Source organism: Choloepus didactylus, chromosome 3 (genome assembly GCF_015220235.1).
Source record: "Choloepus didactylus isolate mChoDid1 chromosome 3, mChoDid1.pri, whole genome shotgun sequence".
NCBI lineage: Eukaryota > Metazoa > Chordata > Mammalia > Pilosa > Megalonychidae > Choloepus > Choloepus didactylus.
Genome location: NC_051309.1, coordinates 139,909,365 through 139,981,453, shown reverse-complemented (window position 1 = coordinate 139,981,453; position 72,089 = coordinate 139,909,365). Strand labels below are relative to the sequence as shown.

The 72,089-nt window shown below is 35.1% G+C and overlaps 1 protein-coding gene across 1 annotated transcript; it reads right to left on the bottom strand.

Moving 5' to 3' along the window:
• Positions 1-12,685: 12,685 nt before the first annotated feature.
• Positions 12,686-68,374, bottom strand: HSPA4L (heat shock protein family A (Hsp70) member 4 like). Its single transcript, XM_037830624.1, has 19 exons — positions 67,847-68,374; positions 57,814-57,871; positions 56,402-56,542; positions 49,293-49,415; positions 46,067-46,166; positions 45,553-45,686; positions 42,677-42,921; positions 42,457-42,533; positions 41,677-41,828; positions 41,099-41,205; positions 37,163-37,296; positions 35,853-36,052; positions 28,846-28,941; positions 25,112-25,249; positions 23,164-23,289; positions 22,469-22,576; positions 20,095-20,214; positions 16,763-16,924; positions 12,686-15,026 (listed from the first exon to the last, which is right to left on the bottom strand). Exons 1-19 carry the CDS (start codon positions 67,951-67,953, stop codon positions 14,835-14,837), a joined length of 2,520 nt encoding a protein of 839 aa, XP_037686552.1. The 5' UTR covers positions 67,954-68,374; the 3' UTR covers positions 12,686-14,834.
• Positions 68,375-72,089: the final 3,715 nt, after the last annotated feature.

Below are 72,089 nucleotides of genomic sequence, written 5' to 3'. Positions count from 1 at the left end.
TTCTTATCAAATAAAAAAATTTAATTCAAAATAGATCAATGACCTAAATATAAGAGAACCATAAGACTCAGAGGAAACCTAGGGATAAATCTTTAAGACATTGGATTTGGCAATGGATTCTTAGATTTGACACCAAAAGCACAAGCAACAAAAGAAAAAAAAATAGAGGGACTTCATCAAAATGAAACAGTTTTGTGCATCAAAGAACATTTTCAAGAAAGTGAAAAGACATACAGAAACATACAGAATGGGAGTAAATATTTGGAAAACATTTTTTATAAAGAACTCCTATGACTCAACAAAAGACAAACCACCCAGTTAAAAAATGGGCAAAGGATAAAATAGACTCTCCAAAGAAGATAGAAAAATGGCCAATAAACACATGAAAAAATGCTTGACACCATTAGCTATTAGTGAAATGCAAATTAAAACCACAATGAGATACAACACAATAACTATTTAAAAAAAATAGAAAATAATGGCAAGAATGTTCGGAGAAATGGGAACCCTTGAACATTTTTGGTAGAAATGAAAAACAGTGTAGCTGGCTGTGAACAGAGTGTGGCAGTTCCTCAGAAAGTACAGAACTCCTATGTGGTCTGGCAATTCCACCACTTGGCATATACCCCAAATAACTGGAAGCAGAGACTTGATCAGATACGTATACACCAACGTTCATAGCAGTATTCATAATAGCCAAAAGGTTGAAACAACACAAGTGTCCACCAACAGAAGAATAAACAAAATGTGGCACATACATGCAATGGAATATTATTCAGCTATAAAAAGGAATGAAGTTCTGATGCATGTTACAACATGGCTGAACCTTGAAAATAATATGCTAAGTGAAATAAGCCAGGCATAACAGGATATTGTATGATTCACTTATATGAAATATCTAGAATAAGTAAATGCATAGAGGCAGAAAGTAGATCAGATTTACCAGGGGTTTGTGGGAGGCAGAATGCGAAGTTATTGCTTAATTGGTACAGAGTTGTTATTTGGGATGATGAAAACATTCTGGAAATGGTGAAAATTATACAACATTGTGAATGTATTTAATGCCACTGAATTGTAAACTTAATAGAGACTAAAATAGTAAATTTTTGTATATTTTACAATAAAAATTGTTAAAAAAAGAAATTTAAGAATTTTTAAAAGATACATTTATAATGGGAGATGGCATCACAACTTTAATATTTAGAGATGGCATTGAACTATATAACAGAAATGTGTACATATAAATACACACACAGGTGTATGTGTATGTTTATAAGTATATAAATGCACACAGAAATTGTCCCATATAAACTAACAGTTGAATTTCAAGTTGCACTTCCTTCTTGTGGCTGCCAAGAAAGATCATCTGAGACATAATTTACTTTCCAACTCAGAATCAGATTCTGATTTTGGTTATGTGTTTTTAGAACACTGTTATTCCTTGTCATGTATTTTCTCACATTTTTGTTGGAAAGTTTTATATTTAATATTCGAGGTTTAACCACATATTTGTTTTTTGTGTATTTTCCCTCCTCTGTTTTCCTTTTCTGTGAATAATGCCCTGTTAATATTCCTTTTAGTCCAGATCTGCTAGGAGCATATTATTGTATGCAAGTATTTAGTCTTCATTTCTGAAGGATATTTTCATTGGTTATAGGATTACAGGTTTTTTTTCCCTCAGTTCATTAATGATTTCATTTCTTTGACTTGTGTATTCCATCATTTCTGTTGAAAAGTCAGCTAATTAGTCTTATTGTTGCCCCTTTAAGTGGTAATGATCTTTGTTCTGGAAGCTTTTAAGATTTCCTCTTGATTTTTCAGCAGTTTCACCATGCTTTTAAAATAGAAGGTCACTGTGGTTGGAGATTTTGTGATTAGGAGGGAAAGAATGAAAGATTAGGTAAAGGAGCTAATGGTATATTTCATGTAGGACCTTTGTAGGCCATGGTAAGGACTTTGGGTTTTACTTGAATGCAATGGAGAACCATGGAGTGTTGTGATCAGAAGGGTGACATATGCTCTGATGCAAGTTTTAAAAGAATCATTTTTCATTCTGTTTTGGGAGTAAAGATCAGAATACCAGTTAGAACACTATTGTGATAATCTATGTAAGAGTCAATAGTGAGTTGGACCAAGTAGTATATTAAAAAAAAATGAGGAATGAAATGTTTTTCAGCATGTTAGCTACATATTTCTTCCTTATTCTCTTAATGTGGGGAATAACATGTATTTTCTAACACTAAATCACCCTTGCATTCTCGGGATAAAACTAATTTGATAGTATTTTTGTATACATTTATAAATTCAGTTTGCTAATATTCTGAAAATTCATAATTTTTTGCACCTATGTTCATGAACAAGCTTGTAAAAGTGCTTGTTTCTTATACGGTCCTCTTCTGGTCTGGTATCAAAGTTTTCCTTGAAGCTGGCTTTGTAAGAGGACTTGGGAAATATTCTTTTATTAATCTCTGAAAAACTTGACTAAAAGGACTTACTTATTCCCAGACTATATGTAGACCTATCTTGGTTTGATGTATTTTTTATGGGTAGATTTTTTTTCTTTTTAATTTTTATTGGGATTGTTCAGATACCATATAATCATCCAAAGATCCAAAGTGCACAATCAGTTGCCCCCGGCACCCTGACACAGCTGTGCATCCATCACCACACTTATTTTTTGTTCAATTTTTAGAACCTTTTCATTACCCCAGACAAGAAATAAAGTGAAAGATGAAAAAAGAAAAAGAAAAAAAAAAAAGGAAACTCGAATCCTCCCATATCCCTAACCAACCCCCCTCAATTGTTGACTTGTAGCATTGGTATAGTACATTTGTTACTGTTTATGAAAGAATGTTGAAATACTACTAACTGTAGTATATAGTTTGCAATAGGTATATATTTCTTCCCTATATGCCCCTCTATTATTAACTTCTAATTGTTTTGTCATACATTTGTTCTGGTTCATGGAAGAGATTTCTAATATTTGTACAGTTAATCATGGACATTGCCCACCATAGGATTCAGTTTTATACATTCCCATCTTTTGACCTCCAACTTTCATTCTGGTGACATATATGACTCTGAACTTTCCCTTTTCACCTCAATCATGCACCATTTGGCACTGTTAGTTATTCTCTCATCTTGCTACTGACACCTCTGTTCATTTCCAAACATTTAAGTTCATCCCAGTTGAACATTCTGCTCATACTAAGCAACTGCTCCCCATTCATCCTATATCTTGGTACCTTATATTTCATGTCTATGAGTTCACATATTATAATTAGTTCCTATCAGTGAGGCCCTGCAATATTTGTCCTTATGTGTCTGGCTTATTTCACTCAGTATATTGCTCTGGAGGTTTGGTCATCAACCCATTTTTTTTTTTTTTTTTTAAGATGGTTTTGTTCACACACCATACATTCCATCCTAAGTAAACAATCGATGGTTCTCTGTATGGTCACATATTTATGTGTTCACCACCTTCGCCACTATCTATATAAGGGCATCTACATTTCTTCCACAAGGCAGGAGGGAGAGTCAAAGAAGGTAGAGAGGCAAAAGAAAGAGGAAAAAAAAAAATGATAGCTAGGAAGCAGCAAAAGGAAAAATAACCTTAAATCAAAGTAGAGTGAGGAGTCAGACAACACCACCACCAATGTCAAGTGTCTGTCTCTCCTATCCCCCCCATCTGCATTTACCTTGGTGTATCACCTTTGTTACATTAAAGGAAGCATAATACAATGATTCTGTTAGTTATAGTCTCTAGTTTACGTTGATTGCATCCCTCCCCCAATGCCTCCCCATTTTTAACACTTGCAAGGTTGACATTTGCTTGTTCTCCCTCATAAAAGAACATATTTGTACATTTTATCACAATTATTGAACACACTACATTTCACCAAGTTACACAGTCCCAGTCATCTTTCCTCCTTTCTTCTGGTGTCTCACATGCTCCCAACCTTCCTCTCTCAACCATATTCATAGTTATCTTTGTTCAGTGTACTTACATTGCTGTGCTACCATCTCCCAAAATTGTGTTCCAAACCACGCACTCCTGTCTTCTCGTATCACTCTGTAGCGCTCCCCTTTAGTATTTCCTGTAGGGCGTGTGTCTTGTTCACAAAGTCTCTCATTGTCTGTCAGAAAATATTTTGAGCTCTCCCTCATATTTGAAGGACAGCTTTGCTGGATACAGGATTTCTGGTTAGTGGTTTTTCTCTTTCAGTATCTTAAATATATCACACCACTTCCTTCTTGCCTCCATGGTTTCTGCTGAGAGATCCGCACATAGTCTTGTTAAGTTTCCTTTGTATGTGATGGATTGCTTTTCCCTTGCTGCCTTCAGGATTCTCTCTGTCTTCTGACATTTGATAATCTGATTGTTAAGTGTCTTGGCGTAGGCCTATTCAGATCTATTCTGTTTGGAGTACGCTGTGCTTCTTGGATCTGTAATTTTATGTTTTTCATAAGAGATGGGAAATTTTCATTATTTCCTCTATTATTGCTTCTGCCCCTTTTCCCTTCTCTTCTCCTTCTGGGACACCAATGATACATACATTCTTGTACTTTATTTCATCCTTAAGTTCCTGGAGATGTTGCTCATATTTTTTCATTCTGTTCTCCATCTGCTCCTTTGCGTGTAGGCTTTCAGGTGTTTTGTTCTCCAGTTCCTGAGTGTTTTCTTCTGCCTCTTGAGATCTGCTGTTGTATGTTTCCATTGTGTCTTTCATCTGTTGTGTTGTGCCTTTCATTTCGATAGATTCTACTAGCTGTTTTTTTGAACTTTCGATTTCTGCCTTATGTATGCCCAGTGTTTTCTTACAGCCTCTCTTTTGCAAAATCTTCTCTAAACTTTTTGAATTCATTTAGCATGAGTTGTTTAAATTCCTGTATCTCAGTTGAATTGTACGTTTGTTCCTTTGGGCCATAACTTCATTTTTCTTAGCGTAGGTTGTAATTTTCTGTTGTCTAGGCATGTGACCTCCTAGGTCACCCCAGTCGGGTCTTCCCAGATGAGAACAGTCTCAGGTCACAGAAGGAAGAAATATTCAGTATCTGGTTTCCCTGATGGTTTTTCTTAGAGGGTTGACACACCTGTGCTTTTCTGCCCAGCAGGTGCACCTGTCAGCTTGTCACCGGCTGGTGTAAGGGGGTGTGGCCTGTGGCTCTCCTCCCCCAGGCTTTTGGGCCTGGTTCTGGTAAGGTGGGCAGTAGAGCTGGGCCCCTCCCTTTCCTCTTGGGAAGCTATGCCCCCTCCAGAGAGGTCATCTGCATATCAGTAAGTTCTTTGTTTCTCTGACTCTGCTGATCAAAGTGTTTTGATTTTAAAATGGCTGAGGCTTTCTTTACTGCAAAGCACTGTGGGCTGAAAATGGCTGAGGTTTTCTCCACAGAGAGAGAAAGGGAGAGAAAGCTCCCAGGTTCACCCATCAGCCAGAGATAGCACCCGATCCTCTGGGCTCCCCATCCTGAGACAGATATGTTCCCTGACTCTCTCAAGGTCAGTTGTCACCAAAAGCCTCTGTCTGCTTGCTGAGGATTCGCTGTCTGTATTGAGCAGTTAACATTAAAACCCCAGTTGGAGCTGGGCTGAGAGAGTGCTGTTCTCTAGCACCATGAGGCTTCTGTGAGGGAGGGGCTCTCAGCTCTTGGTTCTCAGCGCAGGTCTGCAGTTTTTACTTACAGATTTTATGCTGTGATCTTGGGCATTCCTCCCAATTCAGGTTGGTTGGTGATGAGTGGACAGTCATGTTTGTCTCCCCGCAGTTATTCCAGGTTATTTACTAGTTTTTTGGTCATTTATGAATTGTTCCGGGGAGGACTAACGGTCTTCCACTCCTCTCTATGCCACCATCTTAGGTTCCCTCATGGGTAGTTTTTTTTTTTAATTCAGTTTTATTGAAATATATTCACATACCATACAATCATCCATGGTATACAATCAACTGTTCACAGTACAATCATATAGTTATGCATTCATCACCACAACCTATTTCTGAATGTTTTCCTTACATCAGAAAGAATCAGAATAAGAATAAAAAATAAAAAAAAGAACACCCAAACCATCTCCCCATCCTACCCTATTTGTCATTTAGTTTTTATCCCCATTTTTCTACTCATCCATCCATACACTAGATAAAGGGAGTGTGATTCACAAGGTTTTCACAATCACACTGTCACCTCTTGTAATCTACATTATTATATAATCATCTTCAGAAGTCCAGACTACTGGGTTGGAGTTTGGTAGTTTCAGGTATTTACTTCTAGCTATTCCAATACATTAAAACCTAAGAGGTGTTATCTATATTGTGCATAAGAAAGTCCACGAGAGTGACCTCTTGACTCCATTTGGAATCTCTTAGCCACTGAAACTATTTCGTTTCATTTTGCATCCCCCTTTTGGTCAAGAAGATATTCTCAATCCCACGATGCCAAGTCCAGATTCATCCCTGGGAGTCACATCCTGTGTTGCCAGGGACATTTATACCCCTGGGAGTCAGGTCCCACACAGAGGGGAGGGTAGTGAGTGCACCTGCCGAGGTGGCTCAGTTAGAGAGAGGGCCACATCTGAGCAACAAAGAGGTACTCAGGGGAGACTCTCAGGCACAATTATATGCAAGTTTAGCCTCTCCTTTACAGTAACATGCTTCATAAGGGCAAGTCCCACAATCGAGGGCTTGGCACATAAAACCGCCAGTCCCAATGTTTGTGACAACTTCAACATCAGTCCAGGTGAGGAAGTCCAACACTTCTGCACTTTCCCCCAGCTCCTCAGGGTGGGGGTGGGGGAGGCTGTAAATATATCTTTTATTCTCTGCCCAAATTACTTTGGGATGTGTCACTATTTCACTCTAACCTACACTAACCTACTGTATGTCACTCCCTATTCAAAATTCCATGTTATTGTGGTGTTTGAACAAACCAACTATAGAGTTATACTGTTAAGAAAATATAGATCCTGCACCAAATAGACATCTCTTCCCTTGGTCTCAGATGGAAGTTGAAGTTTTAAAGCACAAGTCAGTTTTGACCTTTACCCTCATGGGTAGATTTTTAACTGCAAAATCAAGTTCTTTAATTATTATTTCCTTCCTTCTCATTTCCATAGGTTTATTTTGCTGTTCTCTTTATACCTTCTTCACTTGGATGATTACACCATTAAATCTTCAATTTTCCTTTTACATATATGATTATAGCATATAAACTTCTAAAACAGCGTTTCAGTTGCATTCCACCACGTCTTATATGGAGATTTGCTTTCATTTATTTAAAAATTGTTGAGGTCTTACTATTTTCCAGGCATTGTTCTACATGCTTGGTGAGAAAGGCTAAAATCTTTGCCCTTGTGAAGGTTACAATCTAGTGGTGAAGAGATCTTACGATTAGTATACAACATTAACAAGTTAACATGTACAATTGCCATGTAATTTATATGTTAACATACATAATATGCACATACATTTAAAATTAGTGCCAAGGGAAAACAGATCTAAAGAGAGTTTGGTTTTAAAGGGTATAGTTACAATTTTTAAGTTCATTGTCATTCAATTAGCAATATTTTCTAATTTTCCATGTCATTTGATATTTCTTTTTTTTTTTTAAAGCACATGGGCATATGGAATATCTTTTGGGGTATTCTCATAGAAAATTTCTAATTGCACTGGTTTCTGAAAACTCTGTTAGTCTTTGGTGTTCTCTGAGATTTGCTTTGTGGTCTACTGTGATATGTTTTTGTAAATAGTTCATGTGTACTTAAGTAAGTTTTCTTAAGGAGTTGAGTGACAGAGTTTAAGTCTATTAGAGTCAACCTTTTAAATTCTGCTCAATTCTTTTATATTTTTATTGCTTACTACCAATTATCACTATTATTGTGTACCTCAACTTCCTCTTGGGATTGCCAACTGCTTTATATATTTGAAGCTATTTCAGAGTTTTTAGACTCCTGGTGACTTGCTCCTTTTACCATTATTAAAATTCACTCTTTATCCCAATACCACCCTTATCTTTCTCATCTTAAAATAAATTTTATCTGATTAACAGTTTCAAACTTTCTTTTGATTGGTATTTTCTTGACCTATCTTTTTCCATCCATTTACCTTCAATTAGTATGCCATGTTATATTGATTGTCTTCAAAACTGGAAATTTTAGGACATTATGTATTATTGGGATTTCTATTATTTGGTGTCATTTCTATGCTTTTTCTTTTTTGCCTCAACAGGAATTTTCTTTTCTACAGGTTGTTTATTACAGATTGTTTCTTTCCCAGTTACCTTCTCCCAATTTAACTAGATCCTTGCTATCTCTAAAACCTATACACAGATCCTTTCAGATTTATACTACTTTATCACCTCAGGGAGGTTAAATAAGAGGTCAGATGTAATAGAAAAAGGCAATGCTGCTGGACATAACTGGATTCAAATTCCCTCTGGCCTTTGCAGACTATGAGAACCATCTTGAGCCTATTTCTTCAGCTTGAAAATGGAGAAAAACTTCATAGAGGATAAAGAATCAGGAGATACTTAAAATCAACAGACATAACCTTCTCACCTCTGGAAGGTTATCATGTCTTTCTTTTTTTAATTACTAGGGCCAGAAATTTTATTTATTTTTAAATCCTCTCCAAGTCTCCCTTTCCAAGCTTAGGAAGTGTTGAACAGGAATGAACAACCAGTTTTTCAGCCCTCTAGACTTCAGAAGTATTTGCACTCCACTGTAAAGTTCAAAGGGGGAATTCTTGGAATACACATACTTACATGCAAAATTTCATGTACATGGAAGTATAACACTTTCTGGACTGAGGGTCTATATCTTTCAAATTTTCACAAATTGTCTGACTCCTAGAAGATTAAGCACCAATGCTTTATCTTCTCATCAGTGGACCTCAATCATTTTCTTACCCCAACACATTAAACTATTTGATACATTTTTATTAGGAACAGTAATTCTCAGGAGCTGTTACCAGGAATCTCTGTGATCAGGGAGCTCCCCTATGCCTACTGAAAATTTCTTAAGTCTTCAAATTAATTCATTCTTAGGTTTTCTCTTCCCATACAAAATCAAGTTGTTCTTTGACAACAACACTTCCAACATTAGAAAACTATTTTAGTTTTCAGAATCATTAAGATCTGAAGGTTTGAAAATTTTGCCAATTTACTCAAAAACCACATTGGCAAGCAAATTTCTATAAATTACCCTAATATAATCTGTGCACAAACTATCTTAAGTGAATTTCAATGTGAAAATTAAACCTCAGGTGTGCCAAACCATGGTTCAAGGAGTAGATAGATACATATTTATTGTAATTACATGACCTCTTGACAATGTGCACTGCCATCCAAAAACAAATTGCATTTATTATCAACTGCTACTTGTTTGTCCACTAGTTTGAAGATGCAACTTCATACATAGATGTTTTATATACTATGATAGTGTCACAGTTTTGTGACCCAAACTGTACACCAAATATATATTACTATGATACCAACTTAACATTGCAAACCATTCTCATGTCCCTCATTGAAGCTAAAGGTCTTACTGCATGCAAAACTCAAATTACTTTTATAGACACATCACATTTGATTATGATTTTCTGCATTAAATTGGTCATGTTTATACTGAAAAAAAGAAACCTAGAAATAAAATGTGGCAAAACTAAACTGCCAGAAGTAATGTTACACTAATGACTGGAGTCAGAATCACTATTACATAAATTATTTTAATAATTGTTGGAGGAAAAGAGAAAATGGCTTGGATGCCATATTAATACTAAACAATTGGTAAGTTCATTAAAAAAATTGCTTCTATATACTATATGGGGTAGTATTAAGTAACAATGGCTGTATCTTACTGAATATAAAAGGTAACCATTTTTAATGTGAGTCTCCTTCCCAGACACTAAGACATAAAAGTTTATTTTAGGGGAAAAAATACAACACTTTGAAGTTTCCTTTACCTGGATTTCCATTTCTAATTACATTTTAACATCTACATTCTGAGTGGGCCCATATGATTTCAAGAGCATTTTAGCTCAACTCTTCAGTAGCAAAAACTTAAAGAAACTCTAAGACTAGAGAAATGAAGAAGATGCACATCACAGGTATGTATTCAAAAAACAGAAAAGAAGGTGTCCAATCTTTTAACAACTATTTTGAATGAGTTATGACCTTTGTTATTTTGTCATGCTGATTTTTGGATTAAAAATGAGAGATGTTGGTTACTTGAACACTTGATCTCTTTTGTTCCAGAACTACTTACAAGTATTCTAAGGCCAAAATGTGAAAAATCTACTCATATCACTATTAAATTTTACAGACATTACATATGGAAACTTATAACATGGCTTATCAAGTATGAATAAATTTAAAGCCAAAAGATTCTTAACAGTTAGACTTTGTATTAAAATAAAAAGGAGTTAAAGTTATTAAAATTAGCTATCAGTGATGGAGTATCAGTGAAACTACTTAAAAAGCCATGAAATAAAAGATATAGGACAATCCAAAATAAACAAGCAAAATATACTTGAGAAAAACAATGATTATTTAAGAGTTTAGAACTGGATATACATAAAACAGGATGACAGGAAAGATTAAGATCATTTCCACCTATGGTTTATATGATGTAATGCAATTAAACTATCTAAAACATGCTGAATTTCACTGATCCTTTTATAGGATAGGTAATTTTTAGTTATCAGTACATTTCCCTCATAATCACTGAATGACTTCAGGGCATGAAAGTAAATTAGAGATGCTAAAGCAAGTATCATGCTATTAATTTTTTTGTTGTATTGGATTTTGAACCCCCTGGCAAATTCAAATGGTCATGATTTAGTTATTAGTTTCGGTTTTTAGACTTGAAAGCCCCAAGTCATTTAACATAACAGTATTTTAACAAAACATGCTTTTTCTTTTAATACTTACTTACTCTAACAATATGCTAGAGGTATCCTTAGTGATCCAGAAGATGACAGAGCCATTATCATCTATAGGTACGGACCATTTCAAAAACATTTTTCTTCTTTTCTTCTAAGCAGTTTCAGTTTGTTAATGTTTTTAGAATTCCAGGTGCCCTTTATTGTTGTAATTAGCACTGAACTTAGCAAAAAATCCATTGAGAAAGAAATCTGACAGAATTATAAATCCAAAGTTCTTTTGCTAGGAAAGAAACCTCTAACTTATGACTATATGGAAAAATATTAATATCAGTGTATTTTAAATTAGAGATGTGATAACAAAGTATCTAAAGTTTAGTTAAAAGCCTTTGTTTGTTCTTTGGGATGCATTGAATTTTTAGTTGCTACTTTTTATCAAAAGAAAAAATGATAGGCTTCCTGGGAATTATTTTTAAATCATACTGAAGATTAAATTAGATGCAGACACAAACGAAAAGGTAATTTTAAGCCTGGCATTTTTAATCAAAAAGTCTGTATCTTCTGAAATTGACTGCTTTACGAAAATTTAGTTTGCTAAATGGATTGATAGTTAAAAAACATATTGCAATCAAGAAAGTAATAAAATATTAGAATTAAACGTTATACCTATGCCATTTGAAAGTCTTCAGGGGCTAACTTTATTTTATCAATCCACCAGACTTTGAGTTAAATATTGATATGTTAACACAATTAGATGAGTCTCTAAATTTTACAGATAAAATATCCAAATTCTACTTAAAACTCAAGCTTCCAGAGCTTAACCACAAAATAACACTTCAGGTTTTTTGCTGGAAAATTCTAAAAGGTGATAAAGATGAAGTTGTATTTTTCTACTCATTTGAGAATCTCTTCTAAACCTTTTATAATATATAAATTAATAAAAAGGCTTTAATTGTTGTGGACTACCAAATACCAACTGTTAAAAACAAAACAGAAAATCCTAACAGGACTGTTTTAAAAGGCTTATTATAATTCAGTTTATGAAAATGGAAAGATGCTTATATTAATATTGGGTCAAAATGAAGTCAGCTAATTTGGTCACTGTATTTAAAGAACTATTTTCCTTTAAATAGGGATAATTTTTCACAAGTTAAAGATGTCCCAACTTTGATAAAAAGCTTTAATGCTGCCATTTTGTTTCATCTTGGTAATTGAGCTCCAAAATACATTTTAAAGTCTTCTTTCAAGAAAATATGATAAAAATTGAACTAAAAAAATCGAAGAAATCTTGACTTCTTTCCTTTATCCCAATAGTCAAATTCTTTAGTGTGCTATTTTCTTGTTCATTTAAAACTTAAGTATTCTGTATATTGCTAAGGAATTAAAACACCTGAAACTTTCTTTTGTTATACTGTGTAACAATCTTTGTTTTTAAATCACTATTAACATTTGGTTATCAAGTGTTAGTTTCTGAAACCAAGACAATTTATGCTTTTTTTTCCATAATCTGTGTTTTTCATCATTCTAGAGGTTTTCTACATACTTAGTTTTCATTTGCTTACTATAGGAAAACATTTTATTTTACTACACATCTCTTAAAATAACTTCTAACATAATGGCTTTTTATTTTGAAAAAATAAAATCTTATTTTTTTTTTGGTCCAGCATTGAGTATTTCAATGCAGATTAAAATTAAACTGAACGATTAACAGTTTCTACTCAAAATTATTAAGGAGAACATATTCTCTTTGATTAATGTATTCAACAACTAACTACTTTATATTTGAAAATATCATTAAGTCTAATAAATGGGTAAGAAAAGTATACACGTTTTCATATGTATTTAACTTATTAAACGAAATGCTGTTATATAGTTGCAAGAATTGGAATGTTATATATCTGACTAAAACACAACTATGCAAAGTGACTTAAGAGCAGGAATGGAAAAGGGCAGGATATATGCTAGTTAATTCGAATGTAGAAAGTGCTATTCTAACATTTCCAAGGAGTTTTTGAGGCTTATCTCCTCACAAAGTGAGTGGAGATTTTCTTAACACAAGATAAAACTATAAACTCCCCATGTGTACCAATACATATTCCATTTCATAACCTTCATGCTCTTTCTGCAATGAACCTATATTAAACATAGAAATGATACTACCCTTGATCTTAGCCAAAAAGCCAAGAAGCTTAAACATAACAAAAATAACAGGTAGATGCGTTTTAAAAAAGTATGGTACTATGGATACAATTATTTCACTTTAAGATTATTAAAAGAAGGAAAGTTTTAAGCCTATAAGAGATTAAAAAATATTTTGGGTTTATGTGATTTTTTAAATGCAAAAAGGGATACCTCCCCCCAAAAGACTGAATAAAAATCTCTGCAAAATGTACTGCTCCATACTATCCTTTCAGTGCAGACTACATTGTAGAAACAAAATCTCTCTTAGAGAACTAGTTGTGAGAAATAATGACTATCCCTAAAGATATTATACTCTCAAGTTTTACTACTTAAAAAAAGTCAATATTAATTTCTCTTAATATAAAGACTTAGCTTTGGGAAAAGGTAGCCTTTCAAAATTTTAACCTAGGTCAATCTGTTTTGATTGGCATTAAAAACACAATTGCCCATACTTTTGTCTATGCTTCTTTCTCTTAAAGGTTGAAACATCACTTCAGTCTGTTTCCATACTTAGTTTCAAGCCTCTAGACTAAAACTGAACAATGTGAAGAAGTCTGGTGATGAAGCATTGATCAGGCCCTTACTCTATCTTAATTTCACAGTCCCTTCTCCCATATAATTTATATAAGAAGCACCAAAACTGGAGCCAAGGTTTCAACAGGTTATGTAACAGCAGGAACTATAATTTAATCACATCATATCATATTACACTATGAAACACTCTATATTTAGCCTGTTGATATGTAACATAGTTAAGTTTATTACAAGCATTATTTATTAAGTTTTATGGTATAAGTGCTCCTTTTTCAAGTATCACTGCTTATTTAATAGTGTTTATCTGTATCTTAACATTTAAATCAGTGATAAATGAATATAATGCAATACATTGTGCCATTTCTCTCTAACCTGTGTTAAGATATTAGCAAAATCAACTAAGAAAATGAAAACAACTATTAAAACTGAAACAAGACATGCATGTCTGAGTAGGTCAACAGCATTTCCCCCGTACTGTGAAGTTATTTTCATAAAAAATGCTTCTATATCTTTAGGCTAGCATTTACTTTAGCAGCAGTTGATCTTTTGGACAAGTATGTCAGAAAAGAACTTTCAAGTGTAAAGGACACTGAGTAACTCTCAGAAAACATCAAGCCACGTTAGTAATAAAAGAAGCAAAATGCTGGTGGCCACCTTAACATAAAATTGTGTTTTCGCTTTCAACCTGCATTTTAGTTCATTTATGTGATGACAACAAAGCTTTGGAGTTCTCATTGTATAACAATGAGATGGATTAATTTGTCGGCGAACCTCTTACTCGTTTTAATACTTAAAATAATACAATAACTAAAAACAGTCAGTGCCTCAGTGGCTTTAAACCACATCAATTTTCAATTTTTGTTTCTCAAAATAACGATGCAGTTAAATCTATGCTTCCGCAATAGTGCAATAAAGTATCCTTTTCTGAATAAGGGAAGTTTATCCAAGGAGAAGCTTAAAATAAAGGAGATTGTTGCCAACTACATATTGATCTTGTAATGTTTGATATATTGGGAAAGCTTAAACTGACTAGTAAATGTATATTCAGCTAAAGTTTCATATAACTGGCAATGGAAATGAACAGAGGTACACTCAATATAAAACACTTTTCAAAACTACTGCAAAAAACAAATGACAAAGAGTGGTTAAGAACAACTGAACATCTGTTGTGTGTACCAGATGTAAAAGAAGAATGGACCCTGTGGTTACTTGCACTGTTTTTGAATTATGTGAAGGAAAAATTAAGACTTAGTCCACTTCCATGTCTCCAGAAGATTTAGTATGCTGGGAGCTGTCTTTAGTTGTATCTGGTTTACTTTCAGTCCCACTCTGTCCATCCATTGGTCCATTGTGTTCACTATTAGCTTTTGCTTTGTCTTCAGCAACCTCTACTTTAGGTTTGGGCTTATAAATAATGGGGTTACAGAAATTATCCAATTCCTAAAAACAAAAGAAAATTGATTATATTAAAAACATTAAGGAACAAGTTACCATTAACTTTCTAAATTTCCACATAATTCCATATATTTGAATTTATGTTAGCTCACCTAGATAATTAACATGTTTCTTCAAATATCTCAATGAAGGACTTACCTTTCTGGGCAAGTGCACATCAGCAGAGATAAGAAACTAATGAAACTTTAACAATTTTTTTTTCCATCTAACTTCTCTAAAACTTATTTCTTCCTAATTTAAATATAGTTTATTTTAGCAGGAATAATTTTTAATTCATTCCTTTAAGTCACGTCTAATGCTTTGTGATGAAAATTATGTCAAATAATACCTAGTTCATAAACTGAAATTTCTCAACATTCATAAAAGCCAATTTTAATAAGTGGAATCATATAAAATACACACTAACAACATTATTATTTGAAAATAACCAAGTAACTTTTTCTGTTGAAGGTCAATAAGGCATTGGGAAAAAAAAGCCATGAAAGTAAATCTAAGTTAATAATTTTTTAAAAATACAACATATTTTCTACTTCCATTCTTTTTTATACAGAAATAAAAGACCATCCACCAATATTATGTTCAAGGCTAATGTCAAAGAAATTGGAGAAGGAAACGAAAGAAGAGGGAATAACTTACTATGTGGAACGTTTTAGTGGCAAAGTGGTCTTGTCATAGTTTGTGTCTCATCTAACAGGAGTAAATTATCTATTACAACTTAAAATAACTTTTTCAGAATGCAAATACTTCAATTGCTTTATATCATTATAAAAACAACACTTGCTTTTGTTAAAAAGATATATATTTCTGTATCTCAAATACACCTAATGGCTGCACAATATCGAATGAGTACATCAATTTATTCATCTAGTTTCCTAATGATATTTAGGTTGTTTCCAATTTTTTGCTATTATAAAGCAGGGGGTAGATATTTGCATGCACTTCTGCTATCAACTTAGGACAACCTAGAATTGTGATTCCTGTGTTAAAGGGTATACTCACTTTAAATTTCAATGCCTATTTCCCACCTACACAATATCCCAGAAAAATGTAACCAATTTGCGCAGGGAGAGCATCCATTTCTCCACACATAGCAAAGGTTATAAATAGAAATGAAATCAAATCAGACAGGTAAAAATGAAGATTTGGATTTTTTAGATTACCAATGGGGACAAACACTTTTTCATATGTTGATTGGACATGTATTTCTTCTTTTGTCAACTGCTTAACCAATGTTTTCACTTATTTCTTACTTGAATGATGATCTTTATCCCCATGTTTTTCATGGTGTTTTCTATGATATCTTTGATATTTTTATTAGCAATGTTTTTTCAGCTGTCAAGTTTATCTTATAAATAAGACTTTACCATGGAATTTTAAACATTTCAAACTACATCAAAGACAGTCACACTGCAATGGACACAATGGAAACTTAGAGGTCTTTAACCAATGCATAAGTCTGAAATATTTTACAGAGAAGTTGTCACATTGCTTTATTCTATTCTGGATGTCACTTGAAATTAAAAAACAGCCTGAAGCATGTGACAAATTAAATCAAGGGAACAGAGATGTCCCACCTAGGACTTAAAATAACCCCTTTTTTAAAAACAAAACAAAAGTCCAGTCTTAAATTTCTGTATTTCTAAGATCTTTTTCATGTTAAATTTCTCAGTGTATGACTCCCTTTAAGAAATTTAATGCCTATAGAAAAAATAATTTTTTACCTTTGACTTTGCTACTATTTCTGAAACTTTCACCACAGGATCTTGAGTGAGACTTAGTTTGTTCTGTGCATTCATCTTACTGTTCAGCCAATTCATGGCTTCACTGATATATTTTTCAACTTTTTCCATTTCAGCAGGATTCAAATGATCATATCTTTCATCCTATTAAAAAAACTTTAATGTAAGAGATTTTTCAACAAGCACCAATTTATTGATAATTTCTGCTTAAAGGACAAACTCTTATTGAGTGTAGATCTCACACATACCTATGTGAAGAAGCCACATACAAATTACATGGAACTGAAGAGACTGAGAGAAAAGAGAAAAATCAATGTGGGTTTAAATAGAAAAGGCTTTCTGAAGAAACAAGGTTTTGGAAAATGATTATTGGAGGATACGCAAGGGAAAAGCACTTAGGCAAGTAAAAAGCTGCATGGAAAGGAACTTGGTGGAATAAAGAGAAATAAGGTTAGCAGGCACACAGTAAACTAGAGAGAAAATTCTGAATTTACAGCAGAACAATAAGGTAAAGTTGTTGAGAATGATATAACGAAATTCTATCTGAAAAAGAGAACTGCAGCTGTCACATACAGGAGACAACCTAAGAAGTCATAGTTTAGATTGCTAGCCAGAGAACCAGGAAGAAATGCCATATCCAACATATACGTTGAGTTTTCAGCAGAATCTCCTGATTATGGACTGGACACAAAAAATAAAGGGAAAGAGAATGAAAGAATACTCCAAATTCAAATAATTGAGAGAATGCTATTTTTCTAAAGCATGAAGATTCCTCAAAGACCCAGGTCCTCTTTCTGCTGATGTGAGTACAGCTTACACACCCATGGTCTTTGACTCAGTTTCGAGGCCACCCCATTTTCTTGAACTTCTTCCTACCTCATGGTCACTTCTTGATTAAGTTCCCATTGCTGGTTTCTCCCCATATCCCCCTCCAACTATATGCTTTTAAAAAATTTGTAGCCTGACCCTCTTCCCTGAACTCCTGACTCTATATCCAACTTCCAACTTGTAGTTTGGAATGTGTATGTCTCAAGCCTCCCCATCTACTCTTCCCAGTTTTCCCCATCTTAGTAAATGTCAACTTAATTCTTCTAGGCCAAAATTCTTGGAGTCATTTTTGCCTCCACTTTCTGTCATATTTATATCCAATTCATCATCAAATCTTTTAAGCTCTACCTTCAAAATATATCCAAAAGTCTAACCACTTCTTACCCCTCACCATCTGGGTTCAAGCTACCATCATTTTATGCTTGTATTATTCTAACAACTTTTTAACAAGTCTCCCTGATTCCAGATCCTTCAAAAATGTCAAATCATATTATTCCTCTGCTCACAATGTTTAATGACTTCTTATATTAGAATAAAAGCCAAAATTTTGCAATGGCCTTCTAGACCCTTTATGATCTGGTAACTGCTACTCCAACCCTCCACCCCCTCCACCCCTACCCCTATTGCTTTAAGTTATATTGACCTCCTTGCTATTCTTCCAACATGTTCTCTCTTAGGGGCTTTGCAATTGCTATACCCTAGAACATTCCTCTTCCAGTTCTGCATGTCTTGAACCCTCACCTCCTTCAGTTTTCTCCTCATATTTCACCTTATTAGTCTGCCCTTCTCTCTGACAGACTTCCTCTAGTTCTGGTACTTCCTCTGGTCTGTTATCTTCATCTGACATATTCTAAAGTAACCTATTATTGTTCACCTTTCCCTACTGAAATGTAAAACATACTAGAAACAGGTTCAGAATTTTGTTTGATGCTATAGTTCCAGCATCTAGAAGACAGCTTGGCACATAACTCAAATGCTTGAGCATAAGTAAAGTCTTGCCTTGCTCTGGGTAATATCTTAAACAAGCACACTCAAAACTTCTAAAGCCTGGGGAGCACTGGGGTATAGTAATTATATATGGATCCTCCAATACTGGATTAGAAATATTCCTGGTATTTTCATTTGTCTGCTTGTTCCCTTTTATCTTTTCATTATACTTACAATGTATTTGTGCACTGACAAATGCAGGTACATTCAAAATCAGTACCTGGATTTTTCCTTCAGATTTAGCTACATACCCTGGATTGTAATCTTTGTTCTAAAAAATTCACAAATCCCTTATTTCTAAAATAAATAACCTCTTTCCACATTATGTAGTGGAAAACTATAGCATTATATAGTGCTAAGAGTTTGTATGTTGAGTTGACTGCTTAGTCTAGAATCCTGACTCCATCATTTACTATTTGTGTAATTCTAGACAAGTTGCTCAACATTCCAATTTTCATATATGTAAAGGGCAGACAACAGTATTAACTATCTTTATAGAATGTACTTGTGAGAATAAAGTAAGACAATCCATGCAAAGTGCTTAAAATTCACTAAGTGCTTGATAAATCACACACAGCCATTATTCCGACACCTATGCCTGAATCTTTCTGGTGCTGGTTTCTCTTGTCAACTGATTCAGTTTTAACATCAATGATTAAAAACTGGAAGATTACAATGATTAAAAACTGGAAGATTTACATAGAGCAGGGCTCTGCAAACTATGGCTTGCAGGCCCAATCAGACCTGCTGTCTGTGTTATTAAATAAAGTTTTATTGGAACACAGCCACACCCATTTGTTCACAAATTGTCTATGGTTCCTTTCTCACTATAATGGCACAGTTGAATAGTTGTGACAGAAACTAGGCCGCAAAGTCTAAAATATTATTTGACTCTTTAAAGAAAGTTTGCCAACCTGTAATTCAGAGGAAAAAGTGATGAGCTTAATGCCAAATTTTACTATTACATCCAAATGGAGATATCCTTTACATAACTGCACATTTGGAGCTTAAAATGAAGCTCCAAGGTCAAGATTAGTAATACTGATTTGAGTATGTACTTAAAAGATTAAAGGGAATAGGGGATTACAGATGACTAATGGACTGGAAGACTTAGAGCAATTAAAAAAAAAAAGAGGAATAAAATAAACATGAGCAGAATCCAGTTTCAAAGAGGTCAGTAATAAAAAGGTCCAAGAGCACTTCTTTTTCATTGCATGAAAAAACACATAAATGAAATCTCTACGAAGAAAATGGATTTCGTTACTGGATTATCTTTGTACAATGTGATTTCAGTGGAATTTTAAAGATGAGAGCCACATACTGTCATTGAATTTTAAATGTATAATAAACCTTTGCTTATAATTCTTCAATTATAAACAAACATTTTAAGTTTGGTGCATAAAGTATCTGCTATAGCTGTGGTTGAGTACTTCTAGATTTAGCTCCTCCATGTACCACATGCATGGCACCATCAACAATTGGCTTCATGAATTCAATACCTTGTTTCTGTATGCTTCTATCACTTTCATGACAAGCTGGATCTTTTTTCCCAAGTCATTTAAAGCTTTTGGTCTCTCTTCATGTTCCATGTACCTCATTTGAATAGGCTGGCCATATTTCTGTTAACATAAAATTTTTTTTTAAGTAGGCATTATTTGAGTTATAACAGAAAATAACTTTTATTGAGTCTCTCAAAGGATGAGAATTAGGAAGAAAAACTGGTCAGATTAAAATACATCCCTTCTTATTTCCCCAAAGGGAAGTGAGTCCAATGGCTATTTTCTTAATTCTACACAAGCAGGGATGTTTAACACAAGTTTTATCTCTTGATTCCTAGCAAATTCAAAGTCCCAATCAAAACTTTATTCCTACAAAGTGAGGCGTTACACGTCTACAAAACTATTAAACTAATTAAACTAAGAAAACTATAAGAACTATACTATTTGCAGAATTCATGAATTTGAAACTTAGTTTTAAATATTTATAATGCATATATAACTTCTATGTAGCATGATTAGTGGGACTTCCTAATATTTAATATCTACTAAATACTTTATATTTAATCATTAAATTAAAATGTGTACTCTATTATATGTGTAGGTTTTTTTTTGTTTGTTTGTTTTGTTTTTTTAAATACTTTTAGCCCTTTGCTCCAGGTATCTATAATGGGAGTTTCTAAGTTTCTACATGTTAAAAGTGCCTCTATAACTGGACACAGGGGCATGTTAGGAAGAATGACATTTCTTCTAATGTCATTATTAGACATTTTCTTTCAAATTCTTTTACAAACCTAAAAAAATAAGCTTATTTCAGAATAATTTTAGATTTGCAGAAGAGTTAAAAAGGTAATACTGGGATAGATCCATATTCCTCTCTACCATTTTTCATTAATGTTAACTTCTTATACTACTGTGGTACATTTGTCAAAATGAAGAAACCAACGCTGGTTCATTATTGTTAACTGGACTCTAGACTTCATTTGGATTTCACCTTTTTCTCTTCCAAGATACTATACTGCACTTAGTTTATTTACATTATCCCATACTTTTTATTGACTGACTGTTTTTAAATGGGAGCAAGTACTGCAATTTTAATTTTTAAAAACTCTAAAAAAAAAAAGTAAAATCTGAAAATTTCTATAACATTAATATCTACAGTTACTTGTATCAAGGCAAAATAATCCTTTTTGGGAGCTTTTGGGATTTCAGTTATTTTGATTGGTCCCAGCTGCCTGGTTGTTCCTTAGGGTTCAAAATATACACACTCCTCTTAGGGAGATGAGGAGTAAAAAACACCAAGAAGGCAAAATGTGATAAAGTCTAGTTTTGCTATCTTAAACTTATGTTTGGTAGTTGCTTTCTAATTATTTCCTATGGAAGTAATTTATTAGCATGAAGATAATTTTTCAAGACACTAACTTCCTTTGCTTTTAAACATAACCCTACCCACAACCTGCCCCATATAGTTCTAAAGGGGTGGCTTTTCCTATAATCTAAAAAACCTCATCAATGGCATCATTTAGCATCTTTGTAATCCCTTGCTACTCAAAGAATGGTCCAGACACCAGCATTATCACTTGGGAGCTTATTAGAAATGCAGAATCTTGGGCACCATGGATCTACTGAATCAGAATCTGCATTTCATAAGAGTCCCAGGTAATTCACATGCACATTAAAGCATGGCTATGATCCACACTAAGATGGAATGACTGAAATATCCCTTCATCCTTCCAATATGAACTTCTAATCTCAAGTTTTTTTTTTTTCAGGGGAGACTGGGTAGGAAGCATGGAAAATAGAGAACCAGTGGTCTTTCCTTAAAATTATAGCACTGGCCTAGAGACAAGGGACCTGGTGGCTAAGTCTCCTTTCTTTGGAGGGGGTGAAGGGGTGGTTTAAAGGAGGCACAGTGGCAGTGGCTATTTTTTATGTCCTTGCTTGATTAGGTGTTCATTAGTTACAATGGAAAGCAAAAGGCAATGAAGTATTATTCCCCAAAATAAGAGCAGTGAAGGGGAGAGGCAAGGTGACTCCTCCAATGGATAAAGAAGTAAGTTAGTTAACAAATTTATCACCTCTTAAAGACATGCAAAAATATTTGTTTTCACGAACATTCTGGTGGTCTGCTAACAATTTATGTCTGATTGTCATGACAGACAACTATGATTATACATTTTTTTATTTTAATTATTATGTAGCACTGTACTCCTCTCAAAATACTTTTAAAATTAGAGGGAATACTTCCTCTTACACATCTTTGCCTTAGTAATTCCTCAGGTATGTATTAAAAATGTTCACTGTGTTTTTATACCACAATCTTTAGGAAAACTTGCAATGTTCTTTCTATTCAACACTACCATGATAACAAATTTACCTTTAGTTCCTGAAGCTTATCCACATAAACTTGTTTAGGTTGATCCTCTCCTTCTTCATAAAGCCAATTTTCTGTGTCTTCCAATATTGCAGACAGTTTATTCAAGTCCTGGTTATACATTTAAGAGACACAGACTGACAGTGCTCTCCAAAGAATTCAAAGTCATCAAGGGAGGATGGAATATTTTTCAAGCATAAGAGATCAAATTTCAGATTTTTCTGACTTCTTATTCATAATCATGTTTTTGATGTACTTTTGCAATTCGAAAAAATAACTAAGAACCATCCCCAAATGAGCTCAAGAACTTTGGACAACAATAACAAAGAGATTATTTACATAACACATACTGGCATTCTCAAGTAAACATTTAATAGTTCCAATAAAAATTATGGGGGGATGGGGTGAGGATAGGGAATGGGAAGTTAACATTAAATAGGAACCCTTACAATGTAGAGGGTTCCTATTTGGAACAGTGGAAATGTTTTGGTAGTGAGTTGTGGTGGCGGTGGCACAGCACTGTGAATGGAATTAACAGCACTGAAATATTGATCTGAATATGGTTAAAAGGGGAAATGTTGGGTTGTATAAATAATGGGGTGGCATATGGGAATCCTGTACTTTATGCATGATTGTTCCATAAACCCACAACTTCTCTAATATAATAAAGAAAGAAAAATTATGAAATTTAGACTTACTTCTGGAGTGATGAATTTTTCATAGACAGTACCCAGTTTGTCTCTGAAATCATACACATATTCTTCAACAGCATTCTTAGCATCATTTCTTTCTTTCTCTAACTTATCCTGCATTATCATCTTCCCCTATTCAGAAAGTTTCAGATTAAATGCCATTAAGAACATAGATTATGTTATTATACACAGTCAGGTTCCAATCTCAGGTTCCCCTCTTACTAGCTTTGAGATCTTGGGCAAGAAATCTCACTTCCCTAAGCCTCAGTTTTCCACCCTAAAACAAAATTTATAATTGTAACTATACTTCATAGGACTGTTGAGAAGACTGAGATAATTTATGTAAAACATTTAGTACAGTGCCTGGAATATAACTGGTGCTGAATAAATACTAGTTATGAGAGGCAATAACGTATAATGGTTATAATCTGGAGACAGACTACCGCATCCAAATCCAAAGGTTACTCTGTGACCTCGGGCAGTTTGGTCAATCTGTACCCCAGTTTCCTCATCTGGAAAATGTGGCTATCTAAGAGTACCTTGACGTCATAGAGTTGTTTTGATGATTAAATAAGATATCAAAGTGTTTAAAATGTCAGCAAAAATTATTATTATTATAGTAAAAAATAAAGAAAATAGTCACTACATACTGGAATACCTGAAGAACAAAATTTTCACATTCAAGAAAACATGGTATTTTAAACAAAAGGTTCCCTTTATAAACTATAGTGCATTAACATTGTGAATTTGAAATAGTGAAACATTTAAAAATTACAAAAAATCTTATTTTATACACAATGTTTGCCATAGCTGTGCTTCCCCGCAATTCATTCCTTTGGGAAAATTAGTCTCAAAACATACAAATTCTGAAAGTTTCAGTAATGATGGTGGTGATGGTAGCACAACATTGTGAACATAATTAACAGCACCCAATTATGTATTTCAATATGATGAAAAGGGAAAATTTTAGGTTGTATATATATTAACTAGAATAAAAATTTAAAAAACATAGGACTGCATAGCATGAACAGGGAACCCTAATGTAAATAGTGGACTATAGTTAGTAGTACAGTAATAATAATATTCTTTCATCAATTGTACCAAATGTACTACTCTAACACAAGATGTTAATAATAAGGGTAGCATATGGGAACTCTATTTTCTGCATGATTTTTCTGTAAACATATCATTTCTTTAATTAAAAAAATATACACAATTCTGAATTATTCTGGGCCTCCAAGAATGTAAAATACAGTGTTAAATAATTAATGAACAGATGATGTGAGTAAAAAGAACAAGCACTGTAAAGTCAAAATCTCTTAAGGAAATTCCTAGAATAATATTCAGCAGATGGTAAGACTATGAGGCACTTCAAAAAAAAACTGACCTCCCTTAATGCCAGCCAAGCTTGTAGAAATTAGGAACCACCACACAAAAAATTTTAAAATAAATTACTTTTTACACATTTACTGATAAACAAAATTCACTTTTTCAAGACGCTGTAAAATTAAACATGTAAATAGGCAAGAACATGTAAGAAAATTTCAAGAATGAAAATAAATAAAAAAATATTAAATGTTAAGTCTTGAGAAAACATTTTGAATAGATCCTTAATTGTTAAGGACAACCCATTAGAAGGGGGAAGCTGCTAATACTTCTGTTAGGTGTTACTGTTAAAGACAAATAAAAGGGGTAAGACTCCTTAGACACTCAGAATGGTCTTTTGCTACTGGGGAGACAATCTCTGTTTTTCATATAACTAAGACGAAAGCTACATTATATGTATGACATTAATATATCTGAGCATTTTGTCCAAAATAAAGTAGTTCAATGATGTATTTAATAATGTCTTAGGAGTTATGAAGTAGTTTCCCAAAATGTAAGGATAATCATTAACTTCTGTAACATTTCAGAATATAGTACCACCTATTTCAACATAACTCAAATTACATACCTCATTTTCAACGTAGCTGTTGAGGAGCTCTTGGCCCAGTTGTCTACATAGGCTGCTCTGGATAGGTAGATCAATACTTTTGATTTTTCCTTTTTTAGTGGTTTGGTTTAATCGGTCTTGTTTATCTGAGGGAATTGACTGCAAAAGAAATTCAAAAGAAAAGTGCACATTTCTAAAATCAGCTTAAGAGAATGATTTCAGGTGAAACAAAGGAGTAAAATCAAATCAAACAAAACCAATACCACATACGATACTTTATTCAATTTATTTATTTAAAAATACTCCTTTATTACTGATAGTTTTTTTTTTATTTTTTTATTTTGAAATAAATTCAGTTATAGGAACAGTTGCAAAAACAATACTAACCCCATACACAGAATTCCATCATACCCAGACCCCCCTCCCCCGATAGCTCAATCCACCAACTTTAACATGCTGTCACATCGCTATTTCTTTCTCTCCCTCCCTCCCTCCCTCCCTATTTATCAGCCATCATCTATTGCTCTGTCTACTGATAGTGTTTTGTATTTTGTGTATGATAAATCCTTCCTAGGTAATAAATATTGGGACTGAAATGCAAATCATAACCACTAGATGCCACTTCATACTTAGTAGCATGGATATAATAACAACAACAATAAAGGAAAATAATAAGTTTTGACCAGGATGTGGAGAAACTGGAACCCTTATATAATGTTGGTGGGATCACAAAAGGTTATAGTCATTTTGGAAAACATTTAGACAGTTCCTCAAAATGTTAAATGTACAGATACCATATGTTCTAGCACTTCCATTCCTAGGATACATCCAAGAAAAATGAAGACATACATCCCACACCAAAACTTGTATATGACCACTTCACACCCACTAGAATGGCTGTTATTTAAAAAAGGGAAAGTAAGTGCTGACAAGTATGTGGACAAACAGGAAACCTCAACCATTGTGGTTGGGAGTGTAAAACGGTGCAGCAGCTGGGGAAAGTTTGGAATTTCCTCAAAAAATTAAGTATGTATTAATCTTGATTTTGTAATTCCACTTCTAGGTATGTACTCCAAGAATTGAAAGGAGGGACTCAGATATTTGCACAGTGATGTTCATAGCATTGTTATTTACAATAGCCAAGAGGTGGAAGCAACCTAGACATCCATCAGTAGATGAATGGATAAACAAAATGTGGTACATACATACAATGGATTAACTCAGCCTTAATAAAGGAATGAAGTCCTGATATATACCACTACATGGATAAACCCACAGACATTATGCTGAACGAAATATGTTAGACCTAAAGGGATAGATATTGTATGATCCCATGTATGTGAAATTGCTAGAGGACACAAATGCATAGAGACAGAAAGTAGAGTATAGGTTATGTGGGGTGGGTGTTTGAGAGAATGGGGAGTTAGTACATAATGGGTGTGTAGGGTTTCTGGTTAGGTGATTGATAAGTTTTGGTAATAGATGCTAGTGATGGTACTGCAACATTGTGAATGTGATTAATCCCACTGAATGGTATGTTGGGGAGTGGCTGAGGTGGGAAAGTTTATGTTGTGTATGTTTCCATCAACAATTATAAAAAGAAGAATAAAGTGACAATGACAATTAAATGCAATACATGATCTTGGACTGGATATAATAATGGAGGAGAAAAGAACAAAAAGGACATTATGGAGACATAAAAAAACTGGATACAGATTGAAAGCTTTATATCAGTGTTAACGTTTTTTAATTTGATAACTGTACTTAAGGTGGTTACATAAGTGAATACCCTTGTTCTTAGGAAATGTACATGGTAGTATTGTGTTCAAGAAACATGATGTATACAACCATTCTCAAAAGTTTAAAAAACGGATACACAGATGGAATCATAGATAATGATACAGCAAATGTGGTGAAATGTTAAAATTGGTGGATCTGGGTATGTGGCGGAGTAATATGGAGTTCTCTGCATAGGTTTTGTGTTATTTTTGCAACTGTCCTGGTGAGTATGAAATTATTTCAAGATAAAAAGTTTAAGAGGGAACAAAAAAACTTACACACAAACATTCACAGCAGCATTAATCACAAGAGCTCAAAAGTGGAAACAACCCAAATATCCGTCAACTGATGAATGATAAATAAAACGTGGTATATCCATACAGTATTATTTGGCAATAAAAAGACATGAAGTACTAATACATACTATGACATGGATAAGTCTTGAAAATATTATGCTAAGTGAAAGTAGGCAGTCAAAAAGGCCACATAGTATATGGTTTTGTTATATGAAATGTGCAGAATAGGCAAATCTGTAGATAGAAAGATTAGGGTGGGGAGAAGGGGTTTGGGGGAAATGAAGAGCTACAGCCAATGAACACAACAAGGTTTCTCTCTGGGGGGATGAAAATGTTCTAAAATTGATTGTGATGATGGTTCCACAATTCAGTGAACTGTACACTTAGATGGTGAAATATATAAAGTTATTAATTAAAACTTTTTTTAAAAGGGCAAAACCAAAAATTTAGAAAAACGGATTTCAGGTATTAAATTAAATTACTTAAGAGCCTAGGATTTAAAACTGAACCTTTGTAAGTTCTAACAAAAATCTGTACAAACAGCGTGACACAGTGACAGCTAACCTCCATAGAGCCATAGATCAAATTCTGTTCAGGTTAGAAAAAGCTGTTGAAGGTGATAGTTTAAACCTGTAGCCATGTTCATTTGGATGATTTGGGGCTCGCCCTTATGAAGCTTGTTACTGCAAAGGAGAGGCTAAGCCTACTTGTAATTGTGCCTGAGAGTCACCCCCAGAGAACCTCTTTTGTTGCTCAGATGTTGCCTCTATCTCTAAGCCAACTCAGCAGGTAAACTCACTGCCCACCCCCCTATGTGGGACATGACTTCCACGGGTGTAAATCTCCCTGGCTACAGAGGACATGACTCCCAGGGATGAGCCTGGACCTGGCATTGTGGGACTGAGAAAGTCTTTTGACCAAAAGAGGGAAGAGCAATGAAACAAAGTTTCAGTGGCTGAGAGATTTCAAATGGAGTTGAGAGGTCATTCTGGAGGTAACTCTTATGCATTATGTAGATATCCTTTTTTAGTTTTTAGTTTATTAGAATAGCTAGAAGGAAATATCTGAAACTGTTGAACTGCAATCCAGTATCCTTGATTCTTGAAGACGATCATATAATTATATAGCTTACATGGTGTGAATGTATGATTGTGAAAACCTTATGGCCCATGTTCCCTTTACCCAGTGTATGGACAAATGAGTAGAAAAATGGGGGCAAAAAGTAAATGAATAATAGGGGGAGGAAGAGGGGTATGGGATGTTTGGGGTGTTCTTTTTACTTTGTTTTTATTCTTATTTTTATTTTTTGGAGTAATGAAAATGTTCAATAATTGATTGTAGTGATGAATGCACAACTATATAATGATACTGTGAACAATTCCTACATACTTTGGATGATTGTATGGTATGTGAATATATTTCAATAAAATCGCATTAAAAAAAGTTACTTTTGTTGTACCAAAAAGTAATTTTACTTAAATCATTAGTACTCATTCTTAAAGAAATCTGTTATAATAAATCATTGAAATGTATTTTTTCTATCTAAATGTTTTCTGCACTTTTCCACAGAAGATTAAAAATATCAAGTGTATTAAACAGCATAGTTTATAAAGTAAATATACTAACATATTCAGAATATCAATCTTGAATGGACACAACTATAGAAATAGTAAAAGAAACCTTTGTTTTGGCTCCTGTATGGTCAATTTCCTCTTCTGGAGTATGCTCAGCATGGCATTTCTGATGACCTTCTTCTTGGTCAACCTGCATCTTATCCTGAAAAGAAAATATGTAATTGATTATATATGTAGTTTTCATTTTCCATTTCTTTTTTTTTTTTTAAATAAACTGCATCTGAATGTTCAAGCCTGTTTTGAAATGTGTGTGACCATAGTAAGGTAAAAGCTTGTTGGTTATCAAAGGGAATAACTACCAATAACAAAAAGATACATGGATAAGTAAAATAAAAAGACCTATTGATACTCTGTGAATAAAAATTGTTTCATTCATCTGTGGCCAAAAAACCGCAAAAAGAAATGTAAATTTGTTCTGAAGTCAAATTCAAGAGCCAAACTGATAAAATGCAAGCACCCAAAAAGAGAACATTAATCTTCATTTGAAAATGTTTATAAATAAATAACATGAGAAAATGCAGTGTAAACAATACAAAATCTACATAATTCACAAACCCATTTATATTTTTAAAATGCTGTAAAGCTATAAAAGAAATTCACCAAAACTGTCCAAGTAGTTGTCTCTGAATTATTACAACTCAAACATTTTAGATTTTTTCTTATTATGTCTAAAAGACAAAAACTTGAACCAATAAAACACCCACAATAGACAACTTGGCAAACAATCACAAGCAATAGATTTTTCTGGTCCCCTTCTTAATTCTACCCACACCATCATCCTTTAAAAAAAAAAAGCTTGGAAAGCAGGAGTTAACATGATGTAGGTCTTCGTTTACAGCTGGAATTCAGCAAATACTCAAAAGGCTATCTCAAATAAACATTTATGCCAAAGAGAAAAACAAGTTAAAAGATAATTTACACCAGTGTTCTCTGTAGTTAAAAGGTCAACTATTTCTGATATTCTAACTCCCATCTTCCAGCTCTATAACTTCCCCAACCCTGTGATGGAGAAAAGGGGCAAAAAGTGGTACAGTGGTGAGTTGGGGTCATGCAGGAAGAGACAAATACATTATTTTCTTAACTCTATCTTACATAATGACAGCAATTAAATGGTCACAATGCTTTACCATTTAGAATTTTTATTTTATACTTAAAGAGGTTTTCTACTGTTTTGATATCTAAACCTCTCTATATAAAAAGGAAAATAAATCAAATAAAGTGACTAAGGTGTTTCTAAAATGTCACATTCAGAATCCAACTCTTCTGACTCATTTAAGCTTAGCTGTCAATGTCCTTGTTTTACAACACAATATTGTCCTGAGCCATCAAGAAGAACAGGAATGACAACCAAGGTCACACATGTATACAGGTGTTGAGAACTATTGCATGACTATTGTTATAAGTGAATATAAGATGTTATTCCAATTATGGAAATGTTAAAAAGTGGGAAAATTCTATATTAGAGTTGGTTAAAAAAATGGTAATTTATTAATCTCTTAAAATGATTTTGAGAAGGTTCATAGGACATTATCAATAGTGGGGAATTAAAGAAAGTATCTTTAGACTCTGGCTTTTCTATTGTAAGTTCCAGATAGTCTTTCTGTTCATTGTTATATCCAACCAAACACACATACTGGGTGCTCACAAATATTTGCCAAACAACAAATAAAAAGCACTTAAGAATAAAATGCAGAATCATTTTGGGCTTTACCTGATTTATTGTCTTTATCTGTCTCCTGAATTTCATTTTTTCTTGCCATTCTTCCTCTTCCCCACTTCAATATCCTATACATCAGTCACCCTTCTATTTGTTACAACAAAGGGCTTCCCGCCTCATGGCACATTTACTTGCTATTAACTCTCCCTGGAGAACTAACTACTCAATATCCACTCTCAAATTGTCTCTTTTTCATCTTTCAGGCTAGCTTACCAGTTCCATCCTCACAGGTAGCTCTCCTTATCACTGTGACATAGTTAATTTCTACCATACCTGAACCTGTTAATTTCCCTTATATTTATATGCTATCTCATTGTTTCTTGCCTGTCTTTTCCCTCTAGAATATAAGTTAAATATAGGTGGGGAGTTTCTCTGTCTTGTGTCCCCAGGACAGTGCCCGGGGATACAAAAACAATGAAATGTTTCTTAATTAAAAACTAAAAAAAAAAAAAAAAAAAAAGAACATTATGGCACATCAATATCAATAAAAAAGAAAGCTGCCTCCATGTAATAACTTCTTAACATTCCCCAATATTAATATATACATAGAAGTACAAATTTTCTGAGACATTCTTAAGTTCAAGAGAAGGAGGCAATCTATATTTTAAAATATGATTTTTCAAGAGAACCAAAGTTATCTTCATTTTGACTGGAAAAAAATTATATACAATATATAATCTTTCTAAATTAATCCTAATATAAAAATGAAAGACTCTTTCTGCTGCTCACTAATCTATGCCTGGGCTTCTTTATATATCTCAGAGACAGCAATGTTGACAATAAGGGGAGAGTAAAATGAGTAACTTATTACCCATAGTATTTGTCCTTCTAAAGTTTAAACAATTAGCTTACAACGTCTACTTTGAATAGGTGTCTAATTTTTGGGGGTAGGTATTAGTCTCCTAGGGCTGCTGTTAACAAATTACCACAAACTTGGTGGCTTAAAACAACAGAAATTTTCTCTCTCACAGTTCTGGAGGCTATATGTACGAAATCAAGGTGTCAGTAAGGGCCTTATTTGAATGTGGAAGAGGGAATGTGTTCTCTAAAGGCCCCTCTAAAGGCTCTCAGGGAGATTCCTTCCTTGCCTCTTCACTTTTGGCAATTCATGGCTTCCTTGGCTATTATGTATATCACTCCAATCTCTACCTCTGTTATCACATGGCCTTCCTTCCCCTTCTGTGAATATGTATCCATATTCTCTCTCTCTCTCCAATCCCTCTCTCTCTCTCGTAAGACACCAGTCATTGGTTGTAGGGTCCACACCAATCCAGTATGACATCATTCTAACTTGATTAAATCTACAAAGGCCATATTTCCAAATAAGGTCATATTCAAATACCAGAGGTTATGATTTGAATACTCAGACATATCTCATTTATCTAGAAATACCTTATATGGGAACCTCAACTGCCTGGAAATACTCTAGTAAGCCAAAACACCTTAGTAAGCAAACAGATTTCCTAAATGTCTCTGAATGGCCAGAGCACGTGTCATAAATTTATGCCCTTTATTCACTGGTGAGTCCTGTAAGTCCACATTCATCCTAAAAATTGCTTAACTGGATTTCCAGCCCACAGACAAACAAAAACAGAAATCAGAAATCCTAAGGGAGATAGAAAATGAGTACCACACTATTCTTGCTCTATTTTTCATACTATTACGAAATTAGGATTCACTACTGTAATAGAGAAAAAACTAAGGGCCTTAGCCATGACACTTTAAAAAAATAAAAAGGGTGAAGAAAGTGAAATTATTATAAAGAACTGGTCCTTGAAAGGATTCCTGTGAGGTATTAAATGGCTATGTACCCTTACTAAATCTCTTTAGTTCTGAACTTTGCTCCATATCTCTTTCTCCTTTCTTTGTTTCTCTAGTGCTAGGGCTCCCTTTAGTATCTCAAGTAGGACGGGTCTTTTATTAGCAAAATCTCTCAGCATTTGTTTGTCTGTGAAAAACTTAAGCTCTCCCTCAAATTTGAAGGAGAGCTTTGCTGGATAAAGAATTCTTGGTTGGCAATTTTTCTCTCTCAGAATTTAAAATATTTCATGCCATTGCTTTCTAGCCTCCTTGGTGGCCACTGAGTAGTCACTGCTTAGTCTTACACTGTTTCCCTTGTATGTGGTGAATTGTTACTCTCCTGCTGCTTTTAGTATTTGCTCCTTCTCCTCAGCATTTGACAATCTGATCAGAATATGTCTCAGAGTGGGTTTATTTGGATTTATTCTGTTTGGAGCTCGCTGGGCGTCTATGATTTGTGTATTTATGTTGTTTAGAAGGTTTGGGAAGTTTTCCCCAACAATTTCTTTGAATACTCTTCCTAGACCTTTACCCTTCTCTTCCCCTTCTGGAACACCAATGATTCTCCTATTTGTGCGCTTTACGTTGTTCGTCATATCCCTGAGATCCATTTCAATTTTCCCCCCATTCTTTCTTTTGTACTTTCACTTTCCATACTGCCCTCTTCCAACTCGCTGATTCTCTCCTCAGCTTCCTCTAATCTAGTACTGTGTGTATCCAGAATCTTTTAAATTTGATTGACAGTTTATTTCCATAAGATCATCTACTTTTTTATTTACTCTTGCAAATTCTTCTTTATGCTCTTCTACGGTCTTCTTCATGTCCTTTATATCCTGTGCCATGATCTTGTTGTTTGTGATTAGTTCTTTGATTAATTGCTCCAAGTACTGTGTCTCCTCTGATTTTCTGATTTGGGTGTTTGGGTTATCCATATCTTCTGGTTTCTTCATATGCTTTAAAATTTTCTGTTGTTTTTCCTCTTGGTATTTGCTTAACTAGATAGGGTTCTTTTAGGATATATAGGCTTCTTTGAACAATTATCTCTAATTTGTCAGATCTACAGCTTGGTGGAGTGCACTTTCTCTGACTTATCAGCAGATGGTGCCCCCGAGCCACCTATTACCCTCAAGCCAGTTCTCCCCAACTTTGTGTATGTGGTGAGTGGGGGTCCAAATCTTGTAGGGTCAAACGAGTCCTGAATGTGGGGGTGTGTCTGAGCTGTTAGGGAGGGAGGGTGGCTTTAAGAATCAAATCTCCCCAGCATTCCTGGAGACTTAAAGGTGTTGCAGGAGTCCAAACCTTTGGCTCAGTCTCCCTACAGTCTGTCTCTGCCATCGACCCACAAGTCTCTGGTATTGGTGTAGGGCCCCTGGGACTTCCATGTGGGTCCCGCCTCCAAGCCATGCCCTCCAAGGGCCTCTGCCAAGGAAAGACCATGCAACATCACAGGTGAGCGCAGGCCCCAAGGGAAGCTCTAGGACCGCTACACCGCACCGGGGTGTTCCCAGCCCACTGAGAAGATGGCTTTACGGGGCATGGTAAATTCCCCTTTCAGTGGATCTCTGCCTTCCTAGCTCTGGGACAATTAGCTGCAGGCATGCAAAAGGCTATTGTCCATGCCAGATACTGAGGTGGGTGCCTGGGGCATGGAAGACACTCCCTGCTGTGCTTGACTGTGCAGTGTAGCTCTGGGCCACAGCGCCGTGCAGGGGCATTCCCAGCCCACTGAAAACATGGCTTTATGGAGCATGATAATTTCCCCCTTTCACAGGCCTCCGCCTACCTAGCTCTAGGACAATTAGCTGGGGGTATGCGAAAGACTATCGTCCATGCCAGATACTGAGGCGGGTGTCTGGGGCGTGGAAGGCACTTTTACCGCGCTCAACTGCACGGCTCTCACTACCAGATCCACAGCTGCTTTTGGGGTCTTTAAACTAATCTGTCTCCAAACACCAACCCCCGGTTTCTCCTGACCGCAGCATGGCTGCCGGTTTCCCAGCAGCCTAACTCACTCATTTCTGAATGAAGACTCTTGGTTTCACCAAGTGCACAGTCCCTGCGGCCTTAGCAGGCCTTGTCCAGCTCATGGAATACTAGAACTGGTATTCTGGGGCACTTTTTTTTTTTTTTTTTTTTTTAATTAAATTCAGTTTTATTGAAATACATTCACACACCATACAATCATCCATGATATACAATCCACTGTCCACAGTATGATAACATAGTTATGCGTTCATCACCACAATCTATCTCTGAACATTTTCCTTACATCAGAAAGAACCAGAACAAGAATAAAAAATAAAAGTGAAAAAAAACACCCAAATCATCCCCCCATCCCACTCCATCTGTCCTTTAGTTTTTATCCCCATTTCTCCACTCATCCATACACTAGATAAAGGGGGTGTGGAGCACTTTCTTTTATCTAGTGTTTTTCACAGAGACGTTTTTTGCCCTGTCTCTCCTAATCTGCCATCTTATCCCTTCCCTGAACTATAATTTTAAAAGTTAAACTTTCACCTACTATTCTTATACTGATTTATCTGCACTAAAAGATTAGGACAACATTCCCTCTTCCTCAATTCAAATAAGGAAGTATGTGACAGCAAGACGATACATGGAGAGAACAATAATGGGGAAAAAAAGCCATGCTCCTTTAATGAAGTACTTTAAAGAATAGTGGTGCAATTCTGATAAGTAAGCTGGAAGAAAAGATTTTACAGAAATTATTAATAAATATAAACCAAAAGATAAATCATAAAAGGAAGAAATTATCTTGAAATGTAGCAAATATATTCTCATATACACAAGTATATTAAAAATCCAGGGCAGATCTCCAGTTATGACCAGAAAAATATCTAACAAATGCTGTTAAAAAGAACCTATAAATAAACAGTACACATAAAAAAACATGAAAACTTGGTATAATGGGATACAATAAAATTCTCCCAAGATTCTCCATCTGTGATACACCAAGAGTAATAAATTCAGTGTTAAGGTCACATAACTCATTTATAAGAAATAAACTAAAAAATCTATATTTTGTTATTATTGAATGTATAGTACCTTCTTCCGTTTGACCCTACAACTGTTCCTTAACCAAATCCTGAAAAATACCTTGTTAAGCATGTATTTTCAATCTAAAAATATTCATGTGCACAGTTCAAAATTTATCATTCTGAATTGGTTTTACCTGTGAAGTAAAAAGCTAGCACATAATAAAATACGTTTGGTTTTAATGGAAATTATGAAGAATTTAGGAAAGATGACTCCAAACACACATAAAAGCTGCTCCATATAATGTTATGAAAGATGCACAAATCCCTGAAAAGTGTATTAAAATTTTAAAGCACAGAACATTTAAAATAGAATTATTCTTTGATGCTTTCACAGAAAAAAAGATCTTTAGTGATAACTTCAGCGGAGCTTCAAAGCAAAATCTCAGAGATTAAAATTTTCAACTATTTAAGTACCAGTTATGGTTAAGATACTAAACATATAATCTACTAGAAGACTCTTGAAATATGATTTCTACATACCACATCATCTTTGCTTTCATTCTTAAATGAAGCTTCTGTCTCCATAGGAGCATCACTGTGATCTCCTTCCAAAATTTGCTTCTCAATTACTGATGCACTAGCCACACTGAAGATGCCATGGATGTTAACACGAACTTTAACCTTCACTTTGGAACTATCACCATCAGACTGTGGGAAAACATTCTGAATAGTGAAGCTCCCTTAAGGAAAAAAGAGCTTTGATCAGTACACACCTCAAAATGACTCCTCATTCAAGGTATTGAGTAATCTGACCATAATAATAATCTGCCCAAAATTATCAGTGCTAGGACACAGGAGAGTTGGTGGTGTTTAAACCAAGAACAATCTGATTCAAAGGCAATGTAACAAGTATATTACAATACTGCTATTTTAACACCAAAATACAATTCAATTTCTGAGTATAGAAATCAAAAGGATATTAGTACCTTTCACTATAAGCTTTACAAACCAAAATCATCTTGGTAATTCATAAGAAAAGCAATTTTAAAAACTTTCTGGAGTTTTCCCATAGCAAAATTGCTAAGTTACCCAGTTACTAATATCTGCATGGATCGTATCAATTTTTTACTATAAGAAATCTCCTAATATTCTATTTCTCTAAAGAAGTCTCAATTATAAAAGGATATCTATAGGAGAGAAAATACTATGCAGAGAAACTGAGTAGTAAACAATTTGGTTGGTCTTCAATAATTTATTTCTATTACTTTTAATACTGAACTTGAAATATTTATTTTGTCCCCTCTTTAGTCTATGAATAAACAGTACATATGGAAACTTTTAAAACTTAAAAATTATCCCTTCTCTTTTAAATGTTATAAAATTATACTTGATTGTGTATCTTTTAATACTATTACTCAGTTCAAATAGACATTACAGACTCCTTTTCCCACGTTCATATTAGTCAAATGATTCTCATTCTAGTTGTTGCCAGGGAGTATAAGAAAGTTTTAAATCAGATTATACAGTCATGCTGGCAGCACAATTTCAATTTAATGATTAAAGAGATTTTCATAAAAAATAACCCTTACATAAACCTTTCAGGCCAGTTACAGAGCATTCAAGATACCGAAGTCAAAATGAATTAAAAACACTCCAACCTGAGATTAGACCAGGAATAAATTCTGAGCACTAAAAAAATAAATGTTTAGAAAAACGTTATGAATATCTTTCTTTTAAAATCCAGTGCTGGCACAGCTGAGATGTCAATTTATTTGTTTACTTAATGTTAATTTTATCTTATTTATAAAAGGCCAAAAATTTATGAAAAACTTTTTTTTGAGTTCTCTTACCTATTCTTGGATCAGGATAAGGCACTTCATGTATATTAGTATAAAATGCTTCTAGTTCAAATGGTTCCTTCTTATGAAAAGTAATGACTTTTGAGAATGGGGCAGGATGGTTCTTACAGAATACTTCACATTCCCTAAAAAGGAGTAGAAAAAGACTAATTTCAAAAACAAACAAAAAGTTGTTTATAAACCTAATTAAATAATCCATCTTATCCTCAATTCATAATCAGAAATTGCGAAGATCTCTAGGCACCAATGTGAAGAAAAAAATTATTGCTTTTACCATAAACATGCATTTTGACAGGTACAGACTGTTCTATACTATCAAAAAGAAGGAAGCAAATTACCTGAGAATAGCCATATTCTTTAACGCAATCTTGTGGGGGCAGATTTATTAATCTTTCTGATTAGTGTGTGACATCTTGATTGAGTGTTTCCATGGAGATGTGACTCACCCAACCATGGGTAATACCTTTGGTTAGATTATTTCCATGGAGTTGTTACTCCAACCATTCAGTGTGGGTCTTAATTAAATCACTGGAGCCCAATAAGAGCTCAGACAGAAGGAGCTCAGTGCTGCAGCTGAGAGAGACATTTTGGAGACGGCCGTTGAAAGCAAACTTTTGCTGATGCTTCAGAGATACTAGCTCAGAGTTTGCTCTAGAGAAGTTATGAGAGGACAAAACACCCCAAGAGCAACATTTTGAACGCCATTTTGAAACACAACTTGGGAGCAAAGGAAGAAGATGCCTTCCTTGTACCTTCCCCGTGGACAGAGGTGTTCCAGATGCCTTTGGCCACTCTTCAGTGAAGGTACCCTATTTTTGATGCCTTGGTTTGGACACTTTTATGGCCTTAGAAATGTAACTTTGTAATCAAATAACCCCCTTTATAAAAACCAATCCATTTCTGGTATTTTGCACAATGGCAGCATTAGTAAACTGGAACACTCCTTTTAAAAACACTTTCTATTTGGAAATTACAGAAAGGTGTCAAAATAAAAATAGTACAAGGAACATGTGTGTGCCAGTTTGAATGTATTATGTCCCTCAAAACGCCATTATCTTTGACAGAATCTTGTGTGGGCAGATGTATTAGTGTTGATTAGACTGTAATTCTTTGAGTGTTTCCATGGAGATGCGACCCACCCACTGTAGGTGATAACTCTGATTAGATAATTTCCATGGAGGTGTGTCCCTGCCCATTCAGCCTGGGCCTCAATTAGTTTACTAGAGCACTATATAAGCTCAGACAGAAGGAGGGAGCTTGCTACAGTCAAGAAGGACACTTTAAAGAATGCGCAGGAGCTGAGAGAGTAGCTGCAGATGAGAGACAGTTTGAAGGTGGCCGTTGAAAGCAAACTTGCTCTGGAGAAAAGAGGACAAATGCCCCAAGAGCAATTGACAGTGACATTTTGAAGAGGAGCTGTGGCCTAGAGGGGAACATACTGGGAGAAGCCATTCTGAAACCAGAACTCGGAGCAGATGCCAGCCACCTGCCTTCCAAGCTAACAGAGGTTTTCTGGATGCCAGTGGCCATCCTTCAGTGAAGGTACCCAACTGTTGATGTGTTACCTTGGACACTTTATGGCCTTTGGACTGTAACTTTGTAACCAAATAAACCCCCTTTATAAAAGCCAATCCATTTCTGGTATTTTGCATAACAGCAGCATTAGCAAACTGGAATCTGTATATCCTTTATCTAGATTTTGTCTATTAACATTTTATACCATTTGTTTCATCATTTGTGTACACATATTCTCTTTCTTTATCTGTATAAGTTATTATTTTCTTCTGAAGCAATTGAGGGTGTTACTTATGTCATGGCCCTTTACCCCTAAATACTTCAGTGTGTGTTTCCTAAAAGGGCTATTCTCTAATATAATTACAATACAGTTATCAATTTCATAAATTTACATTGATACAATACTAATCTATCATCAATATTCCAATTTTTTTCAGTTGATACAGTAATGCCATTTATAGTATTCTTCCCATTCCGGTACAAAGAGTTTTTTTTAACCTATATAGCAATTTATATTCCTTAAATAGTGTAGCAGAAACAGTTTATGGCTATAGCTTATATTGGCCCAGAAACTCACTATTTAACACTATGCCATCATCCTATCACATTAATTATGCAAGGTTTGAAAATCTGATATTCATGAACCTTTTCCTCTATCCTAGTTTTCAAGAACCTACCAATAATACACAAATTCATAAAGTCAGAAATTATAATTCAGGTTACCAGGGGCAAAGGTGCAGAATGGGGAGTTAATGCTTATTTGGTAGTTTCTGTTTGGGATGATGGGAAAGTTTTGGTAATAGAGGGTGGTGATGGTAGCACAACATTGTGAATGTAATTAACACCACTGAACTGTGTGCTTGAATGGCTAAAATGGGAAATTTTATATTGTATGTATCTTATCAGAACAAAAGCTTTTTAAAAATTAGCCGTCACACTCTCTATGATAGAATATCATATCAAAAATGTAAAACCAGCACCAAACAGGATATTCATTTAAGCTTATGGATTTAAAAAATGTTGGTAGATCTAATTATCTGGGTGGGAGGGTATATTGGAGTTATCTGTCTGGGTTTTGTAGTTTTGTGACTGTCCTGTAAGTTTGAAAGTATCTCAAAATAAAAAGTAAAATAAAAACAAACAAATAAACAAAAAACCCTACCAACCAGTACCTTCTACTTTCTCATTGTGGTGGTCATTAGAATATATTTAACTTTTCCATTTGGCTCCCTAAAGACATTTTATCATCCTTGTTTCCTGGATTATTTCTACCTTTAACTTTTTAAGAATAATACTCCTTGTCTCAAAACTGACATTAAAACATGCCATATAAATGTTCTTCAAGACATTCAGATCAAGACGATAATTTATATTTTTAAAACCTGTGCAGAAATTTCAATTTCTTGAAATGTATAGAACACGGAACAAAATTTCAAAAGCAACTTCAAAAACTAAATACAGCTTTACTTCACTGTAAAGCTATGCTTCTGAAAAGTTGGCAAATGAAATATTTGAAACACAAATTTCAATTTTGGAAGGGAAGTAAGCTATTTAAATAAACCCTGGGCATTGCACGGAAAAATAAATGTAAATATCAATAAAAGCATACAAAGGTTTTAGCTCACAATATTCAGAAATGCAAATTTAATGAAGTACCATTTTTTATTATCAAACTGCTGAATTTAAAAGTTAAAACAGTAATCACATTCACCATTCATATTTAGGAATATAAATTGATACAACGTTTAAAGTGAATAATTTGGCAATATTAGTTAAAATAATGTGCATATCCTTTGACTCATCAATTCCATGCCTACAGTTAGACACGGATATACGGAACACAACTGAGTAACAATATGTATATAAGGAAGTTCCTAATAGCATTGCTTGAAATTGTAAAAATATGACTTAATAGTTTATTGGTTACATTAATTATGGTACATATGACTTGAAAAAAGTTATTGTCTGTTGACAGGGGAAGATAATATTTTTAAAAGTTGCATTGGAGATACACAAGTGAGATCCTACATGTATTAAAAAGGTATATACTTTTATATTTGGATAGTCAAAGAAAATGACTGAATGGATACACACCTAGCAGTTAACAATGGTTACCTTAGTAAAATGAGCTAAGGGAATTGGGGCATGGCAAATGCAGGTCTTTAGGTTTTTTCATGTCTGTACTGTGATTCTTATTTGAAAGAGTGTGTTTTACTTTAACAATAAAGTTCTAGTTAAAAAATATGCCTATCTTTGTTCACAGACTATATTCTACCTTCTTGTTTCTTACATTTTATTTAAAGTGTTTCCAAGAATTGTAACAGTATAAATTACCATACTTTTAAAAAATGTTTAATTGATTAAGTCAAGATTTATGACCAGTTGTAACCAAGACTTTTAACGGTAACTTACCCAGTTCCATCTTCAAAAGAGGTCTTCCACCTTAACGTGATTGAATAGGGAACAACGTCTGTTATGGAAAACTCGCGCACTTTAAACGCCGGTGAAAGAATCGCACACTGAAAATAAGACGTATACCATATTTAAATCAACAAACACAAACCATACTCTAGGTCACCCTGATTAAACTGCTTAATGATGCCCTTATATTAAAATTGGTACACTTAAAAAATTACTGCTATTATGTAACAACTAACTAAAATTAGAAAGGGCTGGAGCACTGTGTGAACTTATAAGAATACAAGAACATTTTTACATCTCAAAAAAGACTTTTAAATGTGAATAGCAAGAATTCATAAAACAAACGTTTTTTCAATACAGTTATAGGCATACTATTATAATTTAAAAATATAAATGGGAAAGGCAAGACACTTATTTATCAGGAATAATTTCAATTTATTTTAGCTTATTGACAGGTGGTTGGAAGAGATACTATTAGAAAGTCCCTGGAGACCTATCTCCCTTTTCTGGCAAAATATAAACTCTAAAAAAAGGGGGGTGGGTGGTGGTGGTAGGAATAACAACAATACCTGTAATGCACATCCTCTTGCAACAGCTTCATCAGCATTTAGTGTGGTACTTATGTCTTTTAGAAAGAACTTAGTGATCTGTTCCTTCACTGCAGGAATTCGTGTTGCTCCTCCTACAATTTCTATACTACTTATGTCTTCACGTTGTAATTCTAGAAAATAAAATGTTTTTAAGAGACAAATAAGATGGTCTTTATAAAAATGTGGACACCAAGCTTTGGAAGGCACTTTAAAAATAAGTGGGTCAATTCTGTATTTACATAAAAGAAGGTAAAATGAAAAGGAGATAAAACACAAATCATAAAAAGGGGCAAAATTAATAAATATTAACTACTATATCTGTGACAGGCACTGCGCTGGAGTAACAATCAGGACAGACAAGTACCCTACAGATGTTCAAGGAACTCTTTCAGAGTCCTTCAATTTTCTTGACCAGAAAAGAACTTCTACCTGTAATATTGTCAATTACAAAAACCTTAACAAAAAGCAATCATGTCTCCATTTCTCCTTTCATCTTAAAATCTTCTATACTTACACATTAAATATCTCCAAATTTAACTAGCATTAGCTTTACGACCTAAATAATAAAATGAGCCAGGAAGCATTCTCACAAACCCAGATTTCTAGTGCCATACTATAATGAATAAAAAATGAGTTATAGTCTTCTATAAAATGAGAAATAAAAATCTAAAAACCCATCAAGTTTTTACTGCTTAGACCATTGCCTACCCCACTGAAATGAGTACAGTTTTGACGGTTAGTCCAGCAATTTCTACTTACTAGCTTGTTCCATTACTGCTTTTAAAGGTGGTTCAACCCTGGCCAAGAGGGAAACACATAATTGTTCAAATTGAGCTCTGTGGAAAAAATGAAATAAAATTCATTATTTTGGGATAAAAAATTCAGCAAATCTTCTAAAATAGCAATGAAAACAATTAGACATGATCTAATCAATTAAAAATAAGCAAACACTTTTCAAACTGAAAACATACATGGGTACCTGTTCATTTTACTAGAAACATCAAGGTCATTCATGAAACATTCGATGTTCAATGGAAGATCTGATGCATTTGCACTCATTAGCTTCTTTAGTTTTTCACATTCCTGATATAGACGCAACAAGGCCCGAGAATTTTCTTTCACATTTATCTTATATTTGGTCTTGAACTCCTCACAGAAGTAGTCTACCAAAGCCTCATCAAAATTTCTGCCACCCAGATATGGATCAAAAGTAGTAGCCAAGACCTGTTTAATTAAAAAACCAGAACTGAATTTCCTGAAATACAGATGATTAAAAAAAAAAAAAATCAAAAAACAAAACAAAACATAACAAACAGAAAACAGGAAAAAATTCATTAAAATTATAATGAAGCCAAAGGAGTTGTCAAATCACAGGAGGGCCAATATGGCATCAGAGATAAATTATCATTTATATTTACCCAATGTATTTTCCCACTCTGAACTTTCTGCTATATATTTATGGATCCATATATTGTAATTAAAAGAAGAATTCTAATTCTGAAATAATTGAGTTACAACTAAAATTTCATTATCTTACATCCTCTGGTTCCAGAAAAACACTGAACAGGTAGGCCAAAACTGAAAATTTAGAGAGCCAAGAGTCCTAAGCATATAAGCAAGAACAAATATCCAAGAAGAGGAGATTTAAAGATTATTATCTCACATACTATATTTATTCAATTTCCAGACCGAGAATTAGGCTTTTTGACTTTCATTAAAAAAAACGACAACAACAGCCAGTCCATTATTTTATAAAAACATATAAGAAAGGATATATGAGGCAAAAAAAAAAAAAAAAAAAAAAAAAGGAAACAGAAAAAAGTGAAGAGGAAAAACAAGAATTTAATATAATAAGCTTGTTGAGCAAATAGACCTCCTCAGATAGCAGTCTGGTGGAATGAGAGTAATCAAGTCACAGAACTTCAATAGTATCACTCTTAAAAACATAGGACCAATATATCTAGTCTCTCTCCCTAGAATTCCACTGTGGTGGTTCATCAGCATTTTTTTTTTTTTTACCAGGAGGGATGGAATGGTGGTAAACATAAGAGAATGAGAGAATGAGGGAAGTGTAATCTGATTGGGATGTCATCCCACGTATGCATGGAGTATCCATAGATAGGTTTCTCATAGGTCCAGTATTACCCAAAATTAAATGCAAAGTTGCATTCGTATGTGAATGGTGCAAGTGGGCATTCTTCTGGGGAGAAGGGCCATGACTTTTATCAGACTTCCAAAGGGGTCTACGATCTAAAACTTACAGATCAACTCAAGGTTATCTACTAAAAAGGAAGGAAGAAAATGGTTCTCTTTTAATTAAAGTTAAAATTTAAGGTCGACTAGTGATAGTAGCTAGTGAGGGGGAATGATAATTTAACACATTCAGATACGTTAATGATGGTGAATTCAAAGGTATGGTAATGGATAGGGGTGACGACTGATAAACTTAAATCCTTCAGAGTGTTCCTATGTCAGCTAAGACCCAAAACCCAGAGGCAATACTCTCTTTTTAAGAACATCAACCAGATATGTCCCCTTTGCTGATGAAGTCAACATCCTTTTTCAACATGAATAGGTTAGGGTGGTCACTGCCTAGACATCCCTGATCGGGAAAGTGATTAAACTAGAGGAAGGGGCAGCAACAGACAAGATGGAATTTAACAAAGAATTATGAATACTGAATCTTTATATAATTTGCTTTTTCTTAGGTGCTAGGGTATTAGAATAGATAAAAGGAAAAAAATAAAATGGTGGAACTGTAACCCATAACATTCTTTGAAATTTGTTCTACAGCTACTTGTTAAATTGTAATTTGAAAGCCATGCCTTTTTGTATATATGTTATATTTCACAATAAGGAAATAACTCAAACTATGGTACAGTAACTCATAACTTTGGAAATTTCCTATATATCTACTTGTTAAATCATACTTTGAAAGATTTTACTTTTTTGTATATATGTTGTATTTGATAAGGAAATAACTGCAACTGTGGAATAGTAAACTATAATATTCTTTGAAATTTGTTTTCTACTTGTTAAATTGCACTTGGAAAGTTATCACTTTTATGTATATATGTTATATTCTACAATTAAAAAACAAAACAAAACAAAAAATTTAAGGTCTAATGTCAAAGATCAAGCCAATTTACACAGAAAACTACTCTGTGAGTCATTTCCCTTTAATTTTCTGATGACAAGGACAATGTTATAGTAATATAAACTGTAAGGCAAAGGTTCTATAAGGTGTTGGACAACTACAGCATTTTATCCTCTAAGTAAATTCTACTCATAGGCATAATGGAGATAGTTTAAGTCTTGGACAAGATATTCCATGTAAAAATAAATATAAAACCAAAAACGGATAATCAGAAGACAAGCACATAGAAGAAAATTATGTCTAGGACTCCCAGATAGAAAGGCTTTTGAAAATAATGGGAGTCATTTTAGAATATCTTCCTTAAGTATATTACTGGATAAATAATTTATGCTCTCTAATAGCTACCTTAACACCTCAACGAAATACCAATAATAAAAAACTGTAGGTATATCAGCACCCACAATGTGCTAGGCATCCCAACCATTTTGTATAGATCAACTCATTTTATCCTAAAAAATTCTATGAGAAACTCACAACTTCTGTAATAAAAAAAATTTTTTAAGTTAAAAAAAATTCTATGAGGCAAATACTGATATCCTCAGATGAGTAAACTGAGGTTTAGGGAGATTAAATAACTTGATCAAGGTCACAGTTTTTAAGTAGTAGAGACAGGATTAAAACCCAGAAATTAAGGCTCTCTATATAGTCTGTATGCTTAACCACTACAATTAAATGTAGCAAATCAGTTATTTACTTACCTTAAGTTTTCCTTTATTAAAAGCACAAACTGAGACCTGGTATGCAGAATGTCCCATATCAATGAATACTACATTTCTTGGTTTCTCATCTAAAGGGGGAAGATCCTGTTTATAAATTCCATATGCTAGTGCAACTGTGTAGGAACAAAGAACTAGGTTATTTCCTACTAACATAGGAATCAATGGAAAGCAAACAAGAAATAAGTGCCCTTGATAATGCACCTTAACACACAGTATATATACAATATAGTAATAGAAATCATTAATTATTAGCTTCAGAGTAAATTTACTTTTTAAAATTTGTTTTATTTTTTTCCTAACCACCTATAACTCTATCAGTACTAACCATTCTTATAACCAGTAAGACATTTTAACTTCTGCAAAAATGTTGTACTCCAAAATGACAAATTTATAATAATCAGTACGTAATAGTTAAAAAAATAAATGCTTTGCATTAAGAAAATACTTTCACAATATTTCTCTGACAATAGTTTTCAAAGTGTAAAATGCTTACCTGCAGTAGTTTCATTCATCAGCCTTAAACAATTTAAGCCTGCAACCTGGGCTGCAGCCAACACAGATCTTCTCTCAGCATCAGTGAAAAAACTAGGAATCTGGTATTGAAAAACAATAAGTAAATTAGTTTAATATAATGGATTTTACCTATTCTATCAATTGAAAAATGTAAATAATTGCACTAAAATGTATATACAGCTTAAGGCAAAGAATGGTTGTCTAACTTTAAAAATGAGGAAAATTATTAGTATTGTATTTTAAGTTTTACGATTTATATACCTTGAAGATTTGATCAAAAAGCATAAACACGGAAGTTGTTAATAATATGGAATAACATAGGAGGATTTCCAAAGTTTGTTAATCTAAACCCTTCCTATTCCTATCCTAATTTGGCTGTGTGTGTATACATAAATTATAATATACAATTGTATAATTCTCTGTATATATTTCATTTAATAAAGAAAAATTGAAAATAACCTAAGAGACTGTTAAAAAGAGACTGATCAAAAATATTATGGTATATCTATATATTGGAACCCTGTAGAGCTGTTAGAAAGGATCGGGTAGATCTCAAATGCCATGGACTACTATCTTTATTATGTTAAAATAAAAAAGTATATATAGCATGACTTCATATATATATAAATGTAAGGAATGTAATCCCAACTGTTTATAATGGTTATCTTTGTAAAGGGGAGAACTATATTCCAGGGGACTGATAATGGGCATGCAGATCTTTTAAAGTCACCAAAAAACATTAAATATATTTTTATTAAAAAATAAAATGAACTGTAAGTCATTAAGTTTTTTTGATCTGTCAAATTAATAATCACCACTTTGGCCTAAAGACAAATTTATGAAAAGCTAGTTATTAAGTATAATTATATACAAAATGACTTGGGCCTCTGAGTTCTTTTATAAAGTAGTACTGCCCAATTTTGTCTACTGAATTTAGAAATTTCATTTCATAAATATTAAAAACAGGAAAAAATTTGAATTTTGATAAACTTATCTTGATTTTGGTACCATCCATCTGACAAAATTCTAGATTATACTACATCGTTCATTTAATATTCCTTATAGGTACTTTTCTAATCACTAGTGATATAGCAGTACAAAAAAAGACTAAATACTTGTCTTTAGAGAGCTCATAATGGATCTATTGCAGAAACTACAAAAGTTAATAATGGCCAAGAAGTTCATATCGTTTTGTTCTGACACTAATTTATGACATGAAAATAAAAGAATAGGTCAAGTAAATAGGCATGGATTTGAATTTAAAATGGTTTTTATCTGCACCATTCTGACATACTTTCGAGCAAGTTGGATTTGGACTGTGCCAGTTTGGATATCTTACGTCCTCCACAAAGCCATGATCTTTTAATTCAGTCTTGTGAATTAGTTGTTTCCATGGAGATGTGATTTACCCAATTGTAGGTGACACTTTTGATTAGATTATTTCCATGGAGGTATGGCCCTGCCCATTCAGCTCCGGTCTTGATTAGTTTACTGGAGTACTTTAAAAAGAACCATCACAGGCCCAGGCTGCTGCAGCTAAGAGAGACATTTTGGAGACAGCTGTTGAAAGCAGACTTTTTGCTGACGCTTTGGAGATGCCAGCCCAGAGTTTGCTCTGGAGAAGCTAAGAGAGACAAGTCCAGAGACATTTTGGAGAAAGCCATTTTGAAACCAGAGCGATGCCAACCACATACCTTCCCAGCTAACAGAGGTGTTCCGGACACCATTGGCCATTCTTCAGTGAAGGTACCCTCCTGTTGTACCTTAGTTTGGACATTTTTATGGCCATAGAACTGTAGATCTGTAGCCAAATAAACCCCCTTTATAAAATGCAATCCATTTCCGGTATTTTGTATAATGGCAGCATTAGCAAACCAGAACAGATTATATTTGGAAAGAATATGTCTTTTTGGGGTCCAGAAGGTAGAATGTGCCAGTTTGTATATATTATGTTCCCCAGAAAAAGCCATATTCTTTAGTGCAATCTTGTTGAGGGCAGACATTAATCTTTTGATTGTTTCCATGGAAACATGACTCAATCAACTGTGGGGGAAATGTTTGATTAAATTATTTCCATGGAGGTATGATTCCAGTCCATTCAGGGTGGGTCTTGATTTAATCACTGGAGTCCTATGAAAGAGCTCACAAACCAAAGGCGCTTAGAGCAGCTGAGAGAGACTTTTGGAGAGACTGAGATGCTTGCTGACGCGATACCTGGAGATGCTTCGAGATACAGACAGAAGGACGTTTGGAGATGGTAAGGTAAGAGATGAAGCCCAGAGCTTGCCCCGGCATAAGCTTAGAGAGAAACATGCTGGGATAAAGAATCAAGAATGCACAGAAGCTGAGAGAGGAGCTGGAACACGACCTGGGATCAGTAGAAGCCTCGTGCCTTCCCAGCTAACAGAGGTTTTCTGGATGCCACCGGCCATCCTTCAGTGAAGGTATCATCTTGATGCTTTAGTTTGGACATTTTTATGGCTTTAGAACTGTAAATTTGTAACATAATAAATGGCCTCTATAAAAGCCAATCCATTTCTGGTATTTTGCATAATGGCAACATTAGCAAACTGGAATATGGATGTTATGAGCATAGACTTGGAATGAACTATCTGTGTCTGATTTCTGGCTCCATCTTTTATTAAATATGTGATTTGGGGCAAATTATTTAACTTTTTTGTGCCTTGGTTTCATATCCTGATTCCACTTTCTGATGACATCAGACTCTTGATCTTATGTAGTCATGTTTAATAGTCTTAGGAATACATTCATATTTCATATAACTTAAAAACAAATTATCATAATATAATAGGTCTCAAGATAAGATTAGGCAAACAAATTTTTTGTTAAGAATCCTCAAAGAAAGATCTTTTCTTTCTCATACATGATCTCAAATTCCCTACTTGAAATTTTGAACCTTTCAACCTTCACCATAAAATATTAAGTCCTCCAAAGGTGGAAAGTTATGTGTTACCTAGAAAGGTAACAGGTACAGCAGCCACCAACACATTAGATTTTTAAGATTTGCTGATTATTACTATAGACTTTTGGGGAAATCCAATCCCTAAATGTTACCAAATAAGATATTTTTAAAAAATAACTGGATAAGGGTAGAAATTATTAAGGAAGGGGGAGAAAATATTTCAAGATAGCATTTATACACTGTAAAATATGACTAAAAAATATGACTCAAAAGTATTCATTACTGAAATCACACAGTCAGCTACTGGTTTCTTCAAGGCATTTTCTGAAGTCTCTTTAAGCTTGGCCAAAAGCATTCCAGTAACTTGCTCGATTGCGAAAGGTCTCTCTTCTTCTAGGTACCGCACCTAAAATACAAAGTTGAGATATTAAGAGTCATTTTGTACACTTTGAAGGACTGTATGTTATGTGAATATATCTCAATAAAATTGCATGAAAAAAAGCCATTTTTTCATCTAACAAGTAATTTATTGAGCATCTACTACATATCTAATGAATATACAACAGTGAAAAAGACAAAGTCCTGGCCTCAAAGAATGCATATTCCAAAAAGATTGTCATTCTAGAATCACAACCTCATAAAAATCAGTGACAATTTCTCTCATAGTATGACAACCAAGCAAATTCTTTTCAAAAGAGTGTATATCCTCTCTATATCCTCACTTCCCACAAAACAATTTTTATCATTCTATTTCCAACTGTGACACAGAAAACAATAAAGTATAAAAAAGATGAAATAATTCTTTTGAAAAGTTACACTTCCCCCTGGGTTTAAAATATAAACTTTCGGTCAGTAGTTTTGGGGAAAGAAAATGAGAACATCAGAAAACAATTTCCTTATTAAAAAAAAAAAGAACAGAAGGAAATTTAGTATATACCACTTCAAGTTTTCTGGGGACAATTATGAATTAAATATTAGAAAAATAGATATAGGTAATTTGCAAATAATATTTTAGACCAAATAACTGCTTCATCGTACACATAGGGCTAAGACTAGGTTGTTTTTGATCAAACCCTTCTATAATGACAACCACAAAAGTTATAAGCAATACAAAGCTACCTTAGAACCCACATAACTATATTTAATTCACTTAGGTAAAGGCTATGTCTTTACCTCTGTATGCTCAGTGGAGTGAATGATTTTATTCTGTACCACTTTAAACTTTGAAATAAGTTTAAAGAATTTCTCTCCCAAGCAGCAAAATGTATGAATATATGTAAGTGTGTATAAATATTTATATGTATATATTTGATAAGATCTCCATACCTCAGTTGATATAGATTTATTTCCAAATCAATTTACAAGTAAATACTGTATCAAATAAAGGGAGTAGTGAGAAGGAGAGAAATGAATCAAATTCCATGGTCTTAGTCTGAATGACTATGGGGAGCAAAACAATACAATATTCTTTTGGTATATAAACATAAAAGTTAGATGAAATAAACATCAAATTTAATTCAAACAAATATCTAAAAAAATGGATAAAATGCTTAAAATCTTTAACCTTCAAAAGACAGTTTGATTTGAAATTTGTTCTACAGCTACTTGTTAAATGGTAATTTGAAAGCTATACTTTTTTATATATACATTGTATTTCACAATAAGGAAATAACTGAAACTATGGTACTATAATTCATAATAACTTTGGAAATTTCCTATATATCTACTTGTTAAATAATACTTTGAAAGATATCACCTTTCTGTATATATATTATATTCTATAATAAGGAAATAACTGAAACTGTGGAATTGTAACCTATGATACTCTTTGAAATTTGCTCTCCAACTACTTGCTAAATTGCACTTGGAAAGTTGTCACTTTTATATATATATGTTATATTCTACAATAAAAAAATGAAAAAAACAGTTTGATACAGGACGGACTGATGTTTTCCAAACCTCTTCAACTAGCGTACTGGCTCTCACTATGAATACTTACAAATTACATACTGAGATATTAGGTTTCAACTTTCTTTTGTAAAAAATTGTACTATTTTCCCTAACCCATTCACAAAGCATGAATTGTTCTTTTTTTAAGAATAAAAGCAAAAGAATTTAAATAGTTCAAAATAAAATTGCTCTAAGTGATCATTAACCAGAATTTATATCTAATGGGTATCTGAATATTATTCTTTACCTCAGTTATGGCTAACATAACCCATATGCAGCTTCCCATTCAGCAACCCTTGACCAGCAAATTTTACCTAAAATACGGCATCACAATTTTTCCTCTTATCTTCAACTTCTTATTGGTGTCTTTCCTGAATTATTTTAACAGCCTCCTGTCAACTTACTGCAATTCATTATCCACCCTGTAATTCAAGTCCTTTACTAAAAATGGAAATACAGCTGTAACTGTAACATATATACATCTGGCTTTTCAAAAATAATATAGCATAAAGTTCACCTTTCTAAAGCATATAATTCAGTGTTTTTTAATATATTTACAAAGTTATGCAATCATCACCATCTAACTCTATAACATTTCATCACCCCAGAAAAGAACCATACCCATTAGCAGTTATTTCCCATTCTCTCTTTCCCTTATTTCCTAGCAACCACTAATCTACTTTCCATCTCTATAAGATATGCTTTTTTGGGACATTTCATAAAAATTGAATCATACAATTTGTGGCCTTTTGGGTCTAGCTTCTTTCACTTAGCATATTATCTTCAAGGTTCAACCATGGTGTAGTATGTATCAGTACGCCATTTCTTTTTTTTTTTTTTTTTTCATTTTTATTGAGATTGTTCAGATACCATACAATTATCCAAAGATCCAAAGTGTACAATCACTTGCCCCTGGGTACCCTCATACAGCTGTGCATCCATCACACTTAATTTTTGTTCAATTTTTAGAAACTTTTCATTACTCCAGACAAGAAATAAAGTGAAAGATGAAAAAAAGAAAAAAAGAAAAGGAAACTCTAATCCTCCCCTATCCTTAACCAACCCCCCTCAATTGTTGACTCCTAGTATTGATATAGTACATTTGTTACTGTTTATGAAAAAATGTTGAAATACTACTAACTGTAGTGTATAGTTTGTAATAGGTATATAGTTCTTCCCTATATGCCCCTCTATTATTAACTTCTAATTGTATTCTCATACACTTGTTCTGGTTCATGGAAGCAATTTCTAGTATTTGTACAGTTGATCATGGACATTGCCCACCATAGGATTCAGTTTTATACATTCCCATCTTTTGACCTCCAACTTTCCTTCTGGTAACATATATGACTCTAAGCTTCCCCTTTCCACCTCATTCACACACCATTCGGCACTGTTAGTTATTCTCGCATCTTGCTACCAATACCCCGTTCATTTCCAAACATTTAAGTTCATCCTAGTTGAACATTCTGCTCATACTAAGCAACCACTCCCCATTCTTAAACCTCGTCCTATATCTTGGTACCTTATATTTCATGTCTATGAGTTTACATATCATAATTAATTCCTATCAGTGAGACCCTGCCATAATTGTCCTTATGTGTCTGGCTTATTTCACTCAGTACATTGCCCTCGAGGTTTTGTCATCAACCCATTTTTTTTTTTTTTTAATATGGTTTTGCTCACTCATCATACATTCCATCCCAAGTAAATAATCGATGGTTCTCTGCATGGTCATACATTTATGTGTTCACCACCTTCACCACTATCTATATAAGGGCATCTACATTTCTTCCACAAGGCAGGAGGGAGAGTCAAAGAAGGTAGAGAGGCAAAAGAAAGAGGGAAAAAAAATGACAACTAGGAAGCAGCAAAAGGAAAAATAACCTTAAATCAAAGTAGAATAAAGAATCAGACAATACCACCAATGTCAAGTGTCGAACATGCCTCCCCTATTCCCCCCTCTTATCTGCATTTACCTTGGTATATCACCTTTGTTACATTAAAGGAAGCATAATACAATGATTCTATTAGTTACAGTCTCTAGTTTATGCTGATTGCATCCCTCCCCCAATGCCTCCCCATTTTTAACACCTTGCAAGGTTGACAATTGCTTGTTCTCCCTGGTAAAACAATATATTTGTACATTTTATCACAATTGTTGAATACTCTAGATTTCACCAAGTTACACAGTCCCAGTCTTTATCTTTCCTCCTCTCTTCTGGTGTCTCACATGCTCCCCACCTTCCTCTCTCATCCATATTCATAGTTATCTTTGTTCAGTGTACTTACATTGCTGTGCTACCATCTCCCAAAATTGTGTTCCAAACCACGCACTCCTGTCTTCTATCACCCTGTAGTGCTCCCTTTAGTATTTCCTGTAGGGCAGGTGTCTTGCTCACAAAGTCTCTCATTGTCTGTTTGTCAGAAAATATTTTGAGCTCTCCCTCATATTTGAAGGACAGCTTTGCTGGATATAGGATTCTTGGTTGGCGGTTCTTCTCTTTCAGTATCTTAAATATATCACACCACTTCCTTCTTGCCTCCATGGTTTCTGCTGAGATAGCCGCACATAGTCTTATTAAGCTTCCTTTGTATGTAATGGATCGCTTTTCTCTTGCTGCTTTCAGGATTCTCTTTGTCTTTGTCATTTGATAATCTGATTATTAAGTGTCTTGGCGTAAGCCTATTCATATCTCTTCTGTTTGGAGTACACTGTGCTTCCTGGATCTGTAATTTTATGTCTTTCATAAGAGATGGGAAATTTTCATTAATTATTTCCTCTATTATTGGTTCTGCCCCCTTTCCCTTCTCTTCTTCTGGGATACCAATGATACGTACATTATTGTACTTTGTTTCATCCTTGAGTTCCCGGAGACGTTGCTCATATTTTTTCATTCTTTTCTCCATCTGCTCCTTTGCGTGTAGGCTTTCAGGTGTTTTGTTCTCCAGTTCCTGAGTGTTTTCTTCTGCCTCTTGAGATCTGCTATTGTATGTTTCCATTGTGTCTTTCATCTCTTGTGTTGTGCCTTTCATTTCCATAGATTCCACTAGTTGTTTTTTTGAACTTTTGATTCCTGCCATATATATGCCCACTGTTTCCTTTACAGCCTCTATCTCTTTTGCAATATCTTCTCTAAACTTTTTGATTTGATTTAGCATTAGTTTAAATTCCTGTATCTCAGTTGAAGTGTACGTTTGTTCCTTTGACTGGGCCATAACTTTGTTTTTCTTAGTGTAGGTTGTAATTTTCTGTTGTCTAGGCATGGTTTCCTTGGTTATCCAAATCAGGTTTTCCCAGACCAGAATAGGCTCAGGTCCCAGAGGGAAGAAATATTCAGTATCTGGTTTCCCTGAGGGTGTGTCTTACAAAATTGCTCCACCCTTTGATGCCTCAGGTCACTGTGCTTTTCTGCCCAGCAAGTGACGCCTGTTAGCCTATAATTCTTAACTGCTGTGAGGAGGTATGGCCGTGTTCCCCCAGGCTCTGGGGTCTGGTTCTGAATGGAAAGGGCCCCACCCCTTTCCTCCTAGAGAAGACAGACCCCCCAGGTGGAGGTCATTAGCATTTCAATGGTCTCGCTCTGCTTGTGCTGTCTCCACCCTTCCCCAAGTCACAGCCCTGGAAACTGAATATGACTGGGGCTTTCTCCACTGAGCTGAAAAAGAAACAGATAGTCCCCTTCAGACCCAGTCCAAGTCGACCCTCCGGCTCTCCAAGATCAGTCGTCACCCAAAGCCTCTGTCTGTTTTTTGGAGATGCGTATCTGTAGTGAGCAGTTCACACTCGCTACTTAAAACCCCAGTTGGAGCTCAGCTGAGCTATATTCACTTGCTGGGGGAGAGCTTCTCTCTGGCACCACGAGGCTTTGCAGCTCAGGCTATGGGGGAGGGGGTCTCATGACTTGGATCCGCAGGTTTTACTTACAGATTTTATGCTGTGTTCTCGGGCATTCCTCCCAGTTCAGGTTGGTGTATGATGAGTGGATGGTCTCATTTGTCCCCCCACAGTTATTCTGGATTATTTTCTAGTTGTTTCTGGTCTTTTGTAGTTGTTCCAGGGGGACTACTTAGCTTCCACTCCTCTCTATGCGGCCATCTTGCCCTGCTCCCCAAGCTTATGTTCACGCCATTTCTTTTTAGGTGGAGTAATATTCCATTATATACATATACCACATTTTGTTTATCCATTCAGCATTTGAGGGAGACTTGGGTTGTTTCCGCTTTTTGGTTATTATGAATAATGCTATTATGAACACACATGTACAAGTTTTTGTGTGGATATAAGCTTTAATTCTTTTGGGTATTCCTAGGAATTGCTGGGTCATGTGGTGTGCTGGTTTGGATGTATTACGGCCCCCAAAATGCCATTATCTTTGATGCAATCTTGTGGAGGCAGATGTATTAGTGTTGATTAGGTTGGAACCTATCGATTGAATGCTTCCATGGAGATGTGACTACATCAACTGTGGGCAAGACCTTTGATTGGATAATTTCCATGGAGGTGTTACCCCACCCATTTAGGGTGAGTCTAATTAAATCACTGGAGCCATATAAAAAGCCGACAAACAGAATGAACTCAGAGCCGCTGTGAGTGACATTTTGGAGAGCAACTGAGAGTGACATTTTGAAGAGAAGCTGCAGCTAAGAGAGGACAAAATGCCCAAAGAGCAACATTTTGGAGAATGCCATTTTGAAACGCCACCTGGGAGCAAGAAGATGCAGCCACATGCCTTCCGAGCTAATAGAAGTTTTCTGGACACCAGTGGCCATCCTTCAGTGGAGGTACCCGATTGTTGATGCCTTACCTTGAACACTTTATGGCCTTCAGACTGTAACTTTGTAACCAAATAAACCCCCTTTAAAAAAGCCAATCCATCTCTGGTGTTTTGCATTCTGGCAGCATTAGCAAATGGGAACATGTGGTAACTCTGTTTTGAGATATTCTGTTACTTTTTGAAACAACACAAACATGTTTTTGTTAACCAACCTATGACTTACTGCCTCAGGATGTAGAATTAAAAATACAGGATCCAACTTAATGTGTTTTGGAAGAAGAGTTAACTTTAAACACTTCTAACAGGATTGAAGATTTTTCTAAATTAGAGAAAACTCATTACAGCAATTACTATACTTTTTGGGTTGACTCCTTTAAGTCACATATGACTCTGTCTTTATCTCCTAAAAACTGTTCACTTCTTTAAGCTTTCTGAATTATAACCATTTTTCTTTGACGGAAAAGTATTATTTGGATTATAAGGATTATGGAAATTAGAATACTTTTGCATTTTCTAAAGCTTATTTAAAAAACTGCCTATGGGTATGTATATATTGTATCCAGAGGAAAAAGTTTAACTACAAATTACAAATAGGGAACATTACCATATTTAGTTTCTTCAATTTGAAGAAGATATGTTTGGACTCTGCAAACATAAAGCTTACCTTAACTCCTGCACTTCCATTAGGCATCTTTTGCAGCTCATAAGGAAGTCTTATTCTTTCAGTTTGCACAATAGGATCATCAAACGATCGCCCATGAAGCTTTTTGAAGCCATGAATTGTATTTCTTACATTTGTGACAATCTGTTGGCAATAAATACTTTATTGATTATTTAATGAATGCAAAATAAAATATTACTATTCTAATACCGGAGAACTGCTAAGCCCCTCTTTCCTACATACTCAAGTTCAGATTTACACACAATCATTCGATTTTCTGGTCTCCAGCTGAAAACAATAAAATTATACAATGACAATGCATGTATCTTAACTATTACCCAGTTTCTTACAAAAATTTCCCTCCTAGGAGATATCAGAATCAAAATTAGTGTCTAAAAAAAAAGAACAAACAAAAATTTTTCAAATACAATGGAAATCCAATTACAACTAATTTCTTTTGTTTTCCTCAACACTTTTGCTCTAGTGAATTAACATCTTTGGTTTATCTTACTTCTTAATCTGTAAATAGTTTGTATTGTTGCAAAGTAATTTTTCCTCTAACTAGAACACAGAATTCAAACTATAATATTACTGAGATCCAGTTGCTTCCCTCTTGGTGACCTTCAAAAGCCAAGTAGATCTTGATCTTAAGTTATGAGATAAAAACTATAGGGATGCCAAATAACTATGTTAGTTTCGTTAGCTCTTCGGGAGAAATAAATCTAGTTTTAATTCTTCAGAGACTGATATCTATGATACATTTAGAAGATCAGCCAAAATATGAGATATAAACTTAAGTGAACGGGAGGGCTTTTGGTGTCATTTTGGCACCAAACCAACATATATACAACATGAAAGTGGAAGAGAAGATAAAAAACAAGCAGCCCATACATACATACATACATACATACATACATACATATACACACACACACACACACAGAAAGAGAGAGAGAGGGACGGAGGAAGAGAGAAAGAGATATCAAGTATAAAAGATAGTCTTGATAGAAATCATAAACAAAAAGTTCAGAATAAATGAGTCAATTATACCTACAAAGTCATGAGCAAAAAGCCCCACTAAAAAAAGTAAATATTATTTAAAAAAATATTTTATAGTGAAGAAAAGGAAGACCAAAGTAACTAAAATATAAGAAATAACTAAAATATAGGACTTCTGGTTAAAGGAAAATCAACCTATGGAAACCTTAAATTCACAAAAATAAAATTTTATAAAATTTAAGAAATATTTTACAACCGAAAGCAAAACACATCTAACAAAATACAAAGGTCTTAGGATCTATCATATTTTTCCCATTCTCTTTTTCTCGTTTTTAACTACATAAGATGGGACCTTAATTACCAAGATTCAGTTAATTCTTCCTATAAAAGACACAATATTGACATTAATAATTTACCTGGCTTTTAGCTGCATTTCCAATGGCTCGAGTTCTGGATCCCAAAGCTATACAGGCCCTAAATAGGAGAAAAGTAAAATATTTGTTACTATGGTATTTTTATACTAATGTGCTATTATTTTGCTTCTCCCTACACAAAAATGAATTTAAAAGGTTTAATATAATCATGCACTATATTATTATAAATACAGATTACTGTAAATCAGAATTTTACATAACTTTAAGCATCCCTAAATAATGGAATGGTGGTCAGAATAAATGTTAATTTTTTTTTTTTTTTTATGTTTGCTGACAGCATTATGTTCATCTCCAAAATTGTTTTTCAAATTCTATTAGTTTATGACCTATTTAACAAAATGATTATATTCAGTAAGACCAGACTGGCTCTGCTACTTAACAACTGAATAACATTGTAGAAATTATATAACATAGCTATTGTATAAATAAATGAATGAACAGAATGATGGATCCAAAGGGTAATGCTTATTTGGAGACTATGAAGAGTACAACTTGGATAATTTCATAGGACAGGTTGACAAATAGTAGTGGGGTCAGATTATAGAGGTCTCAAATGCTAAATTATATTATGCACCTCCATTTTCCATCTGGAAGATAGTGATAGTACCTACTCATAGGGTTGTGTAAGGATCAAATGAGCAAATATAACAAAACACTTTGAATAATACCTGGCTCACAATAAGTATTACATAAGTGACAGCTAATTTTATTAACTGTAATTAAATGTAATTCTGCTTACAAAAGCAAGTGTAGTACAATATTTTCATTAAAATACCACTTTAAGTTATGTTTCAGACAAATGTTTCCAAGATTTCAGGTATAACTACAGGAAACTACTCATTCAATCAACACATATTTATAGGAACTATGTGTATAAAGGTCACAATTCCTATCCTTGGAGAATTAATAGTACATTTTTAAAAAAATCAGTGTATAAACTATAGAAAACTAAAACAACAAATGATTTTTACAAAGGAGAGACAAATCATTTCCAGATAACAGAACTCGGGAAAAGCAAGAGGTGATTTCTGAATTAGAACTTGAAAGAAGAGAAAGCATTTAGTTAAGTATCTGTTTTGTGTAAAACGGTATTGCTGGTTTATATATAATACAAACTGATATATAATACAAACCGAAGAGGAAAGATCCCAGAACAGTGATTTTCAAGGGCTGAGAAATCCACTGTTATGTTGGAGACCAATGGATTTTTAGGGAAGGAAAGCAGTTGAAAAGTTCATTTATTCAATTTAACAAATGTTTGCTGAAGAAAACTACATATAATATATAAATCTATTCTCAACATGATAGCCAGAGTGATCCTTTTAAGGACTAAGATTATGACACTGTTCCAGGGAAAAACCTCCAATGGTGTTTGCTCTCACAATGTAAAACTTCCACAACAGCCAAGAAAGCCCTTTATGGTCTCGTCTCTGGCCACCTCATACTAACTTCAATCCAGGCACACTGGCTTCCATACTGTATTTGGGCTCTGCCAAGAACACTTCTGCATCACAGCCTTTGTACATGCTGTTCCCCTTTTCTGGTACTCTTCTAAATACAACTATATGGCTTGTGCTCTTACTTCTTTCAGGTCTCTGCTCAATGTTAGCTTATCAGACCTTTCCCTGACCACCCTATATAAACAACAAGCCTGTCCCTGCCCAACACATACAAATCTCATATCCTATAACCTAATTTTGTTTTTCTCCATACTATGTATTACCATCTGACATAATTTACTTACTGACTGTATCTCTATACCAGAGCGTGAACTCCACGAGGGCAGAGAACGTATGCCTACCACCTCACAGATCTGTACTATTCAATATGGTAGTCGCTAGTCACATGTGGCTAGTAAATTAAAATAGAATAATTTCAGTTCTCTGTATTAGCTTAGATCATTGGGTGATATATAGCAAAGGTACATATTAAATATTTGCTGAATGCATAAATGAATGAATGGAATGATGGCTCCAAAGGGTAATCCTTATTTGGAGACTATGAAGAATATAACTTGGATAGTTTCATAGGACAGTTTGCCAAATAGTAGTGGGGTCAGATTATAGAGGTCTCAAATGATAAATGATAAATTTGAAATTTATTCAGTACGTAATGGGAATTCATTAAAAGGTTTTTGAATAATAGAACTCAATGTTGATATACAGTACAAACTGAAGAGGAAAGATTCCAGAACTGTGACTTTCAAGGACTGAGAAATCCACTGTTATGTTGGAGACCAATGGATTTTTAGGGAAGGAAAGCAGTTGAAAAGTTCATTTATTCAATTTAACAAATGTCTGTTGAATAACTACTACATGCCTGGTACTCTGTTAGTTGCTAGAGATACAATAGTGAGGGAAAAAAGACATAGCTTTGGCTCTCTTGGAACTTACTATTATAGACTCATACAAATGAGTACAATAGAGGGGTACTATGGTGCTATAAGAGTAGATAACAGCAGGAACTGACCTAAAGAAAGACCCTCAGGAAAGACTACTCTGAGGAAGTGATGAGATTTGAAGGAAGAGTAAATGATGAAGGGATGGCTGTGTGGATGGGTGAAGACCATTTTGACTACAGTATGAGCTAATGGAAGGAGGGCCAGAAATTGTCAGTAATCTTTATCAAGATGGTGGCAGCAGAGACAGACAGAGGGGAAAGGAATTAAGAGACATTTAGGAAGTAGAATGAAAGACTTGGTGATAGACTAGGTCTGCACTCTTCAATATGGTAGCCACAGTCATCAGTCACATGTGGCTACTGACCATGTGAAATGGGGCTAGTCTGAATTAAGATGTGCTATAAATGTAAAATATACCCAGGATTTTGGAGACTTAATATGAAAAAAAGGAAAACATCTCATTTTAATATTTATATGTTGATTATACGAAAGGATAAGATTTTGGACATATTGAGTTAAATCAAATATATTATTGGACAGCACAGGACTAGATAGGAGGAAGAGGCAGGAGTCAAGAATAATGTCTAGGTTTACAGTTTGCATGAGTGTATGTAGATGGTGGTGTCCTTCAATGGGAAAAAAAAAACCAAACATTGGAAGAGGGGACAAGTTTGGAGGGGGATGATCACAAGTTCTATTTTGGACATGCTGAGTTTGAGGTGTATTTGAGACATACAAGCATATATATATATTATAAGTGAAATGTTAAAAGTGATGGGCATATGCAGGAGAGAACAGAAAGTACTGTTCTCTAATTGTAATGTGAAAAATGGGAAATTAAGAACTTGGGAGGAATTATGGCTCAGCTGACAGCTTTGCATCTGTCTTCTCTTGCAAATTAACTCTTTGATACTTATTCTCCACTAGAATAAACATTTACATACCCACTATGGTAATCTGGTGGGTGACTGGCATTCCATCCTAAAACACTTATCAGAGAATATATAGATTTGCCACCTCTCAGCCTACTTTATAATCCCTGCTCCCAACTTTGACACATTTACTAATACTTCCAATTTTTCAATACTAGGCTACCATCATTTGAGTGCACAGAAAATTTTATTTTTAGGTTAATTCAAGAGTTTAACTTCTGTTAGGTTCAAATAAGATTCAAATTTAGCTATCACTTAGTTAAGTGCTAGGTTCTCTGAAATATGTTTCATGCCTATGCCATTTCACAGAGAAAACTAAACAGTTATTATGAGATATTCTCTGAAAAGCAGACTTAACTTTTAAAGATTAAAGAATTGTAATGTTAGGGCTTAGAAATGCCCAGGACTTCAAACAGGCAGAAAAATCACCTCATAGAGCTAAATAAAGGTCTTCAAATGCCTTTCTTCAGTTTTCCAACTTTCTTTAAAAAAGAATCTAGAAACCAATGACTGAATAAAAAAATACCTACCAAGGATTTACAGAAAAATCCAAATAAATTAAATATTTATTCTCTATCAAAACTTTTACCTACCATACCAGGGGAAATAAGCATATTATACCATAATTTAGGCTGATGTAAAACTTTTTACAGAAAAGGGTATTCAGTATACTTTTTGTAGATTTGAACTATGTAAAAATTCCATTTTGTACCTAAAGAAAATGGAGGGTTTACAGTGCAGCTTAAATCTATAATATTCAATCTGATGTTGATACCCTTGGGATAGGTTCCAGATTCTCAAAAAATGCCACAAAATTCTAACAAACATCCTAAACAAGCAAAACTTCTAAATGTCCTATGTCACATTTAGTGGGCGGGAATAAAAAAAAAAAAAAGAAAGAAAGAAAAAGAAAAAAAGGATGTGACCTTAAGAAAGCTGTATCTTCCCCTTAAACGTGAAGACTAATTTTTCTTTCTCTAATCCTTACAACATCTATCTTTATAAGGCAAGCCTGATTAGGGTACAGAAGACACAAATGGCCAGCAGACTGGAGATTTCTCCCCTAGGAGGTCAGCACTTTGCTCCTCTCTTGTCAATCTCCCTTAAAGATATAAAACCTCTTGATTTTACCACTTAAGCTTTAAAGATAGCCCATTTTCTTTTCCTTTTATCTTTCCTGTGTCAGTTCTGTGAGAAGATGGTAATTACTACTTATAACCTCTTCTACTATCATTGATTAAAGGATAAGTAACACAGTAGCTAGATTAATGATGACATGAGAAGGCAGTGAATAGGTTTAAATCAAGAGGTCAGCCCCTTACATTTCCAGTTTGGCTCTGAATCCAATTGTCAGTTGCTGAGCAACTAGTTTATACTATGGTTGCCAAGATATCCATACAGCAGGATTTCTCAACCTTGGCACTATTGACATTTTGGGCCAGATAATTCTTTGTTGGGGTGAGGACTATGCATTGTAGGATTTTTAGCATCATCCTTGGCTTCTACCTACCTAGATGCCAGTAGCATCATCCTTGTCCCCCTTCAGCTGTGACAACCAAAAGTATCTTGTCATATTGTCAGATGTACTTGAGGGGCAAAATCACCCCTGGTTAAGAATCACTTCCCTAGAGCATCATTTCCCACAGTGTTATTTCTTAGAAGTGCTTCTGAAAAAAGGGCCTCTGTTCAAACAGTTTAGGGAACATATCCTTTTCTTGGAGAGTTTCAATGATAAATTAAGAGATCTGAGAAGTTCTGCAATAAAGAAATATATGGTTATTGTTTCCCAAAGTTAACAATTTGTTAAGTTGCCCTAGCCCTAAAAGGTGGTGAATGAAAGAGGATGTTCTCAAGAGGACTGTTGCCAAGGACTGTTGCCATTTACTTTCTAGCTTGCTATTTTAACAAATAAAACTTCTGTAATATATAACAACATAAAACTGCCAATCTTTCACTATGGATAACAGTTAAAGCATTCTAGTATATAAAAAAAGAATAAAAGAAGCTCAGAACTTGAAACTATTAACAGAAATCACACAGACAGCTACACAGATACATTATTAAAAATTGATTATTTTGAGAATTCTCTTTCAATTCACCCAGTTCAAAGACAAATATCAATGCATAATAATTAAAAAATTTTTCTGATTATGACTGTCTAAACTAGGGTTGGCAAACTACCACTCACCATCTGCCTTGTAAGTAAAGTTTTATCAGAAGAGCCATGGTGATTAATTTGTACTGAACTGTCAATGTCTGCTTTTTCACCATAACTGCAGAGTTGAGTAATTATGACAGAAACTATATGGCCTGCAAAGCCTAAAATATTTACTATCTGGCTCTTTATAGAAAAACTTTGCCCAGCCCTGACTTACAGAGTTCTTTTTATAAAAGTATCAGTCAGAAAAGTAAGATTTATTGCCAACATAAGAGACTCTAAATTTAAACGTTAATAAAACGATCCAAAATTCAAGTTTCCATTCAGAGAACATTCTAAAAAACATACACGCAAAATTCTATATGTGAGGTATGCAACTTTAAAGACATTATCTTATTTCTTCATTCTCATAGTCCTAAGAAGTATTAACACTATTTTACAGACATGGTTGATGCTCAGAGAGGTTAGATAAATTAAGATACCCGGCTAGTAACTAGCAGAACTAGAATTTGAATTCAAGCCTTCCAAATTGACAGTCCACATTATACTGTTCTATATGTGTAGAATATACTACCTTTTACAATTCACCTTCAGAAATCATAAAATTATTATTGATGGGGTATGCAGCAACTGTTTAAAAAAGTTAAGCATATATATAAAAAACAAAAAAAAACACAAAATGAATAAAACAACAACAACAAAAGACCCTGTTGTTCCCTTTTGCTTTAACACAGAAGTCAACAGTGCATCCCCAAACCTTGGGGCTGTGGGAAGAGGGAATATGGGGTAAAGAACCCTTCTTGATTAGAGAGGCAATAGCATTCCCAGTAGCAGAATTTAAGATTTTTAAAGGGTAAACAAGGTTTGTATGAGGTCATCAGTAAATCAAATAACACTCTAACATTTTAAAAATTTACTATAATAAAATAGTGACCACATACTATCAAATTGGCATGTTAACTATGTTAAGCTCATAATAAATATATTACACAAATAATTTTTATTTATCATTCTTTGCCTTCTAAAAACCTTTCAGGGCTTCTCACAGCAAGGCAATGGCTACAGATTCATTTTGTTTTATTAAAGGTAACATTTAAAACAGTTTTTATAGTCTTAGCTCTGGCCATGCCGAAGTATGAGCCATCTGTCCCTCTCTTTCTCTTACTTCAGCACCCTCAGCATATTTGATTTTTAAGAAAAGTGCAAATGTTCATTGTATTTGTTTATAAATAGCAAAATAATAATTAATAGTAGTTGATCCATTGATGGAATACTATACAGCCATTAAAAAGAATGAGGTAAATTAGAGCTTTAATTTGGTATTGAATGAAGATTCTTGGCTGCAATTTTCTTTCCTATGCCTGAAACTAATCACTCTGATATAATTAAACCTGGGATGGAAATTTCAATCACCACATCTATACTTGATTCAATAATACAAACATTTCTATAGCTTTCAAAATGTGCACATTAAGTGATTCTACTTTTAGGAATTTATTTGAAGGGATTAAAAATCAAAAATTTATTTGCAAAAATAGATATTTTCAGCATTATTTCTCAGAACAAAATACCATATACAATGTGAATGTCCAACAGAGGGATTAAATTAAGGTAATAATGACACAAACACTAAAATTGATGGTTTAGAAAGATATTTTATGTAGAAGGAGGTTATCAAACAAAATATAAAGCATAGTTTACTCCCTTCCCCTTGAAATCATGCACACAGAAAACCATCTGGAAGTTTTATTTCTGTGTGGAGGAAATAAGATTTTTACTTTCATCTTCTAATGTGCTTGTATTTTCTATGATGAGTATGTATTATTTGTGCAAAAATTTTCTTTAAAAATAAGAAAATCCTCATAAAAAATAGTAATTTCTTTTTTCTTCTTGAACTATGCATGAGAAGGGAGGCTAGTAGAAGCACACTGACCATATAGATGGTGAATTTGAAGAATAAATAGGTTAAATTACTTGCCTTTGGTCCCTTGTTTATAGGTTAAAACTTAATTCTCTTTTTCATTAAACTATTATTCTTGGTTTCTACAAGGGTCCTTCTAATGTGGACAAAAGCAAGTATGTTAAAGAATGAACAAAAAATGTGAAAAGGTATGGATGCAAAAACCAACTACATTGAACACTTTCTCTTGTCCACAGGATTCCTTTATAATGTATTTACATCTTAGAAATACCACTGTCATATTACATTGATGTCAGCACTGGAATATGAGAACTTTTTTTGAAGAGCTAATTTGTATCATGTGTTATTAAATACTGTGGTGTATTATAAAAGTTAAGGGTCCTGTAATAGCTGTAATGCCTTTAACATGATCAGCACTCAGTAACTGTCAACAAATCAACATCCTGGGATCAGGAAGGGTTATATTTTCACTCAATTTGAGCCCCCACAAAGTAAATACACTGTGTAAGAATACCGGACTACTGTAAAGTAACACCAAAAGATATATTCCCGAGGGAAATGACAGTGCACACCCCTATGCACTACACAATCAATGGAGAGAAGAGCTGAGTTGCAGATACAAACTAAGTGAGAATATGATCCTTCTACCTTTGAAACAGATTAGACTTATTAAATCCAGAAATTAGCATTTGTTTTCTTACACGTAAATCATAAATATCATGTCAAATCCAAGCCATATGGAATTAAGACTATGGTGCCTAAAAATAGTAATAAAAAGCCTTCTTTCTAAAATATTCAAATGAGTAACCTAATTTTTGAGGAACTCTCTCTGTAAGTCTGACCAGGATCTTGAGTTACCTACTTACTAATAAGGATATTTCTGAGCCTGGAAATGCATATTTTTCTTACAGTTCTGGTTCTGATCATTAAGGGTAAGGCTTTAAAGACTGGGGGAATGTCCACCCCACCTCTCACTTTTTCTTCATAGCTTAAGTCCTAGAAGCCAAAGACTACCCCCATTAATCTCTACTCTGCACAAACAAAAGTGTGGAATTTTCGGATCCTTCTTTGGCAGAAACCCATATTTATTGTGGCTTAGATGGGCTTTTAAAAAAATATCTCATACAGATGAATTCATAAATAGTTCATGATTATTGCTCCAGCCTCTCATTGTGCATAGAAGCCTGAAAGGGATGCAAAAGGAGAGTTCTAACAGTACTATGGGAAAATATGACCTATGCCCATATTTGAGGATATAAACACCCAAAAATTCTACTGAAAAAAATACATATATCTAGAAAATACATTGCATATCTGTAAAACCTTCTAGAAAGTTCTTTGAAAGAAACCAAAGCACAGACTGCTTCCAATAAGTATTCTACTCTTTAACACCCCCTTGCAAGTTTTAAAATAGACTCCCAACCCAGAATTTAAATTATCAGTAAACTTGTGATATTTTAGACTTTTAAAGGCTTAGCTTAATACCAATCTTGGTTAAAATTAGTGTAACTTAAATAGAAATATTATATTTTGGGTCATTTCAAAGAGTCAAATTAATTTTTAATTACCTTTCCACAGAATGTCAAATAATACATGAACAGCTGGATTTGTAATAAAATTGTTGGTAACAGGACCTACAATAAGAAGCTAGGTTTTCATATCCCAGTCTTAATTATATTCTTTGTCAAAAAATTTCCCACAGCAGAGAAAACGGAACATGTAGAAACATGTTTGTTTCCATGACACGGTGCTATCTCTTCTAAGTCTTTCATCAAGTGTTCATAATAGATCCATTCACTACCATGTTTACACAGGACAGTCACCTCCGAATCTCCAATTTTTCATTCTGTAGAAATACACTTTTGGTAGGACCTAACTTGATCACTTTCCTTTAATTGGCGTACATTACCAATACGTGAGACCAAAGATTACCATTCTTGATTCTCGCCCCATTGAAGAAAAAGCAGCATTAACCTACGCCCCTGGAAACCGGTCGGATTACCTCGAATTCTCAAGGACACTGGAGTGAAAGCCCGCACGCCTACCCCCTCCCCCACCGCACCCCGAAATGGTAAGTCTAAGCCTCCACTTTTTACTTTCCTGAGAAACAACTGTCACCCATAGAAATCGGGAAAAGAGGAAGAGCAGAATGAATGAACTCTCTACGTAGCTAGCAGGAAATGCCCGCGGCAGACAATCCGACTCAAGCACCAACAGCAGCAACCGTAGCTCTTTCTTCAGTGGTCAGGACGCCGAGGCGGTTCTAGACCAACCCATTTTCAGCACCCTAAAGCAAGAGTGCTGGGGGGACAAGAGTGTGGGAGAGGGGGGCGTGTGGCTACACAAGGGAGCGATGCGCCAGCTATCAGAGTTAAGTCCCTCGTCCTTGAAGGAAAAGAAGCTTTCCCGGGTAAGTCCGACTCCCTCCTAGGCCCGCGAACCAGCGGTCTCTAGAGATTGCAGTTCATGGGCTTGCACCTGTCATCTCAGGGTTCGGCCCGTTATCAGAGAGAAAACCGGAGGACACCAGCAGGCGGAACAAACGGAAGGGTCAAGAGAAAATGTGTCTTAGGATCGGTGTTATGACCAGAAGAGACACTTACGGGGTACACCTGTCGCTGTACTCATTGGCGATGGTCTCGATGCCGCCACTCCTAGCTACAGCGATGTAGCAGTTGAGAAAGCCGAGGTCAATGCCAACCACAGACATCCCGCCGCCTAAAGGTCGGGGTGCTGGTGCTGAAGTCTCCCACGCGGGGACCGCGTCCTTTACCGAGCTGTCGCTGCTGGGATTGCGATTCCTGCGAGAAGCAAAGAAAGGAAGACCCGAAGTCGCTACGCAGAAAATCTAGGACAGGGCGTCGGGGAACTCGGGAAGGAGTGGATGCAGCCCGCGCCGAAGCCTCCGCCGCGCCCCGCTGCCTCTGTCTCTCTCCTACTGCGGTTCGGCGGCCTCCAACCGGCAGTTACTGTGATCTGCGCCTGCGTGCTCCGCCGCCGGGGAGGCTCGCGAACAGCCCCTCCCGGCCCGAAGCTGCTGCAGGCCCCGGCTTCGGCCGCTTCCGTCAGCGCTCGGGCAACGGCTGCCCGAGGAGCCGCGGGTTCGAGAAAGATCTGGAAAAATGGAGGCAGCTAGGCCTGCTAGGGGATGGGAGGGAGAGGAAGGAGAAGCGGGGGGAGGATAGGGAGTAGGGAAAAGAGAGGTGGCTCGCCCGCCCTCTCGCGGCAGCTGGGCGCACTGCCTTTGGGCTAGGTGAGAGAAAGCCGCTTGGCCCGGTGGGTGTGCTAATGTGTTTTGAAGCACCCTTTCTGTTGCTGTTGTTTTGGCAACTAGAAGCCAGCCTATTTCAGCGACAAGGTACCGCTGGGGCGTGCCCAAAGGCAGGCGTCCAGGCAGGCAGGTGCTGGCCCGGCGATATCTCCTCGCCGCTTCCTCTCGGAGGGGCCCCCCCGCCCGGTGCCGCGGGCGCCTCCACCCACCCGCGGCCTTGCCGCCCCGAGGGGCCCATGTGCCGCCGGTCGGTGTGGGCGCGCGGTCCCGCCGCCCCGCCGCGGCGCCCTGCTCTGTGAGGTGGCGCCCATTGTGCCGCGCGGCCTCGCCTTGCCCGAAGGGCCGCCGCCACTCCCGGGGGAAAGGAGGCCTTGTCGCTTCAGAAGCCGCCTCTTGTGGGAAGGCCGACTGAACACGTTTTAGGTGTTTTGTTTTTTTCCTACCAGGGCTTGAAATATCAAAAGACGAACTTCTGTCAAGAAACACGAGCACAATGACAACTTTACCTTCATGTATCTTCCTTTACACCTTTCTAAAAGATAGTCTCCTTCGCTAACCCTTACCTCTGAAAACCAGTTTTACAGGAAAGAGACCTTAAGTCTGCGTGTCACTGGGACACAGGCCACGCCGGTGCCTCCGCCTCCAGCCACCGCCCTTTGGTCCGCAGAAAAGAAGCCTGGTGTGGTCCAGCCCATCTTTCCTCTTCATCTGACCGGCACTCTGTTGCCTGTCCGTCTGCAATTTAACCAAGTTACATTTCACACTTACGAAGTTTGCTGTTCCTTCAATTCTTCATGCGTTTTCTTTTCCATATTTGTTGGTGTCTTGAAATTAGGCGTGGATTTTTTACCAGATTCTTTAGTTCTCTCAATGTGCCCAGATTTCCACTTCTTAAAAGACCTTAAACTTTTTATTATCATCAATGCTGCAATAGCGGGACCAGCTAGTGTGGCCATAGCGCCTGCTGCTGTTAGTATGAGGAGCATGAAATCCATTTTCAAGGGCAAAACTGACGAAAAAGGAATGTACGGTATTGAATCGACTCTAATCTTTCCACATTAGAGAATCACGCCTCTCTTCTGTGCTGTCATTTCAGGAGCACACAGGTGTCCTGCTGGAGGCCTCCTTCCCACACACCGCCATCCTCAGCCGCAGGACTCGGCCTCCCAGCAGGCAGTGCGCGAGCAGAGCAGGGATTGGGTCCCAAGCCCCCTTCAGAATGCTGGACCCCAGCCGGGCCCCTCAATTCTGCTGGGCAGCCAATGACTTCTCCCTGCTCTCTTCGGTTGCCTCTTCGGCCATCATTCTTTTGTGCCCACCACCGTGTAGGATGATTCCAGAATATCCTGAATCTTTCCTAGGACCATTTATTTGTCTGTCTCTAGCCACGCTTTTGTCTGTAAAGGTTGAGGATGTGAGAAAGATTTTTCTGTAAGAAACCAATTAAAGATAAATAAACAAAACAAAACCAAAAAAGAAAACAAAAAATAAACAAACAAACAAAAAAAACAGGTGAACCAGGAGCAAGGAGTTAGGATCGTATTACTTACAGTTCCTGGGAGGAAGTGATAGTACTTGGTGGTTAAAAGTTTAGTGGGCTTTGGGGTCGCACAGATTTGGGTTGTAGCCCCAAGCTCTCCTGACTTACTGTGTGATCTTTGGCAAGATACTAGTTCTGCAAACCCCAGGTTCAAAATCTGTTAAAACTCTTAGTGTGCTGAGTTTCTCTCATAAGTGGATACTGAAATTTAACAAATGTTATTCAGCATCTATTGAAATGATCTTTCTTCCCCTTCCTTTGATCTGTTAATGTGATAAATAATACTAATAGATTTTCTAATATCTTTGTGTTCCTGGGATAAGCCCAGCTAGGTCATATTGGTTTTGTTTTGTTTTAGATTCACTGGATTTGGCTTTTGATTATTTTATTTAGGATGGTTGCATCTATATTCATAAGTGAGATAGGCCTTTAATTTTCCTTTCTTTACTCTCCTTGAGTTTTGGTATGAAGGTTAGACTAGCCTCCTAGAAGAAGTTAAGGTTGTTTCTCACCTTTTTCTTTTCTCTGGTAAAGTTTTGCAAAGACAAGCTTGTAAACCGTCTTGGCTTGTAGCTTTTTTATGAGTAAATCTGACTATTGATTAAACTTCATTAGTGGTTATAGTTTGTTTTTTATTATTTCTTGAATCAATATTGGTTATTTTTACTTTTTTTTTTTTTTTTTTTTTTTTGGAGATGACCACTTTATTTGGAGAGCAGGGATGACAACTGAATGGGTTGAACTCTCATCCTTTAATTCATCATAAATATAAAAAGCAGGCCCTCCATTGGACCCAGGTTCTGATCTTGAAGTATGGGCTAGAAATGATGGGTGCGAAAGCTTTTTTACACTTGTGTTTTCCTTCATTCCATCAACAAGCCACTATGGACCCCTTCCTATGTGTCAGGCATAGATGGGGTGCCAGGAATATGGCAATGAGGATGACAAAACCTCTGTCCTCGTGTTGGTTTCGAAACAGCACTGAACTCTCAGCCAGAGCATTTTGGAGGTTGTGTAAGGATATGGAAGGGAGTGGCGGAGAGAGGCGGTGTCTGTCAGCCTACAGAATTCACTGTGATTTGGTCCTGGTACAACAAAGCGAAGCACTAAACTTGATAACACGGGAAATCCTTTTCAAGTCAGAAGATCCTTTTTTCCTCCTGCTGTTTAATTTTTGTTCCATACCAGTATGTGAGCTGCTGAAAAACATCAGCTTTTCTGTTTACATTCTATAGTTGATTTAACCACTAACGCTAGCCTGGATTTCTGGTTTAGATGGCATTTTGTGGTGTGTGATTATATTCTGATTCTAAAAGAAAAAAGGCAACCCAAGAATATTTCAAAAACTATTTTCACACATGATTATCATACAGCATTACAATGTATTATGTGCAAAATTCCATTTAAAAAATCATTTACAAAAAGAAATACAACATGGTATGTGCTGAGGGGTCTAGATGTACAGAGAAAGCCAAGGCTAAAAAAGGTACAAGGCACAAAACCAATCCAATCCGAAGACTACAAGTCTTTATACAGAACATTAACATGTTTTTGTAATTATCTGTGTTACAATGATACAAGACACTCCTAGTTTGTGCACCTGCAAGTAGGTTTTATAAAACCCGCAAATTTAACATCACCATACATTCCTACAATGCTTTTTGGTGACTTTGCAAATTCTTTTCCAAACAGCATCTTATTGAACACAACAAAAGCTGAATTACATGCTCCTTGGTTTCTATCCAAAACAATTTGATGCTGTTAGTTTTGATTGATGTGGGTTATTGTTGATTTTTTTTTCCTCATGGGGTCTTCAAAATAGTTTCCAAAAGCAAATAACATATGGGATAGATTTTTTGCCAAATCTCATTGCATATTTACAGTATTTTAAGCATACTTGGTTCCTTTGATCGTCTTTTCCTACTTCCTCCAGAGAGCCTGAACCAGCAGACTGCACTCCTTAGTCCTTTGTTAGTCTGTATATTCTCTCTCTCCCTCTCTCTACATTCATTTCTTTCCTTATTCTCAGCATTGC

Excerpts from the sequence above, each read along its gene's own strand:
- HSPA4L (XM_037830624.1), bottom strand. The coding sequence starts at position 67,953 with ATGTCTGTGGTTGGCATTGACCTCGGCTTTCTCAACTGCTACATCGCT. Across the intron at positions 49,416-56,401 it reads ATGGAAGTGCAGGAGTTAAG|GTGCGGTACCTAGAAGAAGA; the intron begins GTAAGCTTTATG and ends TTTGTATTTTAG. Across the intron at positions 20,215-22,468 it reads ATAAGCTTCAGGAACTAAAG|AAATATGGCCAGCCTATTCA; the intron begins GTAAATTTGTTA and ends TTATGTTAACAG.